This window comes from Mastomys coucha, unplaced genomic scaffold (genome assembly GCF_008632895.1).
Source record: "Mastomys coucha isolate ucsf_1 unplaced genomic scaffold, UCSF_Mcou_1 pScaffold21, whole genome shotgun sequence".
Lineage (NCBI taxonomy): Eukaryota > Metazoa > Chordata > Mammalia > Rodentia > Muridae > Mastomys > Mastomys coucha.
Genome location: NW_022196904.1, coordinates 130,953,478 through 131,023,699, shown reverse-complemented (window position 1 = coordinate 131,023,699; position 70,222 = coordinate 130,953,478). Strand labels below are relative to the sequence as shown.

The window sequence follows — 70,222 nt, the reverse complement described above, 5'->3', positions numbered from 1 at the left end:
AAATATCCTGCTGGAGACTGTGCCCAGCAGGAGGGAGCCAAACAGTAGAAGAATCCTGCTTGGGGCCCACAGCTGCAGCAGGAGAGAGTTGGGCACAGTACTGGGCATATGTGGATGGATATAGGTCTGAAGCCTCAGGTACAAGATGTTTGATGGCAGTCCTGCAGCCTCGGCTCAAGAATAGGACTGTCGTCAAGCTGGGATGTCAGAAGAGTGTGGTGGTTTGAAATGCTTGGCTCAGGGAGTGACACTATTAGGAGGTGTGGCCTTGTTAGAAGAAGTGTGTCACTGTGGAGTGGGCTTGAAGACCCTCCTCCTAGCTGCCTGAAAGCCAATCTTCTGACTATCTTCAGATGAAGATGTAGAACTCTCAGCTCCTCCAGTGCCATGCCTGCCTGGACTGCCATGCTTCCCACCTTGATGATAATGGACTGAACCTCTGAACCTGAAAGCCAGCTCCGTTAAATGTTGTCTTTTATAAGAGTTGCTTTGGGTTCTGGTTCCTTCCAGTCTCTCTGGGCTGGTGTCCTGATCAGACCTTGGGTGAAAGCTCTGCAGCCAGTCCTTCAACACCCAAAAGAAGCTCCATTCCCAGGTGCTCTCACACGCCCAGTATCAGAGGTGAGGAGGACCCAACATCTGTCCCAACACCGGGAGTAACTGGGACCAGCGGGACCAGGCACACAGGAACTCTGCCAGCCCAGTGACTCAGGTTTCTTCCCATCTGTCTGGGCTGGTGTCCTGAGCAGACCTTGGGCACAAGCTCTGCAGCCAGCCCCATAACACCCAAAGGAAGCCCCACTCCCAGGTGCTCTAACAAGCCCAGGATCACAGGATCACAGAATCACAGGATCACAGAGACAGCTTGACTCTGAGGAGTTCTGACACAACCAGGATCACAGGAAGGACAGGCTTCAGTCAGATTTAGCAAGGGCAGGTAGCACTAGAGTTAACCAGATGTCGGGGCGGGGGGTGGAGGGAGCATGCGTAAGAAAATAAACAACACAAACCAAGGTCACTTAGGCATCATTAGAACCCAATTCCCCCACCATAGCAAGTCCTGGACATACCATTACACTGGAAAAGCAAGATTCAGATATAAAATCACTTCTCATGGTGATGATACAGGACTTTAAGAAAGACATAAATAGCACCCTCAAAGAAATACAGGAGAACACAGGTAAGCAGCTAGAAGCCCTTCAAGAGGAAACACAAAAATCCCTTAAAGAACTACAGGAAAACACAATCAAACAGGTGAAGGAAATGAGCAAAACCATCCAGAATCTAAAAATTGAAATAGAAACAATAAAGAAATCAGAAAGAGAGACAACCCTGGTGATACAAAACCTAGGAAAGAAATCAGGAGTCATAGATGCAAATATCACCAACAGAATACAAGAGAAGAGAAAACCTCAGGGGCAGAAGACACCTTAGAAAACATTGACACAACAGTCAAAGAAAATGCAAAAAGCAAAAAGCTCCTAACCCAAAACATCCAGGAAATCCAGGACACAATGAGGAGACCAAACCTAAGGATAATAGGTATAGAAGAGAGTGAGGATTCCCAATGTAATGGGCCAGTAAATATCTTCAACACAATTATAGGAGAAAACTTTCCTAACCTAAAGAAAGAGATGCCCATGAACACCCAAGAAGCCTACAGAACTCCAAATAGACTGGACCAGAAAAGAAATTCCTCCTATCACATAATAATCAAAACACCAAATGTACTAAACAAAGAAAGAATTTTAAAAGCAGTAAGGGAAAAAGGTCAAGTAACATATAAAGGCAAGCCTATCAGAATTACACCAGACTTCTCACCAGAGACTGTGAAAGCTAGAAGATTCTGGGCAGATGTCATACAGACCCTACAAGAACACAAATGCCAGCCCAGGCTACTATACCCAGCAAAACTCTCAATTACCATAGTTGTAGAAAACAAGATACTCCATGACAAAACCAAATTTACACAATATCTTTCTACAAGTCCAGCCCTACAAAGGATAATAGATGGAAAACATCAACATAAGGAGCAAAACTACACCCTAGAAGAAGCAAGAAGGTAATCTTTCAACAAATCCACACAAACCTAATTCCACTTCTTACAACAAAAACAACAGGAAGTGACAATTACTTTTTCTTAATATCTTAATATGAAAATTAATATTACCAACATATCCTAATCGATTAAAATCCAAAGATATGAGGAATTAGAAATTTGTTGATTGTCATCCAATGGTCTCTCTAATTTAGTAATTGGAGAAATAGGTCCAATATTGTACAGTCTGTCTACACTTTCAGCTTGTTTGTTTGTGACAGTGTCTGGCTGTGTACAACATAAGGGTCTTGAAATCTTGCTTCTCCTATCTCAGCCTTTCTATTAGTAGTACTGTTTATTTCATGTTTTTACACTGTACTATGGTTTTCAGAACAGCTTATATATTTCAAAAGTATTTATATACCCAAAAGAAACATAGACTATTAACTAGGGAGGTTGCTTGTAAGAGAACAATAAAGAGTGAGACTGAATGCTTAGCTTGACGTTTGTAACTCTTGTATCAAGTTTGAAGAAGAGGACTTTATAAGTTACTCTTTCTCTGAGATGAATGTTTTTCCAAATTATCACAGCTAATGAACCAAATTCTTACCCACATCTGATGTCTGTGCCACCCTCCAAGCAGAACCATTGTTCATTGAAACAGTTGGTGAATGACTTTATGGATAGACCATCTTAATACCTATACCATTTCTTAAATGAATATAATCTGTTCTCTGTGGGCTGAAAATAAAGTCACTCACTCAAGTCAAATAGCTTTGACCATAGCAGGAAGTCTGCATCCAAAAAAAAAAAAAAAGAGTTGCTTTGGCCATGGTATCTCTTCACAGCAGTAAAGTAAAACCAAGACAGAGAGTTAAGATTTTCATCCCCAGCTCAAGCTAGGGAAAAGCTGACCTGATGGAGACAAAAAGGCAAGGGATGAACAACAGGAATTCATGATTCAAAGTCTTCTTTCTGTCTTAGGTTGTGGTCCATGGTCATGTAGTCCAGATTCTGGGGTATGTAGGAATAAAAGCATTCCTTCTGGAAACGCAGGGGTTGATGCAGGCCTACTAGCATCTAATGGCAACCACATGTAAATGCAATGAAAAGTTAAGAACACTGAGAAGCAAGCTGTCAGCTGGGACCAGCAGAAGCAGTAATGCCCCAGAATCCCTGCTGAAGCAAATGTGCAATTTTTTTCTAAGGTTTTAGAAACAGGATAAAAAAAAACATTGCAAGCAAAACTCAACAGACTAACTACTAAAAACATGTAACAGTGGCAAGAACTGCGTTGGATATTGAGATTAAGAGATAATAAAAATTAAGCCTTAAGATGAACTCTTTTTTCTTGGTATTTATTTATATTTCAAATGTTGTCCTTCTTCCCAGTTTTCCCTCTGCAAATCCCCTATCCCATCTTCTTCCTCCTTGCTTCTATGAGAGTGCTTCCCCACCCACCCACTCCCACCCCATCCCTCTAGCATCCACAGGACCAAGGGCCTCCCCTCCCACTGATGCTAGATGAACTTCTTAATGATCACCTACATAGATGGGTCAAGACCCTCTAAGCTGGAAAATGGACTGTGTGAGTAGATTAGAGCACCAGCAGGAGACCAAGCCCTTCATGGAGCCTCAGAGTTTAGGGAGGCAGCATGTCAAAAGGACAGTGTCAGAGAACACTGACAAGATAGAAGGATTTCAGAGAAGTCCAGAGTACAAAAAACCCTGTATGAACAGCACAAAGCCATAATGGTTAGTGTCTGGCAGCACTGATGTGAAAATGAGAGTCACTAGAGGCCCGAGCGTGAGCTCACAAATTAAGTGTTCAGAGCAGCTTCTCAAAGGGCAAGACCCAACATTGCCATTTTAGGGCTCTGCAGTGGTTCTAATGTGCATGTCCACACCATCAGGCCTCTTATAGATAGAGGATTAAGGATCAGTCTTGGCCACATGTCCCCTGTGGGTTTTGTGGGGCCTGAAAGATGAATTACACAAGACAGACAAGGGCCACCTGCTTCTGAGCTTTCCATCCCAGGGTGACCCTACTTTGAGCTCTAGGCTTCAGGCTCCAGGCTCCAGCATTTCAACTCTAGGCTCTCAGTGATAGTCTATATAGGAACTCCAGCACTTCAACTCTGGGCTCTGGGCTCTGGGCTCTTGTGGTTCACCTCAGATTCAGTGTAGACATGGTCTAACTGTTTTGGGTCCTGTGTGGCCTGTCAGCTGTTGTATTTCTTATTAAACAGGACAAATGGCCATGGATGCACACCAGCTGCTGAGCAGACAGAGTCTTGGGGAATAACAAAGGTTCTGTCACCAAGTGGGTAGAAGGAAACCCAGCCCCTGACTCCACAAAGTCCTATGGGCACAGTGGTATGTCACCAAATCCCAGTGTCAGCAGTGACTTGATCTGCCATTCACACTTCATGCATACAGAAGGCCACACAGCCCTGGAGAGGCTGGAGACCCAATGTCTTGTGATGTCTCTGAGGATGTTTTCAAGGGAGTTAGCTGTACATCGTGTCAGCCTGAGGCTTGCAGACAGGTGAGAGTCAAGTGTTTCCTACTAAGAAGGTTGGCTTCAACCTATGCTGTCTTGATGCTTGGTTCTAAGTATATGTACTTGTCAAGTTGACCTTAAAATTATATGGTCCGGGATCAGTCACCACAGATTCTGCTGGCCAGAACCCTTGAGATGCCCTTGGACCTAAGAGTTTATCATGGGGTTTTTGGCAGAGGTTTGTCCTTTTTCTGATATCTCAGAGTCCTGCGGTGCCCTGCTGATTGAAGAACGTGATCTTGCAAGGCCTCCTCAAAGGCCATCCTACGAAGGACAGCTCATCACCTGCTTGTTTGTCAGTTTTAAGTAAAGCCTCCTCCAAGACCTAACAAAGAACTCGTCTGTCCCTGGTCTCACACCTCACTATCTCTAATGCAGTTAGTTCTGGGGTCTCTACTGGGACACTGTTTGCATCCAGGAGCCAGCAGCACACCAAGTCAGTGCTGAGTGCATTTGCTGTATCATCGACCTCCTGGGCCTACCCTGCTATACCCTTTCCAGCCAGCCAGGCCCAGACACTTGAAAGAGGCCCACTGAAGCATTTGTACTTTGTCCTTATTCCTGGCTCCCTATTGGACTCTTAAGTCTGGCCTCTTGATCCTAGACCCTGGGCCAGCGTTCAGAACCATCTTGCCCTGCATACAGATAGTGGCATATTTAAGCCCATAGGGAGGCCTATGGTTTATATACCTATGTCCATGGGCCAGGGGACTATGCCAGCAGAACCTCCTCGTATTCAATCCTGTCCAAACTCAGCACAGGTGACCATCTCAGGAACCTACAGTCAGAGCACCTGGAGGCCCTTGTTGTCTTCTGGCTGGGAGCGATCCAGTTTCTTTCCAGAATCCCACTTCCACCATCATCTGTCTAGGACAACTCTAGAAACACAGACAAAGGGGCTATGTTTGCTAGTGAGTCATTAAGGATGTTCTCCCAGTAGAAGTTAGTGAGAGGCAGGGGCAGGAATTGGGGGGGGGCTACCCAGTCTAACTGCCAGTTCAAAGAAAGACTGCTCAGCCAGGTCAGCAGGGACACAGTTTGCAGGGACACAGCTTGTCTATTTGCAGATCCTGACAAGAGCCCATCCCAGCCAGTCCTTGGATTGAGGACCTATTAGGGGAGACGTTCTAGGCAGTTCCAGCTCAGCATGTGGGGACAAAGTCCCCTAAGGAAGTTCCTCCCAGGTGTGAACCAGGAAAGAAATTACAAGGGATCAGGTAGTACACGAACAGTTTGGGGACTCGGGACACATGGCTCTCTGGCAGGGTCCTTAGCAGGCTGCCTTGCCATTAGCTCTCTTGGAGCACGTGGCTTCACTGGTGTCTATCTAGTCACCATCTCACCTCATCTTTCTACACGCTGTGTATTTGGTGACATCAATATATTTGCTGAGGTTGGTTACCAAATAGTCCTTGGCTTTAGTTTTGGTTTTGTTCCATATCATGTGAACGATTTGATTCAGAGACAAAGTATAAAACAAAGTGGACTCAGAGAGATTGAATTTTCCTCAGCACTCCCCCAGGGCATCCCCTGCGACAGGTACCCACCTTGACACAGTGCATGCTGAGTATCCACAGCCACACAGATCTCAGCCTCTTTCCCCTCTCCTGCATGTCTGTCTTAGGTACCCAGAAGACCGCAGCTGCCACACAGACCGCCTTCTTTCAGGTGCCGCTCACACTACTGGAGTGTCTCTTCTAGGGACTTTTCAGTTGTTCCCATCTTTGGGACAGATCTCTGGATAGCAAGATATTAAGCCCAGGATAAATCTGGGATGTGCATCCCTCCTCAGGTCCTGTGGCTCCTTGATGGGCTCCAGCAGCTCAGCTGTCATCTGAGTTTCTCTGACCTGGAGCAAGCCTGAGCAGGTTTTGTGCATTGAGGAACATTTGCTTTCTTTGGTGAGGTCCCTTTCAGCCTCTGGTCAGGCCTCCTTTGGGGCCGTTGGTCTCTTCTTTGTTCTCAGCTACTTTTTCTATGCTGCAGGCTTTGGGCTTAATCATACACTGCTTGCCTAGCATGCATAGGCTCCGTCCTCAGCACCACAAAAACTAAACCACAGTTTTGTGTTGCAGGCCTTGACGCTGGCAGGAGCTGTGGGGGCTTTGCCTTCCCTGTCTCTTGTCTTTTTACATTGTTTTGATTTTATTTTATGAAAAGGTTTTCCTTTTTATGTATTGCCAAGTTTAGTAATCTTTTCCTGTGTGGTTTTTACACTTTTATTCCACATTTTATTTTTATTAGGAAAGTTTTTTCTACTTTGAGGGTTTAAAGAAAGTTACACGTTTTCTCCTAATGCATAGTTTTTAACTTCTTTTACCTGTCTGAGGCACTGAATAAGTTACTGTTCTATTGCTGGGAAGCAACAACATGACCAAGACAGCTTATAAAAGAAAGTGTTTAATTGGAGGCAGTTTCAGAAGTTAATTCATGATCATTATGGAGAGTGTGGTAGCAGGCAGGCAGGCAGGCTGGCTGGCAGGCTTGATGCTACAATAGTAGCTGAGAGGTTACATACTGATTCGAAAGCAGGAGGCAGAAAAAAAGAGAGATTAGGCCTGGCATGGGCTTTTGAAATCTCAAAGCCCAGCCACAGTAGCATTTCTCCAAGTTCACACCTCCTAATCTTTTGCAAAAAAAAAAAAAAAACCAGGAACCAAACATTCAAATATGTGAGCCTATGGAGCCATTCTAACTCAGATCTCCATAGTTGCTAGTCCAATTGCTGTTCAACAGAGTGAGTGTCATTTAGCAGCAGAGTGTTCATCTAATATGCATGAATCTGCCCATTTATCACCTACTGCAAAAATGACCAGAAGATGGAATATGAAGACTGGATCCAGGTATCATGTCTTGGCCATTATGCAGTTAGCTCCCAATCTCCTTTGCCCTAGTCTCCATGTACATACAGGATCCGCATCTTTCCTTTATAAAGAACCTCATAGGTCCATAGGGAGTAGCACTGTTAGGAGGTATGGCCTTGTTGGAGTAGGTGTGACTTTGTTAGAGGAGGTGCATCCTTAAGGGGGCAGGCTTTGAGGTCTCAGATGCTCAAGTCAGTCCTGCTTGACTGTCACTTTCTGCTGCCTGTGGATCCAGATGTAGAACTCTCAGCTCCTTCTCCAGTACTGTCTGCCCATGTGCAGCCATGCTTCCTGCCATGGCAATAATGGACTAGAGCTCTGAAACTGTAAGCCAGACCCAATTAAATTTTCCTTTATAAGAGCTGCCTTGGTCATGGTGTCTCTTCACAGCAGTAGAAACCCTAACTAAGATGGCTATTATTGTTGGAACTCCTAGCTACACTTCACAGCAGATAAGTTGGGCTCTTGGAAAGGCACTGGAATTTATACAATCAACATGTTAGGTGGCAAGCCCTCCTCTGCAGTACTCAGTCTTAAGTTTATTCCTACCCTCAAGTATGCTTTGAGCATCAGCCTAGTCTTCATCACACTTTGTGCCTAGACTCCATCATGCTTCATCTTGTTATCTTGGGGGAATCTTAAGCCCATCTCCTCTCCTAAATTCTTAGCTTTGGGGTGGATGGAAACAAAAGGTCTGTTAGCAGTAACTGCATCTGCTCTCTGCACTCATCCCCACGTCTCTCCATGGCCAGCTTTTCTGTAGATTCTTTGAAAGGTTCCACATCCATGAGCTGAGCCTAGAGGTGGCAACCCATTTCTCCCCAGTGCTCGCCATTTTGGTTCTCCCCATAAGGGATGTAGTAACCAGTTCACTCCAAGCACCAAGGCAGGATGAGATCACCAGGAGAGAATAGAAAAGACTTACATTTGTTAATTGTCTTATTGCTGTGATCAAATGCTTGACAAGAAGCAACTTAAAGCCATCCTGGAGGAGAGGCATAATTGAGCACAAGGAAGCTGGCTTACATGAATCTGTAGTTACAAGCTGACAGCAGGTCTGACTGTAAAACTTTGTAAAACTTAGTGCCTTACTTTGAATGCCTACCCCTCAAAGATTCCACAGCCTTCCAAACGGCGCTGAAAACTGGGGATCAAGTATTTAAACACATGAGTCTATAGAGAATATTTTGAGTCGATAGCAAATATTTCCCATTCAAACCACAAGATCATAGGACTGACAAGACTTGGGTGACAAGAGTGAGGCAGGAGCAGCCACATCCAAAGGGAGAGCAAAAAGCATGAAATCGGATTGCCTCACAGGAAGGCTAAATGGCTCACCATGTTACTGTGTGTCTCAGGTTCCAGGTCAGCCTGAAATGCCAGAGAACAGGAGAGTCCCATCCTGGCCTCTAAGATACAGAGCAGGCTCAGCAAGGTGACAGCGCAGACTATGCTGGAAAGCAGCCACCAGAGTGTGCACAATGGAGGGGCTGGGAAGAAGGTTCCAAGAGGCAGGGCATAGTCAGCCAGACTGTAGTGGCTATAGACAGTGTGGAGACACAGAGATGGAGATATCACTGGATCTAGGACATCAGCAGGCTGGTGGAAGAGTAAACAGAGCAGCAGAGAGCTGGGTCAGTTCTTCCTGGGAATATCATGTGAGCACAGGAGAATAAGGACCTGTGTTAGGGTTGGGCGCTGGCTCCGTGTTTCTGTTCTCTGACAGCTACACTCTATTCTATGCCCACATTTGTCCTGCATCCCTCATGGTCCAAGTTCCTTGTCTCTTCAGCTCAGTAGCTGGCAGAGACCCTCCAAGGCAGTGCCAAACCTCTCTGACAATCCTCTGCTTGTGGGTGCTTGGCATTCTCTCTGTGGCCTTTGAACTTGTTCACGTGTCCTTGTAGGGCTACCCTAGGCTCCTCATTTCTCCTTCCCGCTCAGCTTCCTGATGGTTTGAATGAGAATGCCTTGTATAGGCTCATAAGTTTGAGTGCTTGGTCCTCAGTTGGTAGCCATTTGAGAAGGATTAGGAAGTATGGCCTTGTTGGAGTAGGTGTGACCTTTGAAGGAAATATGTCGTAAGCGGTGAACTTTGAGGATTCAAAAGCCTATGCTTGTGTTTCTTCTCGGCCTGTTGCCTGTGGATCAGGAGGGAAAGCTCTCAGCCTCTGCTCCAGCATAGCCGTTTACCTATCTGCTTCCTGTCCTGATGATAATGAACCAACTCTGAAGCTATAAGCAAGCCTCCAATTAAATGTTCCATTATTAAGAGTTGCCTTGGTCAGAGTGTCTCTTCACAGCAATAGAACATTAATTAAGACACTTCCCTTCTTTCCGAAGCATCCCCCCTGCTTCTGGTGGAGCAGACCTTACCCAGCTGTGCTTGTGAGCTCACAAGAGTAGTGTGTGCCTCCTCGTCATCACATTTCCCAAGTGCTGTTTGTGGGAGGAACAGCGGTTTGTGGGAGAAAGCGTCCGCCGTGTTTCCACCACAGGGCCTTGGTTAGGTCCCCCAGGTGTGCAAGGCAATGTTGCTGAACACCATTTCCCAGAGTGCTCACCTCCCTGCTTAGCAGGCTGGGCCCTCGGGACTTCTCTGGGCGCTTAGGAGAGAGCACATTTGTTGTAAGTTCAGGCAAAGGATCAAGATGACTCCTTTTATTTCTATTTTTGATGTGTGTGTGTGTGTGTGTGTGTGTGTGTGTGTGTGTGTGTGTGTGTTCACATGCATGTGGAGGTTAGTGGTCAACCCTAGGTGTTGTCCCTCAGGTGCTGCCCACCTTGATTTTTGAGACAGGGAAGAGACCAGACCTAGACCTCATCAAGTAGACTGGGCTGGCTGGCCAGTGAGTTCCAGGAGCCTGCCTGTCTTCTCTGCTAATACTACAACATGCAGTACAAAGTCCTGCTTTTATGTGCATTCTGGGGATTCAACTCAAATCCTCATGCCTATGCGGCAAGCATTCTACCAACTGAGCCATTTATTTCCCTTCACTGAGTTTTAAGTTCCATATATTAATATTGCGTGTGAGTGTATGGTGTATGTGTGGGCACGTGCATACCATCGTGTGTGTGTGTATGTGTGTGTGTGTGTGTGTGTGTGTGTGTGTGTGTGTTCCTTCTTGTGCTTGTGGAGGTCACTTCTCTTCTCCCACCCTTATGCAGGTTCCTGGGATTGTACTCAGTAGCCAGGCTTGAGTGACAAATGCCTTTAGCTGTTGAGCTATACCCCAGCCCCTCATCTATGTTTTTAATTTCTTTATTATTTTATGTGTATGGGTGTTTTGTCTGCATGTACGTCTATGTACCACATGCATACCTAGTGCCTATGGGGGCCAGAAATGGTTGTCTCATCCCCAGGGGTGAGTTACAAATGGTTGTAAGCTGCCATGTAGTTGCTAGGAATCAAACCTGGATCCTCAGGAAGAACATCAGGTGCTCTTGACCACGGAGCCTCTCTCTAGCCTCTCATCTATATTTTGAAGCCAACTCTACCAGCATTTTCTTTCTTTTCTTTTTTTTTTTTTTTTGAGCTGCAGACCTCTGCTGTGCTATCTATGGAAACATGACCCTGCATCCAAGATCTATTTAAAGGCTATAGGGTGGAAATGTGGAAACAGAAGGGAAGCATGTAGGATACAGCTTCCTCCAGGTCGAGCAGCATCCTTCCTTTCTCCTCGTGATTGTAACACCAGCAAGAACATTCTGGTACTCACACACACCCTCTCCTCTCTCTTCAGGGTCTCCCTATGTAGGCCAGGCTGGCCTACAGCCGGTGACCTGCATGCCTTTATTAGAGGGCTGCAATTACAGGCTCCCTTTCAGTTCTTTCCTTTGGGGGAACTTCAGATGTATCACCAATTACCTTAAATCACTTCTGTAAAGCCACTCTACGTCATCTACAAACCTGAGTGTCCAGTGCTTGGTCCCATTTGGTTTCCTGACTCTATCTCACTTGGGAACCCAGGAGCTTGGTGAGTTAGGAGCTAAATATACATATACTCCCTATGAGGAAGGGTATTGGGCCTCCTGACGTAGACCCCTGGGCTGCTCTGTCATGGCTGGCATATTGCTAATGTCTTCTTCTTCTTTTTTTTTTTTTTCCAGAAGGATGTCTGTCTGCTTTCCACTTAGTCCAACTTGTGGCTGCAGTTCCCTTTTGTCACTGTGGGGAAGAGATGCCCACTCTCCCATCGAGAAGGCAGAATCCCTCTTAGAGTATATTTAGAGTGGACCTAGAGCTGTTTATTTATATGTTGTGTCTTGCTGTGGTTTTCTCTGGGCCCTGATCAGGCCTTAGATTTTTAGGGTGGATTCTTGAGTTGACTGCCCTGGCTGGAGCAGGCCTTGTTCCTACTAAATCAGCTTCTCCTCTCTTAGTGCCTCTGTTTCCTCAGTGGGTAGAACAGTGATGGTGCGTACTGTATATTTGGCCATTGCACCCCTTGACATGGAGGGCCTTAACATCTGAGAGCATCCCTGCCAAATGATGCCCTTGACTCCCAGTGATGGTGCCTTGCCACATTGGGAGGGGCTGAGGATTCAGCATTTTGCTGTGGCTTCCTGAAGACAGGGACATGGAATTTCTTGTCCTGGAAGCCACACTCTGAGATCAAAGGCTAGTTTAGAGAAGCTGGCTTCAGTATCCTCCTGCTGTCCCTCAGCACAGCCACTGCCTCATCAACCTCTGGACCATGTTTGTCAGTCCCCGGTGTGCTGTCTGCCAGTTAGACTTCAGCAAGAGCATAGAAAAAGCGGGTTTATCTGTGAGGACCTGAGTGTTCCACCTCAGGCCCAGGATCTCTGCCACCCTGTGTCTGTTTGCATCCACTTCTGGGGAGCAGGGAGTAGCCCACAGCCCATAGCAGAACCCCTCTGGTTTCTTCTCCAGAAGCTTTTGAGACAATAGCTAACCACTGTGTCTTTATCTTCCCAGGTCATAGCCCCACCGTTGGCCACATTCTGTACAATTGGAGATTATCTTGTACCTTTCCTACACAGTCCAACCAGGCCATCATCTGCCCCACACCACATATAGGTTCCCCTTGCCACTCCTACCTCTGGAATCCAAGCCATAGAACCCCACATTTCCAACCCTGTGATTCCCTTTCACATGTATGGAATGTTCTCTCAACAGAGGGCAGGAAAGAAAGGAGCAACCAATAGCCACTTGTATAGTAAACCGGTCATTGACAGGTATCTTAAATATAGTGCACCTGAGGAGGCAGAACACGACTTAGGGTCCTAGCACCAATGTAGCCACAGCCTCTTGTCATTTGAGCAGTGCAAAGCACCCATCTCCACATTTCTGCCCATTGCAGCCATCACACTGATGGGTGCTAGGATGGCCCCCTTAGCCCACAGACTCCTCTGTCTACCTAGGATGTCCTGATGCTACCCTTGGGTTCAGTGGCTGCAAAGCTGGTGTGTGGGTCCCTGGCTTGCTTCACCCTGACCGTGCACTCAGTGTCCCACCAATGGCTAAGTACCTCTCCCTTATTCCTCTTAGACACCCTCTTACCCGCCATGTTCTGTTGATAGCTCTAGCTCTGTTCCTGGCAACTTTGAACCACAAACAGGGAGCCACACAGAGTGGCCAGGAAAAGACACCAGGAGGAGACACACAGTGCCAGGGTTTATTGCAGTTTAGGAATGAGTGGGCACAGACCCCTCCTTCAACCCCAGACCCCAGAGCCCCTCCAGCAGGCAGCCACCTTGCCTGATACAGCTCCCTGGTAGCTGGTCTTGTTTGGACAGTCCCATCTGCCTTTGTGAGCATGAGATGCCTGACACAGGGCTTGCTTTATGTGACAGAGGGCACACAGGTTTGCTGTGGGGAGCCCTACAGCCACAGGCTCTCACAGAGGATGAGGCCGAAACAGCCAACAGGCTCCTCAGGGCCAAATCCTCACCTGGCACCCTGCTCAAGTGGATCTTAATTGCCCCCACTACCCTCTTTGCTGCTGGCCTCACCAGCGGCAGGTGGAGGGTGGAGCAGAGGCAGTGAGGGCCACAGAGGGTTCTTGTGGGCCTCCTGGAGCATGCCTGCCTAAGGTTTTCATGGTCAGTTGTGCAGGTTCTGCCCCAGGTGGAGGGACATAAGGGGTTGGGGAAGCAATCAACTTCCAGCAATGGGCTCTAGAAAACGTTCATGGAAGTCCCAGGCAGGGAGCTGCAGGCTGGGGCACAGGTGCACTCATCGATGTGGGTATAGGTGTGTTGGATGACTGTACCATCGGGACACTGCATAGTTACAGCTACATCATGGACCTTGCTCTCCTGACAGCAGGTGCACTGGCGCTCCATGGCCTGGGCCTCCATGGAGTACCTGTGGACATAAGAGGGTGTTCCTCTTAGCAGTAGAAGCATTCATGGTCCTCTGTGGACTCTTGACAGCTGCCTGACTGTCTAGTGTGGCTACATTCTTTAACACAAAGCCTTACCCCTCCTGGGCTCTCTTTAAACTCTACTCCATCTTTCATAGCCTTCTGTGACTCTGTTCCCTTTCTATTTTGCTGATCCTGTTCAGATGTTCCCTCTGAACAGACACCCTAAGCCCTGAAGTGAGCCCTCTGACCATTTCTCCTGCCCTCTCTAACTACTGACCCTCAACCTTCCTGGACACTCCCTCTTCACAGCTGACCACAGCCTGGGGCCATCTAGGGCTAACAGAGGGATCCGATGCTATCTGCCCCCCTAGACATATTCAGATTTCAGCCCATGAGTCCCCAGCCAAACAGCTATTTTTGTGCAGCTAAGCCAGGTTTGCCACTGGCTTGGATGGGAGATGGATGGGCCATATGCTTTGCACAGAGAGCTATGTGTGACCATCTGACCCTGAGCAGGGAACAGTCTCTGTGAGACCCAAGGTGACAAGTAGCAACTAGTTCCGCTGTACTCTCAGGGGAGGTAAGGCACCCACTCACTTGGACTTTCCAGAGCAGGAACCCTCGCAGAAGGTGACGCTGGCCTCTGTCTCACAGCCCTTATGCCGCAAGATGGTCGCATTTACATGCACTTGACAAGTACTTGAGTCTGCAAAGTAGACAGGCCAGTGCAAGGACCCTAGACCCTTTACTCAGAACCCCTGGACCTGGTAAAGCTAGCCCTCCATGGTGTCAATGTTGGCTGTCAATTTGACAGGATCTAGAGTCATCTAAGAGAAAAGCTCAAATTTTCTAAATTAAGTTAATTTGTGAGAAAAGACCCATGCTGAATGTGGCAGGACCTCCATGGGCTGGGGTCTCAGCCTGAATGGAAAGGAGAAAGTGAGCTGCCCACCAGTGTTCATCCCTCCTTGCTTCCTGGCTGCGGACACCACCATCTGCGGCCATGTCTCCCCACCATGGTGGGATGGCACACTCCAACCAAACAAATCTTTCCTTAAAATGACTTTGTCCGGTGTTTTGTCACAGCAGTGAGAGAAGTAACTGACACACCTTTCATGGGTGGCCTACCCCTTCTCTCATCCTGGGACCCTGGTGGGATCTGCCACCCAGTGGGAGAAACTTGTATTGCTTTTGGTGGGACCTGGATGGAGCTGGAGGAGATAGGAGATATCATCAACTTACCCTCTTTTTCACAGGAGTAACAGCAACCGGTTTTCCTTAGGGTTCCCTACAGAGCCAAGAACAGAACAAGACCGGAGCAGAGTTGGGATAGGGGACAAGCTGTAGAAACACAGACTCCTTGGGGCAGAGCCTTCCGGGGACATGATAAGGGTGGACCACCCAAGGGCAGGGCCTCCCAGGCACATACCGTACAGTTGGATACATCAGGGCAAGACGTGGGGATTGGGGTCAGTACATGGACTCCATTCTCAGCTGTACAGTGGTATACAGTGCAGTTGTCCACAGGACTGTTCACCCAGGTTTCATTGGACTGAAAAGCAAACACGCCATAGAGGTCCAGGCAGTGATGGATCTACTTGTGGCTGAGACCTGCTCAAGGGCAGGTCTCCCTCCACCCTCTCTTATTACCTGAACCACATGGCCCTCTGGTGTGAAGCAGGCGTTCTGCACGCACTCCCCGCAGCACTGATCTGGCACCAGCGTGTACTTGAAGCCCTGTGGGGACAGGAGAGGTGATCAGGTCTCTCATGCATCCCAGCCACCCTCCTGGGCACACACTTGGGGCTCCGGGCCTCCTTAACAGGAACTGCAGAAAGGTCCTGTCTTTGCTGTTTTCCCAGGTCTTGCAGCTTAGCTCACTCTGCTTCTCTTTGTCGACTGCAGTGGTTCTCAACCTTCCTAACACTATAGCTTCTTCATACAGTTCCTCATGTTGTAGTGACCCACCACCATGAAATTATTTCATTGCTACTTCAAACTGTAATTTTGCTACTGTTATGAATTGTAATGTAATCTGTTATACAGAATATCTGACATGTGACCCCCTGTGAAAAGGTTGTTTGACCCTCAGAGGCGTTGTGACCCACAGGTTGAGAACCACTTGTCTATTGGTACCATACTAGACCTGTTTCTAGTCAGTTCATCAGCCTGCAGGGCTTGTCCCCTAGTTCTTACCCTCCTCCTACTTTTCCTATTGGAAAAGAATAAGACATCAAACTGATGGTGAACTGGAGGACTCCCAGCCTCCTCTCATAGGCTGCCATGGGTAGCCTCTCAGGGTGTTTTCTGGGCTTACCTGGGGACAAGAGGTGTTACAGTGCATCTCCTTACACTCTACTTTCGGCTCTTGGTCGCCCACAGGGAGGCAGGTGCATGTCTGGCAGGGACCCCCTGGGAAGGTTGTACCAACCTAGAGCAGAAGGGAAGCATGACACAGAAGGCAAGGCAGATGTGGGTGAGCACATCAGGTCAGGATGTGTAGCTGAATCCAGGGAGAGCCCACAGGGCCCAGATATTTTCTCCCTAAGATATGATTGTTCCTTTAGTTGAACACAGGTACCCAGGGACAACAGTAAGCTAGGAGACTGAAAAGCTGAGCACTCAGATGTGACAGATGTGGTAGCCCCTCTTCCCACAGCTCTCTTTACACACGCACAGCTCGTGCACACCAACACCACACACCCACAATGTCCTTATGTCCTATATCTTAGGAGCCCAAACCTCCTCCTCAGATCTGCCACTCATGGCGAGAATGTCAAGGCAAGACAAGGAACTGGGGGACATGGGCTTCCCACCCACCTCAACCTATCCTTGCCATCCACCATGCCTGGACTGAGCTCTTACCCCATAAATGGTGTCATTGTATGTACACAGCTTAGGTCCTGAAAGGAAAGGGGATTGTGTATGCATTTGGCAGCAGGGCACAAACCCTTGCTCCCTCACATCCCTGGACCCCATTGCAACCAGTCTCAGTATCCCCTGCCCCATGCTTCCGCCCCATTCCTACTTACGACAGCTGGAGTTGGGGCAACAGCTGCCATTCTCATGGGTCTGGACCAGCTCATACCCTGGCTCACATGTGGGCAGACTCTTGGGGCAGGTGGTTGAATTGCAAACTGTAGAGAGGAAGCTCTGTCAGGACACTGCCCATTTAGCCACCCCCTCCCCATCTTCTTCCTTTCTGGAAATACTGGCCTCTGGTGTCATTTTTTTTCCCTTGGGACTTAGTGTGCTTCATGGTTTTTCTGGGTTTCAACAAATCCACTCTGTCTTTGACCCTCTTGGTCCTCACCAATTTTCTGCTTTGTTAGCTCAGACCAGAGGCCACCAGCTTTCTTTTTAGGTAAAAAGCTGAAGCATCTTGGGATCATCCCCCACCCCTCAAATGACCCACTGCAGCTAAGCTAGAGTGTGACTCTCCCGAATGACCCAGGGCAGCTAAGCTAGAGTGTGACTCTCCTATGTCCCCTGTAGATGCTCACCACACAGTGTCTCAGGACAGCATGGATTGTCAGCGCTGGGCCAGGTCACAGTCACAAAGCCAGGTTCTGTGCACTGCAGGGGTTTTTCCTGGCTCTCACACTTCACTGGCTCACACTGTACTGTCACAGAGCCGGGGTCACACACACAGGCCTGGCAGTTGCTGATCCAGTGTTCTCCAGGCTGTAACAGGCCAAATCAGGATCTCTGAAGGCTCTGAGGTCCTAAAGTCCCTGGCCTGTCTACCTGAACTCAACTCCAGGTCATAGTTTACCCTAAGCAGGTTAGCTCTCTGCTGTTAGAGTGGCAGCAGGAAGGAAGCCCTGGAGCCCACATCAGCTTCCTGGGCCATGAAGACTTACTTGGCTTCCCTTCCTCCCTCCTCTCTTCTCTCCCTCCCTCCTTCCATCCCTCCCTCCTTCTCTTCTTCCCTCCCCCCGCTTCATGATCTTCTTTAGCTCAAGCAGAGGCCAGCAAGCAGCACAACTCACAAACTTGGGTAGCCCGTCTGGTCCCACGCAGGCTGGAAAGAAATGAATAAAGTTGTTACTGAAGATGCTGGGGTTCAAGGTCAGGCAGAGGGGGGTTATAAGCTGAGAGAACTGTGCTCTTAGCTCTGGCTACCTGTACCCAAGCCAAGACCTCCATCTTTTCCCAGGATGGAACAGAAGGTCCTAGAGAATTCTGAGGGTGTTGGATCCCTGGGGCAGTAGTAAGATTAGATGTTGAGATTCTAGCTCTTCTGTGGTGAAGGGAGGCAGGTTCTCTGACCAGCCCCAAGCAGCAAAGTTTAGACAGAATGGTGGCAGGCTCACAGGAGGCCTTTTGACATCTGCAGGAATTATGCCTCACCAGGATCTTCTCTCACACTAGTCAAGCTGAAAAGGATCCTGGCCTGGCAAGTGAGAAGGGACTCTATGGAGAGCAGGGGTGGGGCAGGGCTTGTTTTATGGTAGGGGAATGGCACTTACGACACTCTGACACACAGATGTCCATGCGTGAGTTGAAGAGGAGCTGATTCTCAGGGCAGAAGCAGCCCTCTGCCAGCATCCCAGTTGAATTTTGCTGGATCCTAATGTGAGGAGGAGCAGCAGAATATACAATCAGAAGTCAGGTAGCACCTCTGAGAGCCAACTGTGAACATCCCAGGGAGTTCTGAGATGAGGGTACCCACATGCTCAGTATCAACTATTCAGACATGCCTGGGAGGCCAGCTGCTACCTCCACATTCCCTGTCACTCAGGTGGCACTCACCTGGAGCTGCAGGATGCTGGATGCAGGGGTCCACAGGGCCTGTACTCCTTAGTGGGTGGACAGGAGAGGTCTGTGGGCACAGAGAGTGTCATCAAACAGGTTCAGAAGAACCAAGGAGGCTGGAGCCCTAAGTTGGATGTTTCCAGCTTACCACACAGCCCTCCAGTGGCATTGCGCCAGTTGGTGCATACACCCTGGGCCCGGCATAGTGCTGCATAGGCCTCCAGGCTCTGGCAGAGCATTTCAGTAACATTGGCATTGCAGTGGTCACTGACACAGGTTCTGAAGAAGGCATCTGGAGAGATGAGCTTGTGGCACTCGGCGAAGACCCTATGACAGTGAGTGGTCAGGGCTGGGAGTTCAGCAGAGAAGCTGGCCAAGGAAACTACTGCCCAAGCCCGCTACCCCAGAGGCCAACTCACTGGCTCAGCATCAGCTCACAGAGAGGTGCAGAGGGGCATGGGGTGGAGGTCACTGGGGTCTGGGGAGTGGTGCTGGGGGAAGGACTAGGCTGAACTAAGCAGTCACTGCTACTGTTCCCAGGCACCAGCCAGTCTTTGGCCATGTCCTGGCAGTCAGAGGCTATGGTGCCATCAGGCCGGCGGCAGTCATCTGTCTGGCTGTTTGTGCAGGTACCTGGTGAGTAGGGCAGGGATTATATCAGCTTCCACTGTTTCCCATAGACCTGTTCATTCCCCAACTTATGGAACCAGAATGAGCCAGGTCATGTCTACTCACCACACTGGCCCTCAGTATTGTTGCTGAAATATCTATAAGGCAACCATATCTGGAAGATGTCCCCATCAAAAGTGATGCTGGTGCCAATGGTGGGAATGTTGATGCTTATTGTGGTAGCCCCACTCAAGGACACGGTCACGCCATTCTTACTGAAGCTTGACCGTATCCACATCTGGTCCCATATAATCTAGGGATGTCCAGAAGGAACCAATAATCAGAGGGCCATCATGCTACTTTAGGAGTTCTCTCTCCCAAACACCAGGGACATTCCTATTGTCTCCCCAATCTAGAGCTTTGCCTAGGCCAGCTCCTATAGGCCATTTCTGCAGAGGGGAGAATGTTCTTGGTCCTCAGGGCTTTTCATCTCTGTGTCACCCCATATCTAGATCTCAGGTTTGCAATGTGGTATGGGGCCCCTACCTATCACAAGACTCACCAGGCTCTCTTCCTTCCCACTGTTAGTGGTGGTGATGGTGAGGATAATCTCCATGGAGTTGTAGTACACACTGAGGGCACGGGGACAGAAGGTGACATTTGTGGTAGCCCCACAGTAGGAGCTGTGGGCAAGGATGCTCAGGTTGCCATGGCGAGGATGGATCTCTCTCATGAGCACCGAGGTACAGTTGTCCAGGAAAGTATAGGAGGTGCCATCAAATGTCAGGTAGTGTGAGTGCCCCCATCCACTGCAGAAGCCTGTGGGAGACTACAGTTGAAGACTCATTCCTCAACTCTGTTACCCAGTGCCACCTCAGGAACTGTTACCTCAGGGGAACAGTTGCTACATCTATAAAATAGGTGTCTCCCAAACTAGATTTATTGTGAATATGATGTTGGTCTTAAAATGGGACCATTCCAAATTACCTAGATGTCCCTTGAACCTAATGACAGTATACTTATAAATGATAGAGAGACATGGAGCAGAAGACCATAAGAAGATGGAGGCAGAATGAAGCGATGAAGCCACAAGCCAAGGACTCCTATAGTCCTTAACACAGAAAGGGAGGAGGGATCCTCCCTGGCCTCCATAGGGAGTGTGGCCTTGCCTGGTTTGATCTGGCTCTAGCTTGGGAATGGAGGACCCTGAGAGTTTGCAGTTCTAAGTCCCAAGTTTGAGTCATTTATCACTCAGTAATAGAAGTTGTCATCAGTAGCACAGGAAAGGACTCACAATGTGACTTTGCCACCCTGCCTCTCTCTGGTTATAGCCCCTGCCTGTGGCACATCCATGTTCTTTGCCTCCCTGTACACACTGCCCACAGGCTAACACAGCATTTATGTGTGCTGTCTGAGATTGGCAGGGCCTGAGGTCAAATGCCTCCGTGCTGTCCCATCTTGCTGAGCTGTCCCATGCTTGCCCTCTGCTCACATTCACACTCGTAGTGGAAATGGCAAGGTTCCTGGTCCCACACTTTGATGGGCAAGTGCTTGTTGACACAGGTGACATTGTCCACAGGCTCTGGTTCTAGGAGGATGATTTGGTTGTTGCCCTGGCACTTGGCCACTGTGCAGTTCTCCAGGGTCCAAGACTCATTCACCTGAGGAAGAAGACACACAGGGTGATCACCTGGAGCTCGTGTGGAGACTCGAGCCCTGTCCTGTCTGCAGCTCTGGGTTCCTACAGCTCTGAATGCCAGAAGGCAGCCTGTGTCTGCTGACCAAGATGCCAGAGCCTGTGCATCCCTCTCAAAAGGAGCTCCTGGAAGGCAGGTCACTGAGACAGGCCACAGGGCTAGGGTGCTGCTGAGCATTAGCCATGGCTCAAGCCAAAAGCAGTTGTCCCTGACAACCCAAACCCACACCATATTGGAGGGAGCTGGAGAGGGAAGGGAAACTCACCTGCCGAGGAGGGATGGCATTATCACAGCCAGGAAGCAGGGAAGGCAAAGGTGCAGGGGTAGAGGACATTGGAGGTGAAGAGGAGGGGCAGGTACCCTGGAAGCGGTCAATATCACAATACTGGTTGCAGATGGCATAGAATTGGCAGCCAGCTCCATCAGTCTTATTGTAGATGGTATCACCTGTGAGGGAAAGGACACAAGAAAACATAGCAACACCCCAGCTGAAGAGGCAGGCTAGTGCCAGGGGGAGGCATAGGGTCTGAGGGGTAGCCCAAGGGGAAGGGAATCTTGTTCAAAGGGCAGGGGCTAAACTTTGTGTACACAAAAAGTGCATAGCTCGAAAACCTGACAAAGGAGATACGGTAGGGAGAGCATGGACTTTTCTACTCACCAGGTAAGAACAGCTGTCCAAATGCCTGACAGAAACAGGGTGATGGGGAAGGTGCGTGGCTGGAAAAGACAGTAGGCCTGGTGGTACTGAAGACCGAGGAAGAAGCAGTAGGCACACTGAAGGTCACCTGGCTGCTGGGGGAAACTTTGGGACTATGAGGGGTCCCTGAGGTTGAGGAGGGAACCACAGTGGGACCAGTGGCTATAGGTGAAGTCTCGGTGGTCAACATTGCAGAGGTGTGAGTAGATCCCAGGGAAGAGGAGTGGGGTGCGCTGGAACTAGTGACCCCAGGGAAAGAAGTTGTGGTATTCAGAGCCAGGGCAGTGTAAGTAGATGGTAGGTGAGAAGTAGAAGGGGCAGTGGACATGGTGGCCATAGGTGGCGTGGTACAGTGGCTATAGTTGTCACAACAGAGGAGGCGCACGTGGTAGTTGTCACAATACTGCAAAGGTCCCGATTGGTTGATATTTTTGCATATCAGCCCAAATCGCACATCACACTGGACCATCTGCTCTAGAGTTTCCAGGGGCCTGTCTGGCTCCTTCTCTGAACGGCACTGGATGTCCTTGGGCTGATCACAAAAGATATAGCCAACCTCACGTAACACTGCATAGACCTCAAAGTCCCCGCCTCTGGGCCCAGGGTTAGGGTAGTCTGCATCAAACCACTCAGTCCATTTGCAGCGAGGTGCACAGCCCGTGTCAGGAAGTGTAGACCATGCGGATGTTTGGGTACCTGGCACTGAAGAGCTGGCAGGACTGCTAGTCTGAAAGGTGGATTCAGTGCTCAAAGACACTGAGGCCAGGGGAGTATGGGTAGACCAGAGCGGGGATGTATTGATGGTGCTGTAAGGGGTGTTAGGACAGTGGCTATAGTCATCACAACAAAGCACACGTATATTATAGTTGAAGCACATTTTGAAATCATCTGTCTGGTCCTCATTTCTGCAGACCAGCCCCGTCTCCAGGTTGCAGCTTACTACTTGGCCAATCTTATCAATGCTCACCGCAGGGTAGTTCTCTGCCCGACACTCAATTTTCTCAGGGGCCTGGCACATCTTCTTACCAGAAGCCCTGATGTTTTCATAGGTCTCCATGTCCCCTTTTACTACTCCCGAGGTTGGCGAGTCCACATCAAACCATTCAGTCCACTTACATTTGGGCTGGCAGTGTGTTGTGCCTTGGGGGGTGGTGGCATTAGTCACAGTTACTGGTAGGGTAGATGTCATTGGTGTACTGGTGGACAGCTCAGTTAGGCCTGTGGTCAACTCTAGACTGGTGGACAGAGATTTTGAGGAGGCAGTACCAGCTGTGCCCGTTATACTTGTCCAGATTCCAGTGGACGAGCTTCGTTGTGTTGTCAAGCTAGGAGTTGACTGTAATGTCTCAGGCAAGATCGTGGATGTTGTATGGATTGAAGAGGCTCTTCCTGGGCTGCTAGTTTCCGTGACATTCGAAACGTGTGGGGCACTTGTACTGTAGGATGTAACAAGAGTGGCTGGATGGCTAGAGCCTGTTAGACCTCTTGAGATGCTTGTTGCTACTGTGGTGGAGGCCGAGTGAGGACTCGTCACAGCCAGACTAGTGTTGGGAAGAGGCTCAGAACTCAGGGTCTGAGTGGCAGTAGTTGCTGATCCCGTCATCACTGGGGCCGAACCTGCAGTGGTGGCAGTTCCTGTTGTTGGGACCGACCCTGCAGTGGTGGTAGATACGTGGCAGTGGCTAACACTACAACAGAGCACCTTGATCAGGTAGTTGTAGCACATCGGGAAAGCGCCACTTTGGTCCTTGTTGTAGCACACCAGACCAAAGCTGACATCACACTTCACCTTCTGTTCCAAATTGTCCACGTTCACTCCGGGGTAGTTCTGGGCCATACAGATGATATCCTGAGGCTTCTCACAAACTTTTTCTCCATTGGCCCTGATATTCTCATATGTCTCTATGTCTCCTCCATCAGTGCTAGATGTAGGGTAGTCTACATCAATCCACTTTGTCCACTGACATTGGGGTTGGCAGGTGGTGGAGGAGGTCTCAGGGCTGCTGACTGACTGTGTGACTGTGCTGGGCCTTGAAGTAGACCCAGTCTGTGTGCCAGGTCCTGCTGTGGAGCTGGCCAAGGGGACTCCAGGGATCTCTGAGGTGGTCTTGGTATGGGGCCCTGAGGAGAGGGTCTCAGTAGCTGTTCTGGTCATGGAGGCAGCTGTGGTTGGGTTTGTGGTAGTGCTTCCATGAGGAGGATTGGAGGGTCCAGGAGTGGTCAGGGAGGTAGAGAAGTGTGACTTGCTGATCAGATCCCCACTTGTTGCTGTGGCTGAAGATGTTGTGATATGGGACCTACTAGGCAACATAGAGTTGCTTTTGGAAATGTCATTGGTGATCAGTGTTTGAGGGTTCTTCGTTGTCATTGTGGTAGAAATGGGATGGATGGATCTGGTGGCCATGGTTGAGGTACTAGAAGGGATGCTATTCCACAACGTGGTTTTTGTTCTAGAGAATTGTTTGCCAGTGGAGGTGGTCGGCTTGGCTGTGCTCGGAACGTTGGAGGAGGCTGTCCATGAACTTGTGGTTGGTTTACCTGAGTGTGGCTCTTTTGAGGTTTGGAGAAGGCTGGTGGGAGAGGCTGGAAGCGTAGAGAGACTAGAGACAGGGAAACTCCCCGTAGTCCTAGTTGTGGTGATGGAGACAATCTTCTCTGTCCTAGGGGTAGAGGGTCTGCTTTGAGTTGTGAATGAAGTTGAGGGTTTTGGCTCCTCTGATGGCCACTTGCTTGTGGATGTGGAGACTGTGCTGGGAAATCCAGGTTCTAATGTGGAGGTAGTAGACAGTGGTCCAGTTGTGCTGATACAGCTGGTGTCTTCCTCACAGCAGAGGACACGGATATGGTAGTTGAAACAGGTTTGGTTGTCGTCCTGCTTGCTGTTCCTACAGATGAGTCCAAAGTCCACATTACAAACCACCTCCTGGCCCAGCTGCTGGAAGGACATGTTGGGGAAGAGGACGGCCTCACATTCGATGTCCACGGGTTTCTTGCATACCTCGATACCTGTCTTGTTTTGAATATGATAGTAGGTCTCAATGTCTCCTCCAAACTGGCCAGGTTGAGGTTTGTCACTGTCCAGCCAGTCTGTCCAGGTGCATTGAGACTTACACCTCTTGGATGTGGTCCCTGGGGTTGTAAGAGCCGAGGAGAGACCAGTGGTTAGCAAGGATGAGGTTTGGGTCTCCCTGGGTGTGGCTGTGGCTACAGAAGAAGCTGTGGTAAGAACTGTGGTTTGTCCAGGGGAAGAAAATGACTCTGTGGTGCTGGTGCTGGTGCTGGTAGGCATGCTGGACGCAGGCCAGGAAGAATGTGTAGCTGTCCCAGAAATGGCAGTGGTGGCAGTTCCAGTCGTTGGGACCGACCCTGCAGTGGTGTTAGGTGCCTGGCAGTGGCTAACACTACAACAGAGCACCTTGATCAGGTAGTTGTAGCACATCGGGAAAGCGCCGTCCTGGTCCTTGTTGTAGCACACCAGACCAAAGCTGACATCACACTTCACCTTCTGTTCCAACTTGTCCACGCTCACTCCGGGGTAGTTCTGGGCCATACAGATGATATCCTGAGGCTTCTCACAAACTTTTTCTCCATTGGCCCTGATATTCTCATATGTCTCTATGTCTCCTCCATTAATGCTAGATGTAGGGTAGTCTATATCAATCCACTTTGTCCACTGACATTGGGGTTGGCAGGTGGTGGAGGAGGTCTCAGGGCTGCTGACTGACTGTGTGACTGTGCCGGGCCTTGAAGTGGACCCAGTCTGCGTGCTGGGTCCTGCTGTAGAGCTGGCCAAGGGGACTCCAGGGATCTCTGAGGTGGTCTTGGTATGGGGCCCTGAGGAGAGGGTCTCAGTAGCTGTTCTGGTCATGGAGGCAGCTGTGGTTGGGTTTGTGGTAGTGCTTCCATGAGGAGGATTGGAGGGTCCGGGAGTGGTCAGGGAGGTAGAGATGGTTGCCATGCTGGACAGGGAAGTCCTTGAAGTTGTTGCTGAGAGCGTATTGGTAGTATGGGGACTGCTGGAAGGCAGGGAGTGCCCTTGAGACGTGGACCTGGCAGTCACTACTGATGGGATGCCAGAGGATTCTAGACTCTTGGAATGCTGAGTGCTCACTGAGGTGACTGTGAGAGGAGTGGTGGGTGGGGACGATACGCTTGTGGTCAAGGTCCCAAGGGTGGGCATCTCTGAAGCATCTATATTGGAGGTGGAGCCTGAGAGAGACCAGGTCTCAATTGAACTAGTGCTGGGAAGAGGCTTGGAGGACAGGGTCTGCATAGTGGAGGTGGCAGTTTCCGTCGTTGGGACCAACCCTGCAGTGGTGGTAGATACCTGGCAGTGGCTAACACTACAACAGAGCACCTTGATCAGGTAGTTGTAGCACATTGGGAAAGCGCCATCCTGGTCCTTGTTGTAGCACGCCAAACCAAAGCTGACATCACACGTCACCTTCTGTTCCAACTTGTCCACGCTCACTCCGGGGTAGTTCTGGGCCATACAGATTATATCCTGAGGCTTCTCACAGATGTTTTCTCCATTGGCCCTGATATTCTCATATGTCTCTATGTCTCCTCCATCAGTGCTAGATGTAGGGTAGTCTACATCAATCCACTTTGTCCACTGACATTGGGGTTGGCAGGTGGTGGAGGAGGTCTCAGGGCTGCTGACTGACTGTGTGACTGTGCTGGGCCTTGACGTGGACCTGGTTTGTGAAGTGAATGCTGCTGTTGTCCGGGAGCTAAGCACTGTGTTCTCATTGGTCTCTTTCACTGTTGTAGTCCAGGTAGGGTGAGACAGGGGGAGGCTGCTGACTGAGTTTGTAGACAGCATAGGAGGTGAAGTAGGTCTGCTGTTTGAGGAAAATGGCATTGTTTGCCTTGAGCTGTGAATTTTATCCAGGGATGTCTCTTTCTCTCCTCTGGTCCAGGACTGTGATTCTGAGGATGCTGTATGAGTGGTAAGTGTAGGCAAAGAGGGTCTTCTACTGATGTCAGGCTGGGAGTGAGTGGTACTTATGCCCAAAGTCAGAGAGGAGCCACAGGGCACATAATCACAGCACAGAACCCTCAGCTCATAGTTGTGGCACAGCGGGGGGCTCTGTTCACTGTTGAAGCATCTCAGCCCAGAGGATGGGTCACAGTTTACCTTCTGACCCAGCTTCTCTAAGTCCACGCTGGGGAATTTCACTGCACGGCATTCGATGCCAACAGGGGTTTGACACACCTGGTGCCCTTTCTTCCTCAGGTTCTCAAATGTTTCAAAGTCCCCACTTGACATGCCAGCCTCTGGATGGCTCTCATCATACCAAACGGACCAGTGGCAGACCTCATGGACACACACAGTAGACACAGTGGGAGCTGAGCCTATGCAAAAGTGATAAAAAAAGGCCCTCTTTAGTTCCTCTGACCTCAGAAACAGAGGGCTCTACATCTTTACAAAAGATAGGACCCATCCTTGACCTGAATCTAGGACCTACCAGCTAACCTGGAGAGAGCTCACTGACTGAGGTGGGCTACACCAAAGACAAATGGAACCTGGGCATTTTGTGGTCTCTGGTGGCAGTCCTACCAGCTCTAAAGAGTCTTGGGGACCAGAAAGGGAGGGGTGAGGTCATGGATACCAGGCAGAGCCTGGGCTACCAGACAATGGATCAGGACCCAGCATGTCTCTGCAACTGGAGTCTTTGACAACTTCCCTTATCCCAGATGTGGCCAAGCCTCTCCCTAGGTTAACATAATAGTGTAGAGTCCAGGAGCTCCCAGAAAACCTAGTATGGGCTTACCGTTTGTGGCAACAGGTGCCGGAGTGGTGGTGAATGTAAATGGTGTGGTAGATGGAACTTCATGGCACACTTCAGTTGTGCGTGTTATAGTTCCATTGTCTTTGCAAATGGCTACTAAGCAGGCGCCGAGGCCATCCGTGGTGTTGTAGATAACATCATTGTAGTTGTAGGTACGGCCCTCATAGGTGCACGTGCAGGCTGGGGATTATATGCACTGGCTTAGCTTACTCACCCTCCAGCTTTTCTTCAACCCCAAACCCACAGCTTTTCCTTACCTGTAAGGTTGTAAACACACTGGAGGCCACCAGGGGTACAGAGGCTAGAGGGAAGACAGGGGCTCTAAGGATCTGTGGGCAACCCCTAACTAACATACTTTTGCCCTCCCTGTCCTCTCCCAACCACCCTGGGTCTTTACCCTCCCCCCCCTGCCCCCGTGGCTCCTTTCTCACCAACTCTGGCAATTCTCAGCTGTAGGGACCTGTGTGCCAATGTCATGGTAGTTTCCATTATCATCGTAGCAGCCACACTGGGCCACACACTTCATCTGGTCCTCATTGAAGAAGGGCTGGCTGGGTGGGCACTGTGGGTAGCAGCCTAGAGCATACAGGGGTTTATCATTTGACTTGCCATACTCTCAAGCATGTATTCATTTACTCAGCCTCCAAGCAGTGGCAGAGAACCCCTAGGACATTGGGTCTGCCGTAAAGGTACCATGCATGGGTTATGGGCCCGAAGGTTACCCCCTCACCTTCCAGGCTTGGCAGGTTAACGAGGCAGTGTCCAGTTGGGTTCCGACAGGTCTTCAGACAGGGGGCTCCACAGGGCTGATAATGCCACTCACATTCCCCATGAGGGTTGTAGTAGTCACAGAAAAGAGCTGAGCAAGGAGAGCAGAGCTAAGCAGGCGCCTGCTAGGCCTCATGCTACGTTGCACCCAGATGTATAAGCCTTGGGCTAGGCAGCCAGCTTCCTTGGGTTCATCACACACACACACACACACACACACACACACACACACACACACACTCACATCTCAGAGTGGCCAGAATCCAAGCCAGAGGGAGGTATAGAGGCTGCCACCCACTTCATCCCCAGTCCCACCCTTCAATCCCATAAACAGAGCCCCACTCACGGCAGATGTCTGGTGTCCTCCAGGACAAGCACACTCCCACATCACGGCAGGCCTGGGCATAGGCGGCCACAGCAGTGCAGAAACACTCGCAGTCACCTCCTGAGTCACAGGCACACACATCATGCACACAGGCTTCATAGTATTTTGTAGAGTCCACCTGGAATGGAGGGGCCAAGGTGCCATTCAGGGAGGACAGCAATGTCTACCCAGGTCATGGGGAAGGGTATAGAGCTAGCCATAGTCCAAACCCACACTTAGGGGAATCCTGATCTGGTACTGTGGCTGCTCCCAGAGTGTTCCAAGTGGAAATGGTCTAGCATCACCTTTCTGATTCACTAGTATAACTGCATACTTACACACCTGCATACCCATAACCTGCTGTTTGTGCACCCATATGCCTGTACCTGCTCACCTGGCAGCTTGTACACCCGCCTGAATACCTGAATATGTATATCTATCTGTACCTATACATATGGCTTACTATACATATACCTATCTGTTTGGCCACTTGTGCACCTGCTTATAGATGTCTATCTGCACACCTACATGCCCACCTGCCTGTACAGCTGTTCATTTGTGCACCTGCACACCTGTGAAACTGTATACCTTCGCACCCGTGCACATGCGTGAATGCACACCAGTGCACCTGCCTACCCGTGAACTGGCACACCTGTCCATTGGTTTTACCCACCCTCCCAACCACTTGTATACCCACCTGCCTGTTGACCTGTGCACTTTCCCTCCTGCCCATGCGTGCACCCATCCGTCTGTCCGCTCGCCCAGATGCTCACCTGTACAACACTGTTCACCTGCACCTGTACTAATACTCACTATCTATCTATCTGCCCATCTATCTGCCTGCCTGTCTGCCTCCCTGCATACTCACCCATACGATGGCTCTACCCCCTGTATCTACCCCGCTTTCCCACCCGCTTCCTTCACACACAAGCACCTGCACACCTGTACACCTTCACTAATGCTCTGCGGGTCCTTTTACTTGATCTAGTATGATCTGCAGGTTTTAGACCTGCAGGGCACGGCACTGTGATTTCAATTCTGTCCTTGCACTCTTGCTCCAGTGCACTGGCCTCCGTCCTATGTCTGCCTTCCCATAACTGACTCATTCCCTGGATTGCTATGATTGGGACCTCTGGCGGCCCCCTGGTTTGCTTTTTGGTGTGAGCCCCTCCCTGACCACCCTCCTGACTCACTCCTGCAGAGAATCGCCGAGAGACAGCAAATTTCATCCACCATCCATTTGAATGAGTTGGTTCCCAGAGACTGCTTGACCTTCCAGACCCCTACAAACATGCTCCAAGGAAGTAGTGCATTGGTTCTCAACCTTCCTAATGCCGTGACCCTTTAATACAGTGCCTCATGGAGTGGTGACCCCAACCATATTATTTCATTGCTACTTCATAACTGTGAGTTTGCTTGTTATGAGTTGTAATGTACTGATATGTGGGATATCTGTTACATGACTCCCAAAGGGGTCACTACCTGCGGGTTGGGAACCACTGAAGTAGTGGGCGGTAACTACTTATCCGGCATTTTTTAACTTCCAGACTGGCACAGCTGTGGGACATGTGGTTAACTGTCTAGTTTTGTTGCACTGTGCCAACTGGAGGACCCCAGAGTGGACTCAAATTCTTGCTTTTGCCACCAAGGGCACCTCCCAGTCAGCTTTTTCAGGCCACAGTGAACCAAGATATAGAGAGCATGGTAACCAGAGGGACCCCTGTCCACCTGCTCACAAGGTTGGTGTGGTGACCGGAGGTGCTCAGCACAGGTGAGTAGCACTGGCTGTCCATGGTCCATGAGCACTTTCTGCTCATGGCCTGAAAGCCCGTGTTGTGGAGCTGCTTTCCTAGCTGGACACTTGAGTCTCAGTTGTGATAACAGAAGGTAGCCTTTGGAGGTCTAGTGAGACCCAGTTACCACTTCCTCTGGGGGAATCCTGCTAGTGTTTCTGATGTACACTGGATAGGCCGGGGGTTCACCCAGGAAGATGATGACAGTAATCCACTGAGACTCATGGGTGGTGACTGTAGTCAGGGGCTGGTCCCAAAATAGTGGAGATGACTCCATGATGGATATATGCATGAATGCCCACTCACCTTGTGGAAGATTTAGACCTAGAACTTCAAAACCCAGAGCCGTGGAACATGTGCTCTGACGGGGTCAGGATGGCCCTCAAGGGCCTGCTATATGCCTAGTGCAGCAAGACTCAAGTCCTACCAGGAAGAAGCAGGCAACTTCAAGTCCTGTGAATCAAGGCCAGGCCCTACCTGAGAGTGACAGGTAGCAAAAGTTGCACTGTTGATGATGCTGCATTTTTTCTGGGCCCAGGACTTGCGGTAAGGGTTGGCAATGCAGGGGTCCTTGGGAACCGGGGCATCCGGGCAGGATGGGGAGAACTTCCAGCTGTTTCCAAACTCCAGCACGTCGCCCACCACAGACTGGCTGCGTGTGGTGAAGTCATTGATGGCATTGTCGTCAAAGTTCCCACACAGGCCACAGACCCTGCCCTGCAGACACCCGAGGAGAGAATCCTTAGACAGTTAAGTGAGGTGGCATAGAGCCTGGCTTGGGAGTAGAAAACAGGGAGAACCCATTTCCCCTGGGTTGCATCCAGTGAACTTCCAAATGAATGTTATACAGGAAGTGGGTCCTGGGGCAGGAGGGTGAACTGCACGTATTCTCTATAGAAGACTGTCTCTGCACAGGCCTGTGGGCAGGGCTAAGTCACTGATCATGATTCTAGTACACCCATTATTCATTGCCATCTTAACTCATCCCTTTTGGAATGTGGTGTTGTGTGTGCCCTCAGTGACCAGGGCTTTTCAATATTGATCAACCCTCAGTAGCCTTGCCAGTGTCCAGCCTTAGACCTGTCAGAGCTGAGCCTAGAAGCAGGTTGCTCAGTGGCCACACTTGCCTTGTAATGCTGCTGCAGCCGGACAAACACACTGGTCTTCCTGTCCCAGGACACGACTATCCCACTGCGAATCTCAATGACCAGGAAGATGCCCATGTATCTGATCTTGTATGGAGGGTCCCCACTCGGCCCTCGCTCTACCACCTTAAAGTTCCCCTCGTGAAGGATCAGCTCGTAGCTCTGTAGACGGAGAAATACAGGGCAAGGGTTTCAGGGAGCTGGGCGAGAAAGAGCTTGCCTGCTGTGGCAGATGGAGAATTACTGGGTGAGGGGTGGAGAAAGTCAAGGTACATACCTGCAGGTCTCCAAAGACACACATGTGCAGTGCTGTCTCAAGCCATCTCCCACCTACCTCAGGTGACCTGATGCTGCCTTCCTCCATGGAGGAGGGCTTGGCATGCCAAGCCAGAAGCTCTGCTCTGTGAATTCTGACTTTGCTCAGCTAGAACTGGGGCACTACTGAATACATCAATAATTCCAAGAACCCAAAAACAACATTACTAGAAAAATAGCCATTGGAAGATCTTGAGGTGGGTTGTCTGGAATTACCTGGGTGTCCCCTAAGCCTAATTAATATCTGCCTTGACATGACCTGAGACATATAGACATGGAACAGAAAGTCATAATTAGTCTGACTGGAGTGATGCTGCCACACACCAAGGAATCCAGGAGCCCCTAGCTCAGAAAGGCAGGAAGGGTACTCTTGACCAATATGGAGCAAGGTCTTGCTAGCCTTGATCTAACTCTGGCCCAAGGATAGAAAATGGTAGAATCTGCTGTTCTAAGTCTCAGGTTTGGCCTCTTATTATCCTGTCCTTGAGAATACTTTCTGGCTGGAGAACCAGGAGTGGAGCTGCAGAGGGAAGGAGGCAGTTCCCGTAGCTACAAATGGACCAACCTCCACAAAGATCTTGATGGCCTTGGAGCAGGTGGTTCCCGTGGTCCCACAAGGGACATTCTCAGTGACAATACGGAAGGTCCCATCAGTACTGGTGTTGCCTCTGCAGTAGTCCTAAGAAAGGAAGAGATGAAGCTCTGGTCCCAGCCCAAAAATAAGTGGTGGGAAGGACAGAGAACGGTGATCCATTAGGAGGGTCCGGGAACTACACACCTGAGCCAAGGTATACTCGCAGCTGCCTTCAAAGATGTAGCGCTCACCATCAAAGGTAACAAAATGGCCATCCCCGTAGGCCACACATGCACCCATGCAGGGCTGGTTGGTGCATTCCCACCGGCGGTTCCTGCAGGTGCTGAGACAGGAAAGGTCATTGCTGACTAAGAAATTGTCCTCTGAGACTGGCTGTCCTGGTCCTGTGCTAGCAAGCCACTGCACTTGGGGAATTAAGCTAAGTATACATCAAGCTTTGCTCATGTGTGGGTGTGTTTCCAATCACCCCAGGCTAGATAAACAGCCTTTCCTCCACAGAATGGGGTCCTATGAGTACCTTGGCTCCAAGACACATGCCGAAGCCCCTAAAACACCAAGGCTGTCTCTCACCAGTGTCCCTGTAGATACCTCTTGACCCCCTCTGAGGGTCCCAAGACTTACCAGTTATTGCAGTCTACCCAGATGATCTCCCCAGGTCTATAGGTGGCCTCATTGTGTACACAGGGGCAGTCCTCCTCAGCGACACAGCCCCCGTTCCCATCTGCTACCAGCCCTGCAGGACACACGCAGCCCGAGACACACTGTGTGCTGAACTGGAGGCACATGTTGGCTGGTCAGGGACTGAAACAGCAGCCTGTTCCCCCATCCCTATTAGGTTTCCAGGACACCAAGCCTGAACTGGGAATGTTCAGGAGGAGGCCATTCAGGGTCAACAAAGACCCAAAGCCATTGGCTACCCAGTGATATTCCCCCTTCCCACTCTCCCTGTAGATTAAGATGGTAGATGAGGGTTGCCATTGGAACCGAGAGGACTCACACAATCCACATCCAGGGTGTGGCAGCTTCTAAGGCATTCGGCCCCGTGGTCACCCACTGAGGCATTGTTACAATTCAGGTAGACCATAGGTGCCTGGCACTCTGCAGAGGAGAAGCATGTGAGAGAGGCCTGGGGTAGGATATCCTTGGCCCCTACAGTCTCCCAAAACTGTCTTACTGCAAAGATGGTAGCAAGCTAGGGTCTCACCTGGCCTTGGGCTCTGCCCAGAGCATCCAGACTGTGTGGACCTACCCCAGAAGGTATAACCCACAACCCCCAAGAGCTCTATGGCTACACTGCCACAGGCCTGCCTTCCCTAGAGCATCATGGCCAAAGAACAGGCTGGCCAGGGTGGAATGTTACCTGTGTTCTGCATCAGGGCTCCCAGGCAGGCCAACTTCCCGTTTGTACACGAGCTACAAGAGACAGTAGTACCCCTGCACTGGGCCCAGTGTCTCCTACATCTTAACCCCAGTACTTCCCATACCCCACCAAGGTCTGGGTCTTCATAAGACTCCTTGCTCCTCCCAAAGCCAAGAGGGTACCTGCTGTTGGGGGTCCTTAGGAAGACCCTGGACCTCACATTCCCATACACTAAAGGTTGAGTCACCATCCTGTGTTAATACTAGGAGATGGTAGTGCCCTTAAGTAGGGCCAAGTGGGAAGAAGTTAGGTCATTTAAAGGGGACAGTGGGACCTTAACCCTATCCTGCCCATTCTCTCTTCCTTGCTATGTGGTGAGTTAGGTTCTACACATTCTTCTACCCTGATACACTGCCTTACCACAGGCCCAAAGCCATGGGTCCACTCAGTCATATCACATTATGGGCTGAACATACAAAGCTGTGATATAGTCATAGAAAGCTTGCTTACACCATGAGTTGTAAAGGAGCTGCCTTTGAGGCCAAGGAGAGAGTAGAACTTCAGCTGAGAACTGCTTGTGAGTGCTTCTGCGATATCACAGGACCCCCAGAACAATCTCCCAGCTGTTTCCCAGGGAGGGGTCTGAAAGGTGCCCCCAACATCCGACATGCCCAAGTATGTCTTGAAACCCTCAGTGAGGAGGCCACACAAACTTTCAGGTATGGAAGGGCCAGCAGCTAGAGATCCCACTGACACAGACCTGGGAGGGTGGGGGAGTGTGTGAAGGCAGTCTTCCTTACCACACCACACCGTTGTCCATAACAACCTCTCCCGGAGCCACCACAATCCCATGGAAGTAGCAAGGGCATTCCTCCACTGGCACACAGTGGTCCTTGTCATTCAGGAAGGTGCCTTCGGGGCAGGTGCAGCCATCCACCGTCACAAAAGGGATGCTGCAGGTGACGTCGGCCTCACTCAGAGAGCGGCAGGTCGGCTGGCAAGAACTCACTGAGTAGAAGTAGTCCTTGGTCTGGGGGCAGTTGTTCCTGTACTTGTCTATAGGAAGAACAGGGACGGAGAGGTCAATGACTGGGCCCAGCCCTTGTTCTTCCCTGCCTCAGATGAGGACATCATTGTTGACACAGCAGGATGGCACACAGAGGGATGGCACTCATTAGGCATGGAACAGCAGACTAGTAGTTACTGCTGCCAGGGGTCCTAAGTGCCCCCTGTGCCACAGTGGCAGGATCCCGGTGGCTAATGTGGGGATGTATAACCTGTGGCAAAGCCTCCGTGGGCCCACCGCATACTCACAGCAGACTTTGTCCCTCCAGCCACTGAGCAGCACACCTTTGGCAGCGCAGGCAAACACATAGGAGGACAGGGCCGCACACATGCAGTCCTCGCTGTTCTCACAGTTGCATGTGTCAAACAAGCAGTTCTGGGAGACAGGATATCAAGGAGTCAGGTGCCTCTGTCTCCTAGGTTCCCTTGTTGTTCATTAAGCTTTCAATATCAACATCATCAGCCAAACCCTGGTCAAGGCTTGGACCTGTGGCTTCCCAGCAGGAGCCACCCTATAAAGGACTTTGACAACAGTGTCTTGGAGGAGTGGCTTGGGCTTGGCATTAAGGACAAAGTCAGGGGCCACAGGGCAAGGTGGCAGCCAGAATAGAGGCCAGACCTGGGGTCTGGGCATAGAAGCTAGAAAGCATGAAGCCTAAGGCAGGAGCCCTGGGAAAGTCTTCACAAGACAAGGGCAGGGTAAACTTGTATCTGAGGTGTCATTCTAATTGGGTTTCACCTAGGGAACCTGGATGGGATGGGCAGAAAATACTGAGGCAGAAGCCAGAAAAGTTCAGGAGGGAGTGTCCAGCAAGGTGTCATGAAAGTGGGTTGGTAACCTAGAGACCCACCCTTGGGGGTCTAAAGTTTAGGGCTTTGTTTGGAGTGTCATTTAGAGTTGAGGTATGTCACCCCCCAAGGTTTCTCTGGAGTGCTCTGTCCCATGTGGATGAGGCCCAGTATAGAAAGAAACCCTTAAGGGGAAACCCATGGATACAAGGGCTACATGAGGTCACCCTGCTCCAGCCCCTGCTGTCTTTGCAAGAGAGACGTACACTAAGACCATGAAGGACCCTTCTGAGCCTCAGAACTTTTATTTTTGGCTTCTCAGTTGGTGAATCTTTTAACTGCCCCATGAAGTACACACCAGAGTGAGTAGTGGTGGGTGAGCCTCGAGAGTCCAGCCTCCGAGGGCTTTCATACCTGCCCCCCACCCAAGGCCAGCGGATCATTGTCTCACCGAGTAGAAGGGCACTGGGCTAACAGTGGCGTGGCAGGCCGAGAAAACTCCTGAGCTTTCCGTGAGCATGGAGCACCACTTCCGGGCGAAGTTCTCTAGGAGAGGGAGAAATGTGGGCTGCCCCTCACCTGCTTCCCAGAGCCTGTTCTCCTCTGTAAACCTTAACCCTTTATGCCTTCCTGTCTACATGGGGGGGGGGGTTCTCTGAGCCCTTCCCTGAGGGTTCGTATGGCCCAGAGGTCAGGAAGGGCTATCAGAGTGGCCAATGGCTAGAGAGGGTGGTTACCGTTCTCCACACTGTATGAACAGGGGTCCTCATAGGTGTACTTGGAGTTGGGGCAGGAGGCTTGAGTCTTCCAGGTGTTGGAGAAGGCTGCTCCTGTGCCCTCCACCACCCCACTGAGGGCTGCGAAGTCATCAGCCTGGTTCAGGTTGAAGTTTCCACACAGGCCTAGGGGCCAGGGTCAGGAGGTCAGTGGGTTGTTCAACCTGGTCACTCTCCCCAGGCTGTCATCCCTCTAAGCACTGTTAAAAGAAGACTGAGAAGGAAGTCCCTGCCTAGTATTTGGTTCCAGAACCTCCCCTATGCTAACCCCCTAACAGGACTAGCCCAATCAGAGCAGCACAGCTGACTGTCTCCTCAGGCCACTCCACACGTTACTGGTTAGATGTCAGGTGTGCTGGGTGATGCTGGGGTTTCCACCAAGTCCTAGAGCCAATGCTTCCCAACCATCTTTCACACCTGATCTCACTTCACAGCCTAGAGCTAGGGCAGGCCCAACCCCAATAGTCCCATCCCCACAGCTCTACACTCAAGCCCATTTGTGCCTCACCACACATCTGGCCTTGGTAGGAGCGGTCCAGCCTGACAAACACCTGCATGAGGGGCACCAGCTGCACTTGAAGCTGCAGCCCCGTGCCCATCTGTACTATGGTGAAGAAGGATGACGGCCTGAAGATGGTGACGTTGCCTGTAAGGGGAGAGAAGTTAGGCATGCTGGGAGCCGGCCCGCCAAATAGGACAGTTCAGGCTGGGACAGGAGCACCTAAGGAAATCCTATGCCCAAAGTTCCCAAATGTGCATGGCATGTAAATGACAGCCAACTGTCCCTGATAGGGCATGGGCAGTGTGGCTAGACATGGGGTTCCCACAGAACCGGGGATAGCAGTGTTTCCCATGGGAAACACTGGAGCTGACAAAGAGCCACAAAGAGCTCACCAGGAGCTAGACTCTACCCAGAGCTGAAAGCTGACTGCCCACTGAAGGTGCCAGTCCTGGATTGCTGTGTCAAGGAGCCACACACCTGCTGATGAGGGCAGCTGAGTAAAGATGGAGTTCAGGAACACAGCACCATTGGCCTGGATCCGGATGACCTGGTATGTGGTGAACAGTCAGTACCCAAAGGGCCCATCTAGTCACTTACAGAAAGAATTCTTCATAGAATTCCCCCTCTATCCAGTGACAGAGCCAAAAACGAAGCTCAGGCCTGCCCTAGCAGGAGGTTCTAGAATCTCTCTACCTAAGTGGTGGCTGCTCCTATCTTGCAGGCTTAGAGAGGGATTGGAAGCCTCTCTTTAATCTGTTGCTACTCCATATACTTCCCTACCTCTGTCATTCATAACCCAGAATGTGATGGTAGTCAGAGCCCAGTCCTCACCATGTCCCCACTATTGAGGTTTAGTGTCACTGCTTTGAGGCAGTTCTCGGTGTCCGTCACTCCACACTTCCGAAGATCGACCAGCACAGTGAAGCTACTATCTGCACATTTCTGTCAAGAAACCCAAAATGTGTGATTGAATGTAGAATTCTGTTATGCACAACCCCTCAAGACCTGAAGAGGCTCCAGTAGTATCCTTAGTTAGCCCGGTTTTCCATAGGCAGTTTGTCATGGGGTCTGGGATGTCTTTGTCAAGCACAGAGATTCACCATGCCCTCCACCCCTGCTCTTGACCATCAACAGGACCCTAGCTGATATCTATGGACCAGATTATAGCCACACCTTAGCCAGGATGTAGCTGCAGTCTCCATGCACATTGTAGAGTTTCTCATCAAAGGTGAAGATATGGGATCCGCCTTGCACAGAGCAGGTGCCAGGGCACGGCAGGTCTTGGCACTTCCACAGTCCCCCGAAGCAGGTGCTGTGGGGAAGTCCATGAGCAGAAGGGGTACATTGAAGTCTCACCCCACATACCTCCATGAAGGCTGTTAAGCTTACCAGGACCTACAGCTGGTATTGAAGGACTCTCCAGGCGCATAAATGTGGCCACCATGGGGACAGTGACACTGCTCCAGGGGCAGGCAGCCCAAATGTCTGACATCATCCAGCACAGTTCCTGGTGAAAGGGGCAGTGAACACAGATGTCTCCCATGCAGATAGCATGGAGCAGCTTGCTGCCAAGACAACCCCAGTCCTAGGCATGGGGAAGGACCCCTAGTCCAGAATGCTGCCCCAGCCAGAACTGGTGTGAATACATTCCTCTGGGCCTTAGTTTCCCTACTTGATCTCAGGGATCCAAGAAACAGACGGGCAGATCTCTGCCTTGCTAATGATCAGTTTCCATTCTGCACTTAGCTATGGGATACAACCCCTAACAGGCCCCATCACTCTTAGGAGTAGAGAGGGTCAGCAGATGCTGGGATCAAATACTAGAGCCCATAACCCAAAGGTGGCCATGGAGGTGGGGGCAAAGAGCACAGGGCCTGCCTGGGGGACAGAAGCAGCCATCCATGCAGTGGTCCTCGCAGAGTTGAGAGCGCTGGGGGTTGGAGCAGGTATCCACACAGGGTGAGCTGCACTCTCGGTATTCCATGTTGAAAGGACATGTCCAGTCTGTAAGAGATAGCACTTGACCCAGGAGAAGTGAGTCCTGACCACTTCAGCCAGTGGGAGCCATGCCTACTGCTTGCTCTCATGTCCACTGAGGCCCCAGAAAGCCATCTCCTGGATGAAGCAGTAGGCTGGAAAGCAGGGACTCAGCATTTCTTATACAGCCTTCTCTACCCATGGCCACCCAAGGCCATTGTTCTCCAGTAGACCCTACTCTGAGTTTCTGAAGCCATATCTTCTTGCTGTGCCCAGGGACATAGCTGGGTACTCCCCTCTGAGACCAGCAGGTCCACTAGAGCCTTCAGGTATAGACTCTTCCCTCAACTCTGCCCACTATCTCCTCTCTGCCTGACATTCATGCTCTCTTAGTGGCCCTTAAGTGGTTCTCTCTACCTTGTCTTCCCAGCCATGTTTTAGGCTCAAGACTGGCCCTTAGTAAGACCTTGGGCTATCCTCTAGTGAGGGTACTAACTGCAGAGATCAGGGCGCCTCCAGTTCTGTGGGTGGCCCCCTGCATGGGCACACTGGCGGGAATATTCAGCAAAAGTGGCACATGGGCAGGTGGGGCAGCGGCACAGGTCCTGGACACAGGCATCCAAGTACATGTTGACATCTACCAGGGGGATGCACGTGTTAAAGGCTGGGCCAAGCAGGATGTGACGGCAGAAGTCCTCCTGGAGAACACAGAGAGGCTAAGCACCTTCTGACCTTCTGACCCTCAAGCAGGATTGTCATGACATTTGTAGTAGGGACTGTGCCCCTCCAAGGGCAGAACAGGAAGCCCCTCTTCCCTGAAGGTTCCTTCCACCCATAAATCCATCCATCTCTCTGTTTATCCATCATCCATCCATCAATTCATCACCCAGCCACCATCTATCTGCCATCTATTATTCATTCATTCATTCATTCATTCATTCATTCATTCATCATTCATCTGCCCATCCATCCATCACCTACTTCATCCATCCATCCTCCTTATTCATTTTTCTACTCAGTCACTGTGAACTTGTTATGTCTGGGTACAGAGCTCTACTTGGCTCTGAGGGAATGACCCAGAGCTCTGTTTCTCCCATCTCCTACTCCATGGCTCCAAGACATGCTGACTTGTAGCTTGTGCACCAGGAGAATGCAACATGCATCCTTGTACGCTAGCTCAGAGAAGGGAATAAAGATAACACCCACTCTTAGGTGGCCTCCATAGATTCAATGCCGCTACTGAACATCTGCCTACCCCAGATAAGCCAGTCTAGGGCCAAGCTTCCCATGACTAGACAACATTTTCCCTCACTTCACAATTTAGGGAGGACTCAGGTATTTACTAGTTTCAGAGATTATGGACTCCCATCCAAAGGATGAGTTCTCCCTGCTCACAAGAGGGGCTTCTTAAGTGTCCTTGAGTGTCTGCCTTTGGGCCACTGTATGGTGATAGGCACACATGTCTGCCCCCTACACACACATCACCTGCGCACAGACACCGTGTGTGCCCTGGTGGATGAGTTGTGACTGTCCATCAAAAGTGTGATCCATTTGGACCCACTGAGAGCCAGCCTGGCCTGTCTCCCTGAGGCCCAAACAGCAGCCTCCTGGGAGCTTTCTATTCCCTGATTGTTCAGGAGCTGGAAAGCCCTTTACATCTGGGCACCCAAGGATGTTTCTCGGCCTTTGGCCAAGCAGTGCTTGGTCTTATATCAGCCTTGCACTGTTCCCAACTTTGGGGACTGTGGCATAAGTAAGGTGCTCACCCTATCTGTGCAGTTGTTGACAGCTGAGGGTAGGACATCTTGGCACTGCTCTGTGGGACCATCCAGTTTCTGCAGGTTTCCAAACTGCACAGGGGTCAGCCTAGTGTCTGCAGGAGAGAAAGCTCACAGTCAGAAGGTCTGCTTATCAGGGGCCTCTACTTGGAAAGCACATGCACGCACACACACACACACACACACACACACACACACACTTCCTTCTCTGTGTCTACAATCCCACCCTTCCATGTCCCTCCTGGACTTCCTTGATTCTATAGCCCTTAGGACCACCTAGCGTGAAGACTCAGTGACACTCACTGTGGGTGTAGAACTCATTGACAGCTGGGAGCCCGTTGAAGTCACCGCACAGCCCACACGTCTGGTTGGCATATTTGGAGTCCAGCTCCAGCTGAGGGTCAGAGAGCAGCTTCAGCCTCAGGGCTTCTCCTCTGGCTCCAGGACCTGCCTGGCAGCTTCCCACCCCACTCACCCAGGGAACCAGATAGAAGAGTCCCCTAATACTCTGTAGGGTCCTTATAATAGGTCTAGGAACTATAAGGACTCTGGGAGAGCTGCAAGGGACCAGGGGTGAGCGGTGAGGGTATGTGGCGGCCATGTGGGTCGAGGGAGACTGCAGGAAGCGTGAGTGATTCATGAGTGACTCATGAGTGACTGGGATTTTGTGAAATCTGTGGGGAACTTCTGGGGGTCTAGGAAGACTGTAGGGGTTCTAGAGGGGGGTGGGGAGTTGTGGGAGACCGTGGAAGGCTCTGGGGGGGGGCGGTCTGTAGTACTGAGAGGAGCTATGTGAGATGGTTTGCTTAAGACCTGTGTAGGACTATGCGGGGGCTGTAGGGGAGCTGAACAAATGTGCTCACCAGTGCACTATCTTCTTCATTCCACAGGAAGGTAAGGACTAGCCGGATGCTGATCTTCACATAGCCATTGTTCTTCTCCATCAGAAGACCTGCACGGCTGTAGGGCAGCTCCTCCCTGTGTAGAAAGTTCTGGTCTTCCTTCAGCAGGCACAGGCAAGGGCTGCCCTCCCCACACACTCTGATCCTGATCCCTCCCCAGAGGGGACAGATTGAGGTCTAAAGGCCAGGCTCGAATGTGCCTCTCCCCAAAGCTCAGCTCACCGATGTCCATTCACCAGGACAGAGCCATTGGAGAGCTCAATCACCAACCCCTGGGCCCTTAGGAACACATAGGTGACCGTGGGCCTGGAACCCTCAAGACCACGGCGCAGTTGGATGTTGAAGTCCTCGTAGGTGGCCCCGCAGTGTGAAGAGAAGACATAGTTACAGAGGCCAGGAAAGCGGAACACATCACCGTCGAAGGTCTTATAATGGAAGTCACCCCACGTGCTGCACACTCTCCCATTGTGTGCCAGGTGTAAGGCTACAGGGAAAGCAGATGGAACCACTGAATGTCACCACTCCATGCCCAGCTGCCTAAAGGACAACCTCCTAGTGCCAAGGCAATATCTTTGGAGGAAGGAAGCCAGCTCTCTGCCCTGTCCCACTTCCTCAGCTGCTCGAATAAAACCCAAAGACCCAGATCCATCCCTCAGCCCTTTCATTTGCTGCATGTCAGATCCCCCAGGGTGGTCAACAGATGTTCCCAGGGAAAGTTCCAGACCCTGTTCAGAGCTGTTCAGGAGCCTCATCCTGTGTCACCTTCACCCAGCCTGGCAATCTCCCTCTTGCCCCCACCCCCATACACACACACACACTTCCACTCCTTAGCCTGGCTGGCAGTAGGAACTGTCCACTTACCGCTCATGCTAGGGAAGGCTGTGATAGGTGGGATGAAGGTGACATGCCTTGTGGATGCGGATGTGGGGGCTGCAGAAGAAAGGCCAGGTCACATGGAGGTGTAGCTGAGGATATCTTTCCTGGCCACCCACCCTCTTCAGTGCCCACCCCAAGGAAATCAGGAAGCCCAGGACATCCAATTTATACTTGGTCACCCCTGGACACCCTTCACCCCCACTGAAATCCTCTCTTGCCTTCCCAGGAGCTCTTCGATTTCTGGGTGCTCTGGTCTGTGTATGCCCAGCACTGCCTTCAGGCGGGTCGGACTAGTTAAGATTTCCTATGTGATGCATGTGGGAAGACCAGTGGTCTATCCTACCTGAGCCCCATCCAAATCACTGCTACCTGTCCCATCCTGAGCCACATACCACTATACACTTTCTGACTGTCTCCGGTGAATTCTGGATGTTCTGAGCTCGCCTCTGCCTGGCCCTGGATCTCTGCAGGAAAGGGGGACACAAATCCAAAAGAAGCCATCAGGTCATGGCAGCTTCTGTAGCTCACTGTGAGACACATGGGCTGGCTCTGGCTGCATGCCAAGACCCTCCTGTAATCTACAGAAACCTCAACAGACTTGGGCCCAGTGACCCCAGCCCCATCAGCTGTAAGCCCTTTCCATGAACACCACCAAAACCAGGTGTCCTGAGCAGTTCTGGTCCCTGTAGCCCAGGTCTTCTCCCTACAATGGCACTGGAAGATGCTCCCAGTGGTTTAAAAAAGCAAATCAGGAAATAGTATTAGGATCAGAACTGTGATCCTCTATTGGGAAGGACTCGAGGCCTTTGGAAGACAAAGGCTGGCTTTGTTAGGGAGAACACAGTTAGCAGTTTCCAAAAGTGGCCTAACAGAAAGAAAGCTAAGATTCAAAGGCCGGATCTAAGAGTCAGGGCAGGTAGCAGGAGGAGTTCAGTTCTCAGTGCGGGAGGTCCACTCTCAATGACCTGGGATGTCCACTGCCTCTGGGCAAGGCCACCTCTACAGCCTGGCGGCTAGAAGCCCAGGAGGCAAGAGACCAGCCTGCTAGAGAGAGCGTCAACCTCCACAACTCAAGCCTCTGAAGTCTGATGGCTCCTTTTAAGGCCAGCACTTTGTAAGGGACCATGTCCCTGAGGCCTGCACTCAGATGGTTACTTGCTCTGGTGCCACGGGCAGCGCGGCTTCCTGTTTGATTTTCCCAGCGTGTCCAGCTGACCTTTGGAAACCGCAGGGACTGTCCTGTGCATTAATCCTTCCTCAAGGGCCCCGCTTGACTGCATTTCCCAGAGGCACAGACACTCCCTCTGTCCATCCTTGACCCCAGATCCACAGCCTCTCTCAAGTGGGCTTGGCCCAGCCTGTCTTCTGCCATCTTCTGGAGGGCCCCATGGGTAAGAATACCCCTGTCCCAAGCCTCCTGCTCTATGCCAGTCCCCCTTGGGAGGAGATCCCTCAGTCTCCACTTGGCCAGAGAGTTCTCAGCCAGCCACCGCTACACACACACACACACACACACACACACACACACACACACACACACACACACCATCTTGGTGTGTGTGTGTGTTACCCATTCAGACAAGAACTAAATTCCCTCTAAGTAAGACTTCACCCCCCTTTACCCCCAACAGTTGTCACAAAAGGACATTTCTGCAACCTGGGGCTTAATTCGCTCTTTTACAAGTGAAGTTAGTGGGGAAGTAGGGCTGGCTGTTCAGCAGGAAGGCTCAGCACCCTGATGGACAGGACCTGACACAGGGAGAACCCCAGGGGAGCAGTCAGCAGCCATCAGACAGTCCTAGAAGCAAGAGGAACAACTATGGCTTCTCTGGCTCTAAAAGAATGGGCTTGGGGATACCCTCCCCCCCACACACACACACATCCATTGTCTGTCTTCTTTCACAGACACAGGAAGCCTGGAGCTGAGGTTCCCCCTGCTCAGACTCCTAATCTAGGGAGCAGAGCCTGGAAACAAGGTGGCACTTGGGGATTCAGGCTAGCCCTGCTTGCTGACTGCTGAGCCCTGTGGGGGCCAGCTTTCAACAGTCATAGTACTGCAGGTTTTCTCGAGAACAAACTGGCAAGCAAAACAGCTCAGCTGACAAGGTCACACAGCCCACCTGATTCAGCCATTAGTTCAGACTATAGCTCTGGGTATCTTGTCGGTCTGTTCTGGCTCGGGCCCTAATACCTGGAGGTAGAATCCACTCCATGGATGCCTCTTGAAGATCACCTTGGTACCTGTGACCCCAGCAGTGAAGACCCACTAGTTACTACCCTAACTAGTAGTCTCTATCCCTGCTAGTTCTGAGACAGGCCCTTCAGACTCAGAAATACCTCTGTGGTCCGTACATTCTTCTCCGATTCCTGTTCATTTCCAAAGCCAAGACTGTCATAGGGTTTTCACTGGGGTGCATACCCCAAGACTTGGAGGACCTAACCTCTTTCAGGTACCTCCATCAAAGCCAGGTCCTTAGGCTGCTGGCATAGCTGGAGTGTGGGGCATAGGATCCAGAACCCAGAGAACTGCAAGACCTGGGACCACAATGTTGGGGACAGTGGGAGTTGCCTGTCATCTCAGCAGGAGAAATCTCCAGGTGGAGGGAGGTCATCTCTCTGGGAAGATGGTTTTGAGAGGGCGAGGGGCTTCGGCCTTACCTGCTGGCCACATCATGAGCAAGGCCACAGAGGCCCAGACCAGAGCCCAGCTCCAGCTCCTGCTGCCCATCCTGGGGGCAGTACAGAGGGTAGGCAGGAGGGACAAAGACAAGGCACTTGCTCCCTGGGGGCCTGGACTTATGTAGCCGAAGGCTTTGGCCCAGAGCCCAGTTCCCTGGCCATGTAAGGCACTGTCTACTCCCTGCACAGCCACGTGTGTTTGCTCTTGGGGAGGGGCCACGGCAGGAAGAGGCCATGGAGAAGGAAGGATTTGCATCACTGTGCCACCAGAGTGCTCCCACCCAGTGTGGCTTCTGAGAACTGGGAGGGAGCAGGCAGGGTAGAGAAGCTTGAGAAGTACTCTGGATTCGAAGCCCTGGGCCTGTGGGGTGGGTATTTGGCCAGGCAGCCCTGTGTCAGCTCCTCTGGGAGACTAGACACAAGGATCAGAGGCAGGCAAAGGGGCAACAACCTCGGCTTGTGTTTGCCCGGGAAGCTGACCCCAGGTGCTCAGCACTGGGTCCCCAAAGAACCAACAAAGTTGTGAGGGGTGGTCTCACTCCTCAAGGGTCACATCCTCAGCTCAGAAAGTGGAGGCTCAGGAATCTATGTTCCAAATGGCCAAGAACCTGTCAGGGTCCCTGTTCTGGGGATCTGAGGGAGAGGGGAACCATCACAGAATCTGAGAAAGGATGAGTCTCTGGGTTCCTGTCTGCTGAAGAGCTCAAGCACATGGAGAAAATGAGGCCCAATACTGGTTTGGGCCAAGGCAGGCCATAAGCTTCTCTGGTTGGACTCCACCTCTTCCCAGGTTTAGTTTATTAACCCTGGGCCTTGACAAAGGAAATGGCCAAGGGTCCCAAGGGCCCTAGACCTGCCTTGGGCCTCAGTACTGGAACTTCTAAACCCCAAACCGGGGGACAGTGGGGCAAGGGAATAACTGGGAGTCTCCTGACCCTCTGTCCATCTTGAATGGGAGTCCCAGGGGCTCAGCTCTCTTTTACGTGTGTTGGTTGGGTTTCCCGAGGTTTATGGGGAGCCATGTCCTGGACCATGAACGTATACACCAACGCCATCTCTACGCTGCTGCAGAGAGCAGGATGCTCACGTCTAAGCCTCTCTTTCCTGTTAGATGCATACAGAATTCGTTCACATTCCTTCTGTTGGAGCCACCAGGAATGCACACCAGATCTGACCACCCCTGAAAGTTCCTAGGGGTTGGCCATGTCAGGGAGTGGCACAGTGTTCAGGTGACTTCAGTATCATGGAAGCCCCTCCCTGTCTACCCCTGTACTTATCTTTCTGAGGCTAAATTCCTAGACATGGAATAGGAAAGGGAAAAGTCAATGTGAAAGCCTTTCAACTGTTTCAGAACCCAGAGGTCAGCTGTCGTCAAACAACAGAGCACAGGAGGTACCCGCGAGGACATGGGGAGGCGGGAACCCCGCTCAGTCAGTGCGCAGCCAAGTGGTACCACTGCTAGAGAACAGCCTGACACTTCCTTAAGTTAAAAATAGAACTCTATATGGCCTAGCAAGTCTACTCTTAGAAAACAATGACAAATTCGGTCACCCCTGCTCTAGTGGCTCCATCCACGGTTGCTAAAACAGGAGTACCCAGGATAATGGCTGAGCAATCAGCATCCCATCCCTACAGTGGACTAGCACACAGACCTCCCTGAGGTAGGGCTTTTGTGTGTAGCCCTGGCTGTTCTAGAACTCACTCTGTAGACCAGGCTGGTCTTGAACTTGGAGATTCACCTGCCTCTGCCTCCCAAGTGCTGAGATTAAATGCATGCACCACCACAGCCTGACCCATATACAGACTTTTATAAAGAGGGCATTCTGTTGTCCATCACAACATGAGTGGGCCTTGAGGATCCTGGTTTCAACAGAGATAATTCTGCTGCATCCAACTCATCAGATTCACAGAAAGCAGGATGGGAGGTCAGAGAGTGAAGTGTGTGTCTTTAATGGGGACACAGTGTCTGCTGGTAAGATAGAAAGTTCTAGAGGTGAGAGTGGGCAGCTGTGCATGCTGCTGAGCTGCGGCCCTGGATATAGTTGGGGTGGATAAAAAGACACCATTCAGACTTTATCTCAATGATAATGTCAAAAGTCTGCTCACATTTTCTCTAGCATGGCAGAACCCCCGAGCGCCCCAGGTGTTTCTGCTGCCTTAACTTAGTACTGTAGCCAGTACTAAGACTGGCTGGCAGGCTGACACCTGTTTTCACCCTTGTCTGCAGTTTCTGTAATGCCCAGTGCATGTGTATAGCATGCCTTGGGTGGGGCCTACAGCTCCTACCTAGGGACCTGGTGCCATCCTGGACTAGGTACAGTATCAGCACATCAGACTTTTGTCCTGTGGTCTTCCCACCCAGATCTTCGGGTCTGAGATGTTCGCTTTCATGCCCAGTTCCTCTGCTAAATGGTGCTGCTGAAGGACACCCAGGTATGGTCTGGAGAGTGGGCTCTGTTCCCTTCCTAGATGGTCTGTGTCACCAGCTGTGGCTCACCTAGGCCTCTACTACAACCTGCTCTCCTCAGCTTTGCTACGTGCTCACAGACTGGGCTGTGAGCCCAGCTCAACACGGCTGGTGTTCAGTTGCACTCAGTTCACTGATAAGCTCGTCTCAAAAGGAGAATCCTGCAGTCTCCCACCTCTGGAGAGCCCCACTGCTTGGACAGCTAGCTGCCTTACCAGTTTCTCTCCTTTGCCCAGGATCTGGCACCCTGTGCTCACTGAGCTGAGCCCAGTGAGCCTCATCCACCCCCAGCTCAGGTGACATTGCCTACTCCTGCCCATCCTCACTCAGAAAAAAACAAGAACCCACAGCATCTGTGCACACAGGAAGCACATAGTAGGCACCCAATAGATCCACGCATTACACTATAGGAGCTGCAACTTCCACCCAAGTCCTGTCTTTATTCTGGCACTGAGCTCATCTCTGCGGACAGAGGGTGACAGGCCTGCTGGGGTCGCAGCTGTTGAGACATCCCGGATGTGGCGGCCACCCAGCCTGTTTGCTCAGCCTTCCAAGTTTACCTCTTCACAGTTGAAGGAGTTGGAAGCCGTGGACAGGGAGGAGAGGGACAGGAGGGACATGGTTGTTCCTGCTTGGCAGGGGTGGGGGGGAGCCGGTGGCTGGCCAGCCGCCTCCTGGAGTGCAGAGTGTGTGTGGGGGCGCCTCAGCTATGCCAGGAACCAGCCTTGTGGTTTTTTGACCACAGAGCCTGGGGCGGTACCCAGTCCTTCATCCTGGCCTCTGAGTCCAGGGCCAGCTGGGACAAAGGGAACTGCACTGGGCCACACAGAGCTTAGGGATGAAGAAGATCCCTATGGACAAAGGATCCCTGGGGCCACAGAGAGACCATGTCGTCTCCTCACAAGAACACTGCTTCTTGGTTTGGGTATTGTTAAGCCTGTACCTCCAGCACAGGTTTCTAATGAGACTAGTCTCACAGAGGAAACAAATGGAGAATACATGGCTGTTCTGGGCTTCAAACACCAGCCTGTCTCCACAGGTGGTGCTTAGTGACACTGGAGAATCTACTGTTTTTGGACAGTTCAACCTGGCTCTAACATCCTGGGCTTCTAAACTGCTATCACATAAGAAAGGCTGATATATACTCAAACCTGTACCCAGGCTTCATACAAGGCCACCCTCCCACAAGGACTTGGTTCTCTCTGGCCACCATCATGGACTTCACACAGATGCTTCCTGGTCTGTCTGTCCCTCTATGTCCTTTTCCTAACCGATGGACCTAGCTGTGAGCAGGTGTCACCCCAGGCAGGGAGATAGGACAAGATCCACAGGTCACTTCAAATCCAGCAGTAAGGTTGGGCTTCTTGGGATGGCAACACAGTTTTCCAGGAGCCTGGATAAGGTCACCCTGTTTTATAGGGGCAGGTGGGTGACAGAATGTCTCCTGAAGATCAAGAAATAGTAACACCAGAGACTAAGCATCAGGGCAAAGGTCAGCAGGGACTGGCTGGTTCAAGGAGCCTTTAAAGGTGTTCCTAGGACCAGGGTATAGAAAGCAAGATAAAGGAGCAGGTCAGGTAAGAGAAATTCAGGGTTCTTCTCTAGTAGGAGGAATTGAGAATATTAACAGGAACATATACACAGAACTACATTTGAGTGTGGTGAATGCATACAACATAAAATTTCCCGTGTTCCCCACATCTAAGCACGCAGCTCAGCATCCCTAGCATCTGCCTCCAGAATTCTCCATCTTCCCAAAGATGGTCCCATGGACCACAGACTCTCTACGTTACCCCCCCTCAGCCCTGACAGCCCATTTCTCATCTTCTGTTGTCTCTAGAGGCCTCCTAAGAAGAGAATATTGAAGCATGTGTCCTGAATATGTTCATCCATGCAGTGGCATGTGCTAGAATTTATTCCCTCTTTAAGGCTGAGTACTAGTGTATTGTGTGCAGGCACACCTGCCTGTCCATTTATCTGTGGAGGCTTGTCTTGCTCTAGCCTTTGGCTGCTGTGAGTAACACTACCATAGCTGCTGACATCCAAACATCTGAATCAGTACTTTCTAGTCCTTTGGATAAAGACTAAAAAGGAAAGTTGCTGAGCTGGGTGGAAATTTTGCATGGTCTCTCTGTTGAACTTTTTGAGGACCCTGTTGTTCTGACTAGTCTTATGTCACTTTGACACACAAACTAGAGTTATCCGAAAAGAAGGGACGTTAGTGGAGAAGATGCCTCCATAAGATTCAGCTATAAGACATTTTCTTAATTAGTGATTGATGGGGAGAGCCTAGCCCATGGCTGTTGGTTCTGGGGTCTATAAGAAAGCAGGCTGACAGCCAACCATTGAACTGAGATCAGGGACCCCCATGGAAGCGTTAGGGGAAATATTGAAGGGGCTGAAGGGGATGGCACCCCCATAGGAAGACCAATAGTATCATCTAAACCAGACGCCCTGGGAGCTCCCAGAGACTAAGCCACCAACCAAAGAGTATACATGGGCATGGGCTGGTCTGCAGCCCCTGGCATAAACGTAGCAGAAGGCTGCCTTCTCTGGCTTCCATTGGAGAGGATGGGCCACATCCTGCAGAGACTTGATGCCTCATGGAAGGGAGATGTGGTCAGGGGTGGGTGGTTGAGGTGGATGTGAGGGGATGAGGGGGATGAGTAGGGATGGTGAACACCTTCTCAGAGGCAAAGGGGAGGGGTAGAGAGTGAAGAACTCTTGTAGGGGGCACCTGAAGGGGACAACATTTGGAATGTAAATAAATAAAACAATTTTAAAAAGACAAAACAGGCTGAGCAAGCCGTAGGAAGTAAGCCAGTAAGCAGCACCCCTCCATGGCTTCTGCATCAGCTCCTGCCTCCAGGAGTCTTCCATTTGAGTTTCTGTCCTGACTTCGTTCAATTATGAGCTGTGCTATGGAAGAAGTATAAACAGCATAAGGCCTTTCCTTCCTAATGTGCTTTTTGGTCATGGTGCTTCCTTACAGCCAGAGAACCCTAAGTAACACACCTCCGACCTTCTCTCAGCAGCTGTACCATCTGAGATCCGCAGCGGGCATGCACAGTAAGGTTCCGTATTACTTGTAACTTTCCCAAGTCTGTACTCCTAATCATGCCCTCCCCCTCCATAACAGCCACCTTGTTAGTGGGATAGTTTTTACTCGTGGCTTGGTTAACATTTCCCTGTCCATCAATGACAATGTGAACATTTTATGTGCTCATTGGACTGTCATACACGGTCTTTGAAAAGAGAAATGTCTATTTGCATCTTTTGTCTATTATTAACTTGGATTTCTTGGCTTTGTTTCTCCCAACTGTCTTGTTGTTGGTTTTGTTGTTCGGTATTTTACATATTCTAGACATCCTTTATCCAGTATGTGATGAGCTATTTTCTTATTTGGTGCTTATCTTTTCATACTTAAAGAGAAAAAGGATTTGTTTTTATTTTATGTGTATGAATGTTTGCCTGCGTATATGTCTGTGCACCGTGAGCATGCAGTACACAGAAAAGTTAACCAGAAAAGAGCATCAAATCCCATGGACCTGGAGTTACATATAGTTGTGAGCTGCCATGTGTGTGCAGGGCCAAACCTGGGTCCTCTGCAAGAGCAGCCAGTTCTCATAACCACTGACTTTGGACTGGGTCTCTAGTTCAGTTGGTAGAGTGCTTGCCTAGCATCAGAAGTCCCTGGGTTCCATCCCCAGCTCTGCATAAAATAGGTATGGCAGTGAAGACCTGTAATTGGAGACAGGAGGATCAGAAGTTCAAAGCCAGCCTCAGAGATATAGAGAGTTGGAAGCCAGCTTGGCTACACGAGACACTCTCTCTTTAAAAAGTAAACAGTTTTGACTTGATGAAATTTTACTTTTCTGTTTTCTTTCCTTCTCTGGGCTTTGGCCCAGTGGACTCTTTTCATTCCCAAAATCTTGGCACATGTGTGACATGGAATACTGGCTCTATAAAATAGATATAAATCAAATAATTCCTGATGATAAATGGTAAGGAAAATTACTTTAAAACAATTTTTGGGTGTAAATGTAATTTTATCATGTGTTAGAAATAAAAGCAAAGTTATGTACTAATGAGATGGATTGCTTGAGCTTTAACTAAATATTTAACTTTATTTTAATTGTGCATGTGGGGGGGTTGGTGTAGTGTTCAAATAGCCCCAGAGGCCAGAGTAGGGTGTCCAGTCCTCTAGAGCTGAAGTTATAAGTGGTTATGAGCCTCCTGGTGTAGGTGGTGGGAACTGAACTCTAGTCCCCTAGAAGAGCAATAACTGTTCCTAACTGCTGAGCTGGCCCTCTAACCCTAGGTATGCTTGCTTAACTTTGCATAACAAATTGCATCTTGGCTGAATTTGATACTGCAAGACATAGAACATCTTTGATATTTTTAAAGCCAGTAGATGGCTTCGAATTTATAATAGTAAAAGCTTTGAACATTGCTTTTCATAAATATGTTCACAAGCTGAGTATGGTGACACATTCTTTTCATTCCACATTAGAGAGACAGAGACAAGGGGATCTCTGTGAGTTCTAGGCTAGCCTGGACTACCTAGAGAGTTCCAGGTCCTCCAAGGCTACACAGAGAAACTGTCTCAAAAACAAACAAACAAACAAACAAAAGCTGTGGGGATAAATGATTGCCAATGGTTTGGAGGTTTTTCTGCTTTCCTCTAAGCACTTCATAACAATGGCTCATTGGCTCTAGTGTTTATGTCCTTGATCTTCTTGGAGGTCATCGTGCCACTGATGAGAGGTAAAGGTCTGAGCTCACTCCTTTGTTACTGTTTATTTCTATCTGTCCAGTTTTTCCAGCACCATCTTTCAAAAGGACCTGGTGTTCTTTACACAACACCTCCATTATCAATAAGCAGTGATAACCCACCTCTAGGTGCTTGGTTCTAGCCTCTGGCTATATGCCTTTCCCCCATGGCGGTACTGCACTGTTTTTGTTGTGTATATTATTCATTTTATATTACATATGTATATATTATCCATACTGTTTCACATATCTAGAACCATCTTGGAGTCTCCTGATATTCCATATGAATTTAGGATGGCTTTTGAACTTATCAGAAAAGATACCACTGGCTGGGCATGGTGGCACATGTCTTTTATCTTAGCACTTGGGAGGCAGAGGCAGATGGATCTCTGTGAGTTCAAGGACAGCCTCCTCTTGAGTTCCGGGACCACCAGGGCTGTTACACAGAGAAATCCTGTCTTAAAAAAAATTCCGTTGTGTGGTATTCATGCATGCATATGTGTATATGTATGAGTATGCATGCATGAAACTGTGTGTACATGAATATGGAGGTCAGAAGTGGGTGCCAAGTATCTCTCTTGATTGCTCTCCATCTTGAGCTATGGTCTCTCACTGAACCCAGAACTTTCCACAGCTAGTCTAGCTGGTCAGCTTGTTCTAGAAACCATTCCTGTATTTATGTGGGTGCTGGGGACTCAAACTTAGTCCCTGTGCTTACAGAACAGGTGTTTTAACCTTTGAACCATTTCTCCAGTCCCCACCATTGGAACCTTGGTAGGGGTCATATGGAATTACAGGTCCTTTTGAGGAGTATTATAATCAATATTATCTTGAAATTTTTAAATGTGAATGATTTCCACTTTAGGTCTTTAAAGTAACTTTAGATGAGTTTCATAGTTTTTAGTATTACCTCACTGATTAAATTTATTCCTAAATATTTTATTATTCTTGATGCTGTGCAAATGAAATTGTTTTCTTTTTAAACTTGATTTTTTTTAAAATTTTATGTGTATGGATATTTGCATGCACACAGTGCCCATGGAGGTCAGAAGCTGTTGTGTTAATCCCTGTGTCTGGAATTACCAACAATTATGAGCCATCATGTTTGTACTGGAAATAGAACCTGGGTCTTTTGCAAAACTCACTTGCTCTGTCAACCTGAGCAATCTCTCCAACCTCAAAATAGTTTTCTCAATTTCCTTCTTTACTTGTTCCTTGATGCCAGCCAACTTCTTCTTAATCAGCTCCAACAGCTCTGTGGAGGGACTTCGAGGGCTCTGTCTGTAAATTGATGCTTCTGTGAACTGCGTAATTTCACTTCTTCTTTCCCAATTCAGTGACGTCTAATTCTTTTTTCGTGCCTTTCTATACTCAGAAGTTCAAACACAACACTAAACAAGCCTGAAAGTGAACTTTGCACTCACTCCTGACCTGGGAAGAGACATTTCTGAATGTGATATTAACTGTCACGTGACTTCTATTATGTCCTAGAGGTTTCCTGCAGTTCCTGCTCTGTTTTGAGTATGTTATTAAAATTATAAAGCAGTTTTGAAATGTGGCAAGTGTTTTCTCTGCATCAATCAATGGGATCACAGTTGCTGTTCCTCATTCTGTTAATGTGGTATATCTCTCTTACGGATTTTCACATCCAGAGCCATCTTTGCGTTCCAAGAATAAAGCCCTTGGTCATGCTGTACAGTCCTTTTCCTTTAAGATGTTTTAAATTTATTCTTTGGGAATCTCAGACATGTATGCAGCATACTATGATCATACCCACATCTTGCCTCCCCTCCAGCTCCTTGTGGGAATCCCCCAGTTCCTCCTTCTAGTGTCGCTACACGTCCTCACACTCTTCCCCAACATGATGGATTCCATCTTCAAACTATGAGCCAAAATAAACCCTTCCTTTCTTAAGTTGTTTCTCGCCACGTATTTGACCTCAGTAATCACAGCCAACTGGGTAGTTGTTTTAAGGGCTGTCAGATTCACTTGGCTGGTATTTTGGCAGGGGGACTTTTTTTAACATCAAAATTCATAATGGGATACTTGGGGCTCGTTGGTAAGAGTGAGTGTGGCTTTTGCAGAGAACTGTAGTTCAGTTCCTGGTAGCCACATAGGTCAGCTCACAACTACCTCTAACTCCTGACTCAGGGGATTGAACCCTCTTTTCTGGCCTCTGGGGTTCCTACACTCCCTTCCTCTTACACACACACACACACACACACACACACACACACACACACACACACACTGAATCTTCATCAGTAGGAGAGCCTGGAGAGATGGCTCAGGGGTTAAGAGTACTTGGTGCTCTTGCAGAGGACCTGCGTTCTGGTCTCAGCATCCACATGACATCTCACCACCATTTGTAACTTCAGTTCCAGAGGATCTGACACCTCTCCTGGCCTCTTCAGACACTTCAAGCATGTGATGCACATATATACATGCAGACATACGCTCTCTGACATACAAGATGTTTAAGGCAGGGAAGTCCTGGCTTTGTAGAATGATTCAGAATGTGGTCCTTCCTCTCCAGTACCTTAGAAGAATTTGTGGAGAATTGTTATTAATTTTTCCTTAAACACATGGTAGATGTGCTGACCAGGTTTATGTCAGTTTGGCACACACTAGAATCATTTTAGAGAAGAGAACCTCTAATTGAGAAAATACCTCCACCAGATTATGACATCAAAGTGTACATACTCTTAGCCACTAAGCAAACTCCCCAGCCCCCAATTTCAATTTTTTAATGTTTACTAACTTTTTTTTATCTTAATGTCCAAAATATTTTCAAAACTGGGGCATCTCCAGTGTGATATGTAATCTTGTCAATTTGATGGATTTTCAACTGCCTTAAAAACAAATCCCTGGGTACATGTGCAACAGCACTTCTAGATGAGAGTTAATTGAGATGGGAAGATCTAGCTGGGGAGCATCCTTCCCTGGGCTGGGGTCCTGGGCTGAAGAAGAAGGAAATGACAAGCTGAGCACCAGCATCCATCTCTCTGCTTCATGACTGTGGACACCATGTGACCAGCCACCTCCTGCTGCCAGGACACTCCTGCTATAAACCAAAATAATCCTTCTCTTACTTAAACTGTTTCTTGTCATGTATTTGACCCCAGCAATGAGAAAGGTGATGAACACATCCATAGTCCATAGAGAATGTTCCATGATTAAATGAGGCTCCTGCAGTAGAATGTGTGTGTACATTGAGTTCAGGCTTGTTTGAGTCTTTCTGGATCTTCTCTGTCCTTGATCTGCCAGCTATTTGAAAGTGAGATGTTGGTGTCTCCCAACATCATTCCTATCTCTCCCTAAATTCTGACAGTTTGCTTCATATATGTTTTTATTCTGTTGTTTGGCACATATACGTTCATAGCTGTTATATCTTCTGTTGACTCGTTGATTTTGTCAACACATAATGTCTTTGTTTCATATAAACTTCTGATCCTAGTTAGTTTTATTGTCACTTGAGAAGGAAGTCTCAATTGAGGGATTGTGCAAATCAGAATGGCCTGTGAGCGTATATGTTAGGGACTGTCAATTGATGCAGGAGGGCCCAGTACACTGTGGGTGGCCTGTGAGTGTATCTGTCAGGGATTGTTAATTGATGCAGGACAGCCCAGTACACTGTGGGTGGCACCATTCTCTGGGAAGGCTGCCTGATGATGATCCTTTGCTGATTTTATTGGGAATCCTTGGGAATGTCTCTTTTGCTGCTTTTAAGATTCTTTCTCTGGGGACTGGAGATATGGCTCGGCAGGTAAGAGCACTTGCTGCTCTTGCAGAGGTCCCAGGTTCCTTTCCTAGCACCCACATGCTGGCTTAACAACTGGGTGTAACTCCAGAGGAGAAAAAGGAGAGAGAGAGAGAGAGAGAGAGAGAGAGAGAGAGAGAGAGAGAGAGAGAGAGACAGAAACAGAGACAGAGACAGAGACAGAGACAGACAGAGACAGACAGAGACAGAGACAGAGAGACAGAGAGACAGAGACAGAGACAGACAGAGACAGACACAGAGACAGAGACAGAGATACAGAGATACAGAGACAGAGACAGAGAGAGACAGAGACAGAGACAGAGACAGAGAGACAGACACAGAGAGACAGAGACAGACACAGAGAGACAGAGATAGAGAGACAGAGACAGAGAGACAGAGACAGAGAGACAGAGAGACAGGGACAGAGACAGAGAGCAGAGAAACAGAGACAGAGAGAACAAACAAAATAAAGATGCTGGGATCGCCTCTGCTACATCTGCTGTCTTCTGACCTCTGGCTCCTCACTCTATCATTTTTTTGTGTTTAGTTGGACTTTTGAAGTAGCAAGCTCTGGGGCCCTTCTCGTCTCCTTTTGCATGTTTGTGTTTTGTGTGCCTGCTTCCCTAATTATGTACAACACTGTAAAGATGTAACCATCTCAAATCAATGCCAATTTAACTTTAATTGCATGAAACTCTATTATTTCCTTCTGTGTTACCAGTGTCACAGTTTTATCATTGAGCCCAGTATACTCAATAGTTTATAATTATTTTATGTATTTGTCTTCTAAAGCCTGCTGAACATACAAATGGAGTTATGGAGTTACAAATCAAAACTATAACAAGAGTGGTTTTTGTATTTGCCCACATATTTAGTTTCACAGAAGATATTCATTTCATGGTCCAGCTTTGAGCTGGTGTCTAATGACCTTTTATTTCAATCTGAGGGCCTCTGTAGCACATCTTGCAGGGCAGGTCTGGTGGCAGGAGACCCTTCAGCTTTTGTTGATCTGAGAATTCCTGATTTCTCCCTAATTTCTTTAAAGAGTAATTTGCTCGAGTCTTGTCTGGTAGCTCATTATCTGGATCCATCCAAGGTCAATTTATGTTGTTCCTGCTAACAAGACATATTTTCTTGTTTCTTTATAAGCCTGTGATTTTTAAATAATATTTTTGTACATGGAAACAATTTATTTTGATAATATTCACCTCCCACCCCTTCCACCTAACTCCTCTCTGGCCCATGCCCCATCACCCCACCCACTCCCAACTTCATGTCCTCATTTTTTTTGTATTATTTTTATCTTTCCTTTTCATCTATGGGGTCTCATTTGTACTTTCCTTATACTCTTGGCTATAGGATCATCCACTGGAACGTGTTTGACCTACCAAGAACCACATCCTGAAATCAATCTTTATTAAACTCTAGTTTCCTCAGCTCATGTTTCTCCTAGGGTTTTGATCATATTTCTTTGAATTCCAGGGGCTTCCCCAAGACTCCCACCTTGGCTTTGTGCCAAGGAGCCTCCTACACTGCAGTCAAGCTCAGGGTGGTATGGATCCTTGCAGTAGATTTCCAACACATAGCTGCTTGTAGACGCCCTCATTTCTCAAAGAGACCTCCTCTAGTTCGCCCAGACCTTAGTTGGTTTCCAGCTGTGTTCTTTCCCCCTGGAGTCTGTGGGCTTGTGATCTCTAGAAGCCATGCAAGCTGCTCTTCCTGCCCCAGTCAAGCAGAGCAAGGGTGGGGACCTTGCTACCCAAGTATGCCATGGCAGATGAGAACACATGCACATAGCACCCTTCAAGTATTGTCTGTTTGCTCTGCCTGGCTGTGAGAAGACAGAGGAGACAGAACCCTGGTGTCCAGTGCCAGATCTGCCAGCACACAAGCACAGACCTGTGACACTGTTTTGGAAATGGATTCGTCTTGATTCTCTGCTTCATTTCTGAAAAACTAACTATCTCCTAGAGCCCTGGCCAAGTTAGTTTAGGCATCTTCTTGCTTTTTGCCGAGATCGTGGCATTTCTGTCGAGTAAAGGGTGTGAAGTTTTCCAGTCTGCTGTTTTGTTGACTGATTAATTCCTTTAGAAGTTATGAAAATAAAAATGTGTGCATCTGTGCTTAGGTAATTATTAATTAATTAATTAATTAATTATATGGAGCCCAAACTTCTGGTGTCCACCCAGCTCCTGACGTTGACAGACCTGGGATCCTAAAGCTTCCTTATATAGCAGACGGCCGCCAATGGATACATGGATCACTAGCCGTAGTACTGCGAACCCGAGACTGAGTGCTTAGCCCCAAACAGGGCACCTATAACACCACCCATTACCGAGGCTCAGGGAACCTCGTGGAAGAGGAGGGGGAAGTGTTAGAGTCAAGGGAGGGAAGAAGCACTATGAAAGCCGTCTTCTGGACGCACTCAGGAACTCACGGTGGCTATGGTTATCTGTGCAGGTCAAGCCAGCCCACATTCTGGCATTGATGGCGCCTTCATAGATGAGGCCTTCCTTACTCTTTCCTGAAAAGATATTGACAGTTGATAGCACCTGAGGAAGGGAGAATCATTCTTCTTTAAGGATGTGGCCACTGGTAAGCTTCCCCTTCGGCAGTGGATGCCCCACACCCATGCCAGTGTGAACAATATTAACTGGACTTAGTGGGTTATCATAAAAAAGAAAAGAAAAATGTTAGGGGAGAGTATGATGAGGGGATGAAAGGGGAAATAGGGAATAGATATGCTTGTATTTCATTGTTTATGTGTATGGAATTCTTTAAAATAAATACAAAATTTAAAAATGGGATAAAAGGAAAAAATCTTTCCTACAGAGGAATGCCAATAAGAGAAGGGGAAGGGACCAGTAAGTCCTGGTGGGTGCCACTCAGGCAGAGCCAGGAAGCACAATGATGGTCCCCACACAGCCCCACAGCACTTACTAATCCCAGCGGCTCAACTTCTCAGTAGGGAAGGCCTGAGCCAAGTACAAAGGCAAATGTACCAGTGGAACGGGAGAGGCAGGGAGAGGGGCACCCCGGACATGAACGGGAAGGAAGATGAGGCAAAACTCACATCCTTATCCAGAAGCACATCCAACCTCACATGGAAAGATAGATTTTGGGTTCTATGCTAAAAGCCTATCAAAAAAGCAAGGTCAAGAAACACTGAAGCAGAGCTGGACAGACGTCTCATGGTTAAGACCACGTTCTGCATCTTTGGAGAACCTGAGTTTAGTTGCCAGCACCCATGTAAAGTGGTCACAACCACCAGTTGTGGAGGACCCAATGCCTCTGGCCTTGAACAAAAAGAGGAGACAAATAGAAACTGTGGATGGTTCCCAGAAGGAAGGAACTACAGACATACACTTCTGTGACTCTGGCCCTTTGTCAGTATCTATGATAAATGCAACCACAGTGGCTGAGGTCGCCAAAGCCTTAGAGTGTCTCTCAGCAGTGGGGTAGCGTGGCCCCAGCAGATTAGGTGTTCGATACAGAAGACAAGCAGAGAGGCTCAATAAGAGCAGGAGTAGACAGCTGTGGTGACAAACACAGCCACAGGTTTAAGTCCCACAGTTCTGAATGGTGATGCTGTGGCCAGGTGAACTCCTCTGGCGTGAACCCTGCCCTGTGTCCAGGGGGGCACACCCATATCTACCAGGGGAAAGGCACGCTTCTTAAACTCTGGTGGTTCAGAAAGAAGGGATATGTACATATGTACATACGGCATGCGTAAGCAGAAGGTGACGCAGGCGGCAAAGCACACAGTGGCTAACACAGGGAGGGAGCACATGCAAGCTCCTGCTTCTATTTTTGCAACATACCTGGAAATTCAAACCCTATCAAGATTAAAAAGTCCCTTAGAGTGCCCTGTGCTAGCTGTGACTTGAAGGTGAGGTGTATGGGAGGGCAGAGAGGAGCAGCCACAAACCTCACCTGGACACAGATGTCCAGGTGAAGTGTAGACAAGGGCCAGGGAGAAAGCAGCAACTCGGGAGAGGTGAGGGTGATTGTCTCCAGGATGAGCTCCAGGAGTGGGTGGCACAGGAATCTGAGACTGCCAATGGATGGGGCAGGCGCTCCAGGTGTCCCAGCCATGGCCTAGTGTCCCTTCCTATTTCCAGCATGCCTACCCGGGGCCAAGACCTTGTGGTGGCTCTCAGCAGTTGGGCTGCCCAGTGCTGGCAATGACAGGCAAGTTGGGACGTGTGTAGGGTTAGTATAGAGAGAAAGGTGAGAAGCAGCCCCCTGCCACCAGGTTTGCTCAGGATTAGATATATTGAGCGAGAGCAAACACAAGTGGGGCCTCAATGTCCTGTCCCTGAACAGAGATGCCAAGCGGACAAACAGGTCCTTCCCTCCTCTCCAGGAACCCTGTTGTTGACTCGCTACCCGCGAGGTTTGCTGAGAGGCCTACGGCCTCCTTCTCCCATGGCCCTGTGTTGAGAAAGGCACCTGGTACCAAAGCCAGCTGGATACCCACACCCAGGCCGCACTGGCCTCTCCCCAATAAGCTCATAAAACCTAGCCACTAGGCCCCTGTGGTGACTGGGCTATGGAGCCTCAACCCAGCCAAAGGACACACCCATGCAGGTCTGGTCACTGGGAAAAGGGACGCATAGCCTGCCCTGCACAACAAGTCTCTTGTAGGAGACACAGGCCCAGAAAACCCCCCACTATCGTGTTCAGATGCTTCCTGACCAGGGATCCTCTCATGTCTCAAGGCAGGAATATAGCCAACGTTCAGAAAGGAGCAAGGAGGAAGTATATTAACTGTGAGTCCGTGCTCCTGGGAGGCACGGTGTCAGAGCTGCCTGAGGCCGTCTTCTGAGTTGTCACGAGCATCATCATGAGAAAGCCCAAAAGACACTCTGTAGATGTGACTTAGTCACAAGGTCTCCTGCCCATTCGTCTCAGACTCCTGTGTATGGAGAGGGGCTGCTGGCTGAAGCCCACAGATGGGTTATCTCAGAGCTACTACCACATCCCTCCTTAAGGAGGGGGGGATAAACATGTTACTGTCTAAGAGGAATTGGAGGGAGTTCCTTCCTGCGGGGCCAAGCTTGTCCTGATGAGCCTGAGCGTGGACATCCATACATCAGGACCTTCAGGTATGACTAGACACACCCTGACAGGCCAACAGTGAGCAATGGCTCTGAGCTCTCTAAAAGCAGAATTTGCAAACCAACCCAATCATCGCTGCAGAAACCGTTTGGGAGGTGTGGATACAGTCTCAGCCCAGCTGTTTAACATCCAGTTCTCAGACAGCTGCCAGGGACTTCCTAAGCCAACACAGGCTCTGGTTCCAGCACAGCCACCTTAGCAGTGTACACGGAACAACGAACGGCTCAAAGCAGATTCCACGGATATGGTTTCTGTGCTGGGGAATTTCTTCCCAGTGCCTCCAGGGTTCACAGCAGGAAAGAGAGTCTCAGGGATGCTCTTTTGTGGAATCCCGAGGTGCAGGAGTTGCCCGCTGAAGATGAGCCCAGCCTCAGACTGTGGAAGCTTGTCTGGCAGTGGGCCAGTAGGAAACTGATCTTTCTCTATTTCACAGAGGAAACCCAGACCCGGCTTCAGGCTGAGCAAGGCTGTGCAGGGAGAAGGCAGCCCCCTATCCTGGTGGAGCTGGCTGGGGTACAGGAAGAAATCCAAGTCCAGAGATGGCAGAAACATCTGACCCACTGGACTGTGTTTCAGTATGTGAGGTAAGGTGTCCCTCTTACCTGGGAAATGTCAGAGGCGCGAGCTCCTCTGGGTGGAAGACAGAGAATGGAGCCAGAGTGTGAGTCGTGTGAGGCTGTCCTAGCAGGTGCCCCTAGGCGCCCTGTCCCCCTCAGGCTAGTGTCCCCCGCTCAGGCTAGGATCACTGGAGATTGAGCCTCTGAGGCTGGAGCCCTTTGAGCTCTTAATGAGGGGAGCAGGTTGAGACACTACAGAAGGGTATTTTCAGTTGAGTATGAGCTGGGTACAAGTCTGAGGACCTAAGGGTGGTAACGTGGTCTTGGTGACTGCTTACTGGCAGCTGACTTGCAATGTCACAGGGCCACAAGCTTGAAGGGAGATGGGTTCACACTTGGCTGTGTCAGTTGGGATCGGTCTTGAAGATGTTTGCATACCTATATGCTACCTGACATCCCCATCGGGCCCCAGAAATCCGTCACTCAGCCATGGGGACCACAAGGGTAAACCTAAGCACGGCCTATTAGGTGGATTTGGGAATCTGAACTGCCTCTCCGGGGTTAGGGTAGGGTAACTATGGTAGCTTGTGGTCTGCATGTGTCTGTTCAAGGGTCCACTCCTGATCATCTTATCTTGGGACTTGTAGACAGCAGCAATTTTTGCTTGCCTGTAAAAACACTAAGGAGTCCCTCCTCACTTCTGGGCATAGACACAGCCTCAAGTACCAACCTGTCTTTATCTTAACCTTTGGAAAAACCACAGGTCAACTAGAGTTAGGCCACGGGACTTGAAGAGGCCTCTCACTCCTGACCCTCAGTGGACCACACTCCCTTCCTAGCTTTGTTCTGCTCCCTCTTGCCCATAGACTCCTAAACAAGGTTCCCCACCTTGCCATCCCAGGACAGGCACAGGGAACTGCACCTGTGCTCTGGCCTCAGACCAAGCAGATGCCCTACTGTGGGTAAAAGCAAGGTGCTGCTGGGGTGCTAGGTGAGGGGTCAGAAGGAGCCTGCCTGCCCAGTCTTTTGTCTATCCTGCTCCCAACTTTGGAGAAACAGCTATAACATGGAGGGTGGAACTCCATCCTGTGCCTCCTACAAAGTTCTTAAAGTTAGTCCTTCTTAAGACCTCATTCCCTTCTATGGAGCCTTGTTCAGGTGTACCAGCAGTGAAAGGTTTTCTTGCTCCCTTCCGTGGAAAGTCCAGGTGTGGGGTCAAGGGGCTACGCCTGTGGTCAGGGTGGAGACTTATCACCAAGATGTATGTCGGCTCTTGTCCAGCTCTTTGGCTCTTTCCAGAAACAATGCATTGCACAATCTGGCTGAAGCTGTGGCGGGGAGGGTGCACAGGTAAGGAAGGTAACCATTCCCACCCTGGAGCATGAGATCCGGTTGCTTCCTGCCAGCACACCTGCCATGGTTCTAGGCAGGAGTGACGAGGAGGGAGGACCTCCATCTATGGGTTCTCCAAGCACTAGGGGATTAGTGACCGCTGCACTACCCCACTGAGAGGAAGAGGCGGCTCTCTGGGATACCTGATCCTCTCCAGGGGCAATGACACTGATTAGGGACTGGCAGCCACTAAGAGGTCAGTGGGGTGAGTGGGCAGCAGGGTAGACAGCCTCAGAGGTCACAGTGTCTCAACCAGGAAGTGCCCCCCCTCAGCATTGGTCATGAATAGGAATCAAGCCCCAAAGCAGCCCATACCATTGCAAGTAAACAACCCAAGCAAGCAGGGCAGCCATAGGGCCAGGGGGAGTGTCTGGAACCATTAATATCATGCTGATAGGACTTGTCTGCTTGAAACCCAACTGCAGGCATATTGTGAGGTCTGCCATTGGGACAAAACCCTTTGTGGCTTGAGGCCTGAGAGGGACTAGATAGGTCTCTGATTTCCTAAACTTGAAGATTACATTCAGGCAGGATACCTGAAGGTTACCTTGGCAATCAGACCAGGCCTTGACTGGCAGGGCCGGCAGACAGGTAGGACTTTATGTAGTTCTCCAGCTGAGCCCAGAGCTTGCCTGTCCAGTGGGAATGCCTGGGAAGAACTGGAGGGCTGTTCTTACACGTTCCCTTAGACTTTGGGAAACTCCTGTCCCCTCTATGGCTTCAGTTCTGCTTCGTGCTGTCCTCAAGGAACAGTCTACCCAAGAGCAAAAGCCCAGATCCAGAACGCTACAAAGGTGCAGAACCGGGCTTGCTCCACCTTATGGTGACTTTGAGGAACACAACTGAACTCCAGAAAGCTGGTTTCCCAATTGGCTGTGAAGAACTGCAGGTTCCTGGGGCCTCAGACTAGACCCAGCTGAGCCTGATTCTTATATCTGAGGCAGCATAAAATAGAAGCATTGGACACTGAATTCCTGGAGGCTGGGCTTGGATACGTGAGTTCAGCTTCCCACGTACACCATGCTTGCTACCAGTGCTGCTTTGCTGGGTGAGACAGGCCTACGTGGGAACTGTGTTCCTCCCCTCATGCCATGCCAGAGACATTTAGACAGAATCTGACCACACCCCACTCTATCCACTCCACACACGTCCAGCCACCACAGGTCTGAGGTTCCCACCCTGAGCCCCAGGATACCCCCAGGGACCCAACAAGATCTAGCTGTTTATCTCCTGCCCTGCCGAGTTATAGCTCCAGCTTCTTAGCAAATGTCTAGGTCCAAAAGGCTGATGTTTCACCCTCTGCTTCTAGTGTCTGCTTTAGGAATATTCACCCTGCTGCCCTCCATGTGTCTGCTCTTGATGGTCTGGAACAGCTGAGCCCTGGAGGGTGGAATGGGCATGATCCTGACATGCCCATGGGCTACTCAGCCTCCACTTCAGGCCTCTCTGAGCTGTGGGATATCCAAACTTGCTTGGCTCAGCCTGATCACCACTAGATCCCTCTCATCCATTCATGCATTGATAAACTCACCCATTCACCCGCTCATTCAATCAACCACTTGGCCATCCATGCCTTCATCTACTTGCACATTAATCCACTCCATTCAATCATTCATTCATTCATCTACTGGCTCACAGACTCATTCATCTGTTCATTCATTCACTAATTCACAAACATGCCCACTTGGCCACTCTCTCATTTATCCACTCATTCCTCTACTTATTCAGTCACTTACTCATTCACGAATTCACTCACTCATTCATTCTTTCCTTCATTGTCCTCTCCCAGGATGCTTCTGACTCTGGGCATCATCCAGGCTCTTGTAGCCTCTATGTAGTAACTGTCACCTTTTGGGACATATCCTCTCTAGGAAATAGAAGCAGAGGACTCCCCAGGGGCCTTCACTGGATTTCCAGGCCCCTAGTGAACATATAAGCTTCCTGGAGCACAGGCCTGTCCTTGTTCAGTTCCTGTATCTGCAGACATGTTTGTTTGTTTGTTTTAACAAAACAAAACACACACAGAGAATCCACAAATGCTCTTAAGTATATTTATAAAACATATTGGTCATTTCCTGGAAAGAGGGACACAGGTACAGGGCTGAGGTGGGAGTGAGGCCAAGCAGCTGATATCTGAATGCAAGTGACTGTCATTCTTGGGACCCTTGGGTGATAATGAAGTTCTTTCAAAAGAAGCCTGTGACCACCACGCTCCTAATCGGTGGAGAAGGGCCTCTCCCACCTCCAAGAACATCCGGGTCAATGTTCCTCTTGAAGAGGAAGTGGCAGGTGGGTAGAATTCAAGCCACTTGGACTAAAGTACATGTCCTGCTGGCCTCAGGAGGACTTGTTGGTTGGGATAGCTGTGGTGCTCAGTTTACTGGAAAGGCCCAAGCACGTCCTCACTGACCCTGAATGCCGACTGCTGGCCATGTTCCCCACTTTCCTTGGACTTGAACTCTTGTTCTGAGGACTCAGCGTGACTTGTGTCCCCTGGAGCATGGCACCGCTGGGCCAGGCAGCCACACTTCTCAACCTGGGTGTAGCTAAAGGTCCGACTGGAGCCGTCGTCACAGCGCAGAGTCACACTCCTCTGCGAGGTTTGCAGCTCCTGGCAACATTCACATGTGTGCTCCACCTTGTTGGCCTCCAGGGAGTACCTGTGGGTAGATCTGCTCAGCACCCTACCTTGCTGGGAGCTGCCTGCGCCTGCCACAGGCTCTGTGTCCAGCTGGTATGTTGCCAAGCTCCTGAGGTCCTTGTCACCAAGACCCTACTGCTACTGGCTCACTTGCCAATTGCCCTGGGGCAAATGTTTCTGCTACAGCTGTCCTTGCCCACCAGGTGTCCTAAGTCTACAGCTGGATGCCCATCAGGTCCCCGCTGAGTACCTTGGGTCTCTGATGCTTCCACAGACAAATACCTCGTCAGTACAGCCCAAGGAGCTTGGAACCCTACTGATGCTACCTCGGAATCCATGGGTTATAACAGTCTAGAAGCCCTGCACTCTCTTTCTCACCCTCCTGGTACTGCCTGTCTGCTCTGCACCACACACCCACCCCACCCCTTCTGCCACTTGCATCTCTGAACACACCCTGGGCTCCCTGGGGCCCATACATACATGGAGGTGCTGTCCCCACAGTTGCCCTGGCAGTAGGAGATGCTCACTGGGCCCTCAGAGCTGCAGTTTTGCTGACGGATGATCTGCTGTCTTTGGTACACTGTACATTCTGGGAGGACAGGAAAGGAGGCAGAAAGGAAGTGTCTGTTCAGTGACTTCCTGGGTGCCCCAGGCTGGGATCAACCCCTTGCTTGTCAGGTCCCCACTTACTCTGCTGGGTTACGAGACAATCATAGCAGCACCCATCTTCTCTCAGCTGAGCCTGGCCCTGTGCCAACAATGGGCCATTGTGAACGTCAGGGACAACAAGGCATTGAGAAATGGAGGAATGAGACATGAGGCCAAAGGCGAACAAGAGTAGGAAGCCCTTCCACTAGAGAGGATATCCCAGCTGGGTATGCAGCCCTCCCCATTCTCTCCAGGGGAGCTGCCCCCTGGGCTGGAGTGGGGAACCCCGAACTTACCTTCGGACAGTTGATCTTGGGACACTCTGTCTTCATTGTCACCACTATGAGTGCATCTTGGAATTTCTCACACTTATGAGTCACACACGGGTTGCCAGGTTCTGACCAGAGCTCACCAGGCTGCAAAGAGGCCCAGGCTGAATAGTGAGTACCCCTCCTCTGTCTCCTTACAGCCTATTAGTTTTCAGGGAGACACTGGCATAGCCCAGACATGTGTCTGTGAGATATGACTTCCCAAGAGCTCCCAAGGTTCTAGGACCCTTTCTACTCAGCCTGGAATCCCCAGGACCCTGCCTGATCATCCCTGAGCCTCCAGGATTTAGGCCACTCAGGGTCCAATGTCCCCAGGATCCTAATTGCTCTGTTGTTCACAAATGTTGTCCGTTTCATGCTTTCTATACCTAGGCTGGGGATTTTGAGTGGCTTGGTGAGTGTTGTGGCTTTGCCCCAGCCTGTGTGGAACCTTTTCAGACCCTGTGGTCTGCTGTTCCCACCATCAGTTCCCCTTCCTGAGGTCAGCTAGCATGGTCCCAGCCACTCACCTGGTAGAGGTAGGTAGAGCTGTTGCTGGTCTTAAAGGGGCAGGTCTTCGGTATACACCGGCCACAGCACTGCCCTGGCATGGCATGGTATTCAGAGCCCTGTAGGAAGAATGATGTGCTGCCTGAGTTCAGGCCATTGGCCTTGGCTGATGAGAGCAGAAATGGGACCAGTGCTTACCTTAGGACACTGGGTGTTACAGAGCTCAGTCTCACAGTTGACCCCAAAGACATCGGCAAGGGCATTGCTGGAAACCTCACATAGGCATCTTTCACAGAGGCTGGAGGAGACCACGTCACCAGGCTGGAAAGAGTCCCGGCTGGACATTAGTGGACTCAGGCTCGAAAGAGACCTTCCCTATACTCTGACTGGCCAGTTGCCCTGGCTGCCCACCAGGCTGACTCATTCCCTTGGCATTACTTTATTGTGAAGAGACCATGATTCAGGTGCTGTCACTGGGCAGAATCTATAACTGTGTCTCCATGTCAGGGGACCCAGGATTCCACATACTTGGGGAATGGCATGGAAAAGTATAGCTCGGTGGATTGAGGAGCTGGCATACCCAGTATGATTTCAGGGAGCAGAGAGCTTCTAGGATCCTGATGGTCCCAGATACTGGGAATTGGCAACTTCAAGGGTACTGAGGCCAACTTTAACTGCACTGCTCTGAGCTATGCCCACAGAGGCTTGAGTCATTGGTCTGGGCAGGTTCTAGAGAGGCTCAAGAGCTCCTTGGCTTCTCAGATGTCCACCTGAGTTCCAAAGGGCTGATGGGGAAAGGCCAAGTGGGAACTCAGTCCCTGTAGGTTCTAAGGCCTGAACACCAGTGATTCCTACCTGGTAGAGAGTCCCGTTGACTTCACAGCCCTTCTGACCTGTCCAAAAGACATACTGGCTATAGCCTAGGCCTTGCAGGGCCCAGCCTGGCTTCTGCATCAGTAAGTTCTGCTGCTAGATACTGGACCACAGCAGGCTTCCTCCCCACCAAGGGCAACTACCCATCTCCCAACCATCCGTAGCTTCAGCATTCCCAGGGGAATTCCAGACCCAAACATGGCTTGGTGCAAGGCTTAGGGGTGCTTACTGCTACAGTTCTGGCTTGGGCAGCAAGCTCCCTCCTCATATGTGACTATCAGGCTAGAGTTCTTCGGGCAGTGCAGAGGCGGAGGGCAGTGGCTGGAGTTGCAGGCTGTGGGTAGAGAGAGCTGTCAGGGGCTGGGCTTCCTCTAGACATGCTTCTCTTCTGCTCCAAGGGCCCATCCCCCACACAGGATGTCATGGCAGCCCAGGACCCCAGGAGCAGGCTCTTCAGGCTGGGCAGAGGAGTCTCCACCACACAAACCTAAAGAGCACCTGCTAGGAGATGGTCAGATCAGGACGCAGCCAGGTCCCTCAGGCAATGTGCAGAGAGCCTGGGAGGGCATGGCTTCTCCTCCCTGCCTCCTGAGACCATGTACATAGAGCCGGCTGCTGACTCGGTGCACCTCAAGAGACAGTCCTACCCACGGGTATGGGGACAGTAGCAAAGACTCACCACAGCTGAACTGGGGACAACACTGGCCAGCCTCCAGGGCTACAGGCACTGGCACAAAGCCAGGCTCTGGACAGGTGGGCTGGGGACAGAACTTCCTTTGGCAGGTCAGTGTGGCTTCCTTACAGATGCAGTCCTGGCAGTCGATGCTGATGGTGTGGCCCGGCTATGGGGGAACGACACATGAATCTGACCTGCGAGCGAGCTGCTCAGCTAGGGACAGCTGTAGCCAAGGCTCATATTCAAGCCCCACATGTGCTGAGGGGCTGTGCAGCAAGCCTGGGGAGAGGACTTCAGAACTGCAAGGCCTGAGGCGGTAAAGGCCATGCATGGAGGCCAGGAGTTGAGGTGGGAAAGGGGCTTCGTTTAGTGAGCAGCCCTTTCCTCCAACTCATTGCATATCTCTTCAGGGAATAGGGAGTCCCAGGAAAGAGCAGGGCTGACCAGTCCTCATGAGACACCCAGCAGCTCCAGAACACAGGCAGGACAGGCCCCAGGGAAGAAGGCCTTCTTGGATCCTGTTGGGGACACCAGCGCTCTCTCTGCCTTGTCTGGCCTTTGGCACACTAAGAAAGCCCCACCCCAGCCCTGCACCGCCTTTGTTTGCTGGACCTTCTGCCTCAGGCTTTGGTCCCCAGAGACCATCACCATTTATACCTACCTCCACAGGTTCCCCGTGAGGCCCCAGACACCCTGTAAAGAGAAGTTCTATCATTTTAGGTGGCCACAGGGATGGGGCAGGAATAGAACCCATTGGGCACCATAGTGAGACCTGGGGTCAAGCCACATCCTACCCCTCCAAACCCACATTCCCTGCCCTTAGGGACGTACATTGGCAGGAAGGCACACAGATTGAGTTATTGGTACTGAAAAGTGTCATGCTGTCTGGACAGAAGCAGCCCTCTGTCTGGGGACCAGCCTCTTGAAGGGTCCTGTGAAAAACAGAGAATTGGTGGGTCCTTCACCCCCAAGTAAGAAAGAGTCCAGCCTCGGAGAGCCAAATGGCAGAATTGGGTATCCAGGGTCTGTCCGCCCTGGGAGCACACAGTGCTGACACTTACAAACTTGAGCTGACGCCATCATCCCTGTAGCAGTAGTGAGGGTTGGATGGGCCACAAGGCTGGTATACTTTGTTATCAGGGCACGTGAATGCTGCATGGAGAGAAAGAGCCACACCTAAGAAGCCGTCTCAAGGTCCCACTTCTGGGCTCCTCCAAGCCCCAGCCTTTGCTGAGTGCGGACACCCACTCAGAAGCCTTCAGTGGCTATCTGTAACCTCAAATTCATCTAGGTCAGTGGTTCTCAGCCTTCCTAACAATGTGGCCCTTTTATACAGTTCCTCATGTTGTGGTGACCTACAACCATAAAATTATTCCACTGCTACTTCATAACTGCAATTTTGCTACTCTTTTGAATCATAATGTAAATGTCTAATGTATAGGATGTCTGATATGCGACC

The 70,222-nt window shown here is 50.1% G+C and overlaps 2 protein-coding genes across 2 annotated transcripts in view; both read right to left on the bottom strand.

Annotated features, from left to right (window-relative positions):
• Positions 1-13,606: 13,606 nt before the first annotated feature.
• Positions 13,607-45,125, bottom strand: Muc5b (mucin 5B, oligomeric mucus/gel-forming). The gene is made up of 50 exons (XM_031384958.1): positions 45,017-45,125; positions 42,751-42,822; positions 42,344-42,412; positions 41,705-41,966; positions 41,444-41,558; positions 40,884-40,974; positions 40,569-40,675; positions 39,299-39,500; positions 38,704-38,829; positions 38,215-38,332; positions 37,999-38,137; positions 37,657-37,767; positions 37,303-37,372; positions 36,832-36,969; positions 36,285-36,449; positions 35,999-36,093; positions 35,008-35,134; positions 34,494-34,749; positions 33,694-33,746; positions 33,331-33,431; positions 32,955-33,106; positions 32,517-32,655; positions 32,304-32,417; positions 31,406-31,585; positions 30,756-30,995; positions 28,468-28,624; positions 28,084-28,212; positions 27,785-27,929; positions 27,611-27,654; positions 27,336-27,533; positions 23,050-26,916; positions 21,520-22,968; positions 21,127-21,308; positions 20,657-20,825; positions 19,727-19,983; positions 19,291-19,477; positions 18,975-19,188; positions 18,704-18,882; positions 18,553-18,622; positions 18,270-18,370; positions 17,790-17,821; positions 17,301-17,481; positions 16,830-16,934; positions 16,663-16,700; positions 16,115-16,228; positions 15,448-15,534; positions 15,227-15,349; positions 15,040-15,085; positions 14,395-14,503; positions 13,607-13,796 (listed from the first exon to the last, which is right to left on the bottom strand). The coding sequence occupies exons 1-50, from the start codon at positions 45,084-45,086 to the stop codon at positions 13,607-13,609; spliced, it is 11,685 nt and encodes a 3,894-aa protein (XP_031240818.1). The 5' UTR covers positions 45,087-45,125.
• Positions 45,126-65,144: 20,019 nt separating this feature from the next.
• Muc5ac (mucin 5AC, oligomeric mucus/gel-forming) overlaps positions 65,145-70,222 on the bottom strand; it is a 33,024-nt gene continuing 27,946 nt past the window's right edge. Inside the window, exons 39-50 of the mRNA XM_031384957.1 lie at positions 69,825-69,915; positions 69,595-69,695; positions 69,425-69,456; positions 68,767-68,929; positions 68,317-68,421; positions 68,070-68,107; positions 67,413-67,535; positions 67,235-67,333; positions 66,693-66,812; positions 66,439-66,496; positions 66,229-66,337; positions 65,145-65,767 (exon numbers count right to left, since the gene is read on the bottom strand). Of these exons, the coding sequence (XP_031240817.1) occupies positions 65,485-65,767; positions 66,229-66,337; positions 66,439-66,496; positions 66,693-66,812; positions 67,235-67,333; positions 67,413-67,535; positions 68,070-68,107; positions 68,317-68,421; positions 68,767-68,929; positions 69,425-69,456; positions 69,595-69,695; positions 69,825-69,915 (1,322 nt within the window). The 3' untranslated portion in view covers positions 65,145-65,484. The remainder of the gene's footprint in view (positions 65,768-66,228; positions 66,338-66,438; positions 66,497-66,692; positions 66,813-67,234; positions 67,334-67,412; positions 67,536-68,069; positions 68,108-68,316; positions 68,422-68,766; positions 68,930-69,424; positions 69,457-69,594; positions 69,696-69,824; positions 69,916-70,222) is intronic.

What these genes read in the sequence shown, in the direction of transcription:
- Muc5b (XM_031384958.1), bottom strand. Translation starts at nt 45,086, where the DNA reads ATGGGCAGCAGGAGCTGGAGCTGGGCTCTGGTCTGGGCCTCTGTGGCC. An exon ending in CAGAGGGCCATGTGGTTCAG is followed by an intron (nt 15,350 to 15,447) that starts GTAATAAGAGAG and finishes TTTGCTTTTCAG; the next exon opens with TCCAATGAAACCTGGGTGAA. An exon ending in CTGATGTATCCAACTGTACG is followed by an intron (nt 15,086 to 15,226) that starts GTATGTGCCTGG and finishes TTGGCTCTGTAG; the next exon opens with GGAACCCTAAGGAAAACCGG.